Below are 72,089 nucleotides of genomic sequence, written 5' to 3' on the forward strand. Positions count from 1 at the left end.
TGGAGTGCTTGATCCAAGATAGTTTTATGAGATGGTGATAGGCGCAAAAGCTCTAAAATGGATATAAGCGCAGGGGTTTTGTCTAATTGTTCCACAAGATTGTATTGCTTTGGGATGGAGGTGGTGCCTTGTGGAGCTGCCTTTATGGTAACTTTGCCACGACGCGTAACAACATTGCAATTGGAGTTGGGATTTTTGAAGGTTATAGTTGCAACTTGTTCATTGGCATCATACAGGTGATTTACAGTGTAGTTATACGCAGCCTGCGTATAATCAGTGGTATCAGTGCCTCACCGGGAAGTGGAAGGACCCCTTTGATCTTGTGATGGAAGTGGATTCTTGAACATCAGATGATCATTATTGGTCATTTTTGGGTCATGTCCTTCAATTTCAATTTCTCCTCGATCAATAAGATCCTGAATGAGATCTTTCAATCAGTGACAATTACTTGTCTTGTGTCCTCTTCCTTGATGGAACTCACAGTGTTCAGTATCTCTCCACCATGCCGGTTTGACCTAAGGCTCATAGTTTGATAGCTTAGGTAGAGTGATCAAATTTTGAGAAATGAGTTGTCGCAACACTGTTTCAATGGGTTCCCCTAAGGGAGTGTATGTGCATTTTTGTTTTTGTGCACGAGGTCTTGGTTCATCATGAGATGTGATGCGACCTTGATTGGAAGGAACATTTGTGTTATTCTGAGGTGGAGGATTTTGTCCTGTAAATCGAACCACAGGTTGTGCATTTTGGATAGTCCGAGCATCCACAACTCCATCGTTGACGATATTCTTGTTCTTGTTCCAGAAGTTTGGTTTATCGCTATTGAAGCGCGGGCGAGGACCATCTTTTGGTTCATTAAAGATTTTGATGAGTCCTTTCTTGATGAGTGCCCGTTCACACTTCAAACCCTTGGTGATCATATCATTAAAAGAGTCTGTGTCTTTGACATCCAGGTGAAATTCCATTTCTTCGTTTAAGTTGGAAATGAATATTTCCACTAGTTCTCGTTCAGGTAACTGAAGAGAACGTCTGCTAGACATTTGGCGCCATCGTTGCAGGAATACTGAAAATAATTCACCTAGTTTTTGTTTGGTGTTGCATAGATCAGCCATGGTGATGTCGCGTTCAATATTATAAGAGTAATGAGATAGGAACTTCTGGATGAGTTCCTCAAATGTTCTAATGCCACCTGGTAGTCGGGAAAACCATGATGTGGTTGTTCCTCCCAAGCTTTGGGGAAAAAGGCGCATTAGGTATGTGTCTTCGTATGCCACTTCGAGGCAAGCAGAATGAAATTCTCAGACATGATCACAGGGATCTCCCTTTCCTCTATATTTTTCAAATTTGGGTGTTTCGAACACACGTGGAAAGGGTGGCATATAAAGATTCCTATCAAAAGGATAGGGACAGATGTCGTTAAGTGAAAATTGATTGGTCTTAACACCACTATGAAGTTGTTGGGCGAGATTCTCGACTTGTTGCCGCAACATCTCCATTTCATTTGGAGGAGGAGGTGGTGGGTTACTGTAAAACGGAAAATCGCTGTCGAACCCTAGTTGTTCTCCCCTCTTCTGACTCCGAGGAGAGAGAAGGGAGGTTCGCTAGGATTCGATGGGTTTTCACTTAGGGGGAAGACTTTACATTCAAAAGAGGGGTTGAAACTCATAAGATTCAATCCCACACAATGTAAGATTGGATGCTAAATGAATTTTTAGGGTTAGGAAAGCAAGGCTACCCTCTTTTGTAAAGAATGTGCATAGAAGAATTAAGCTAAGCATGCATAGAAAGTGACAAAGATTCGCTTATAAACTGAGTTTAGGTTATAGGATGAAGCTGCGGACCTGGAATTAGCAGTAAAATGTCGATACGGCGCTGTCCTGCAAATTTGAGCAAAAGTTGTCGGGACGATGGCGCCCGGCGCCACGGTCCTCCGAAAAATCCGTCAAATGAAGGGGGATCGGTTCGTCTCTACACAAGGATTCCAGATCTTCAATCTCAGCCGCGTACCTGCAACCTACACACAGAAAAGCGAAGACGATGGGGGGTTAGGGATTAGGGGTTTGCCTTTAGGTCAAACCCCGGTTTTGGAATTAACCAAGAAGTGAGCAAGAGCTGTAAATGTAAATGACTGTAATGTAAACAAGTACTAATACCTTGTTCTAAGGATGTTGGTATCCTTATGTGCGAAGGTTTAGATATTGTATGTTGTAGTATGTAGTATGTTGTATGTAGTATGTAGTAAGTGATCTCCTCTTCAATGGTTGAATCCTTGACTTGAATGCAACACTTAGCCTTGAATGGAGACTTGAAATGATTGATTGCTTGAATGCTTGAGTATAGTTTCCACGCTTTGTACACATATCCTCCTCATCACGCCAAATGAGAGAGAAAAATGTAGTTTATATACTTGTCAATTAGGGCTGATAGACTGATTTTCCCGACCTTAGGCCGACCAGGGAAGTATATTTCCAAATTGCAATCAAAAAGACCCGATATCACTTAGGAGACCGGGCCCAAAATAGGACCCAGGGACCAGGGCGCTGGGCGCCCTGGTCCTGAGGGACCAGGGCGCTGGGCGCCCTGGTCCTGAGGGACCAGGGCGCTGGGCGCTCTGGTCCCACCTCCGGGACAGCGGGGTGCAAGGAGGTTCAGGCCAAGGTGCTTGAAAAATGCAGTTTTTGGTGTCGTGAGCAAGTTTTGGGGTCTCCATTCAGGTTGCGTGTTGCGTCGCCATCGTGAAGACTGAAATGCAGTCGAAATTGCAAGTGTCGCAATTTTAGGATGCTACATTTAGCCCCCACTTTAGCGGGAGTATGTATGCTCATACTTCCGGTAAAGTACAAGGAAACAACATTGAAAAACTTTCACCACGTCAAGGAGGCAAGATACACCAAGCCCCCAGTGGACTAAGGATCTTACGACTTCGATTGACAAACTAAAAGGGAAGATCACGAGGGAGAACCATGACTGTCAGTAGTAAGGTTCCCTCACTATGAGTCATGTAAGAGAAATACCGAAAATTTTCAAGGCAAAGCTAAGTTCTCCAAGAAATTTTCAAGTATCGTGAAGGGATAGTCAGGGTGTATGCCCCCCTACGTTAAAGCAATCGCACGCGCCTCAACGGGGGTGATTGTTTTAACGTAGTGATACACATAAGAAATGAGAAAGGAAAGGAGCACGTTATTGCAAGGATTTAGCCCCCAAGTGTGAGATAAACCCAAGGATAATAGACACAAAACACAAAGCACGAGGTGACTTCGCTTTCCTCGGGGTCAGTATGCTGTATGATAAGTCATTTATATATCATATGTATGTATGCATAATTGTTCTTCATTCCCCAATCAAGGAAGGTCACCTAGAAGAAGGGAACACATGTGTCTTTTGAGTCAACATGAGAGAGACCAAAGAGATCTCAATGCTTTGCATCGTCCTCAAGTAGACAACACTAAGGACGACAAATAGAAGAATGAGAATAATATATAGAAGAAGTAACAAAAGGGAGGGGGAGAGAATCTGCCATGCTAATATAACTAGTCTAGCATGTCATCTACCCCCCGATCTTGCTGATCAATGTTTCGGGAAGGCAGGGAACACGCTAGAGGAGGAACATCCAACACAGCAGATGGAGCTATCACAAGGTCCAAACAAGGGCTATGTTCATGTTCCGAGCCACATTGTTCTTGTCTAGGAGCTAAGATAAGTGCTTTAGAAAATTCATTAGATAAATGGTTATCAACATCAACAAGTTCATATTCACTATCAGAAGCAAGAGGAGTAACATTTTCATCATGAATAACATTTTCATCTATATCATCATCAAGATTTATAAAAATAGGATTTTTAACTCGCACAGGATCAAGACCATCATGCATCTTACGTTTAGGAGATTTAGGCTCAATATCCGGCTGAGGCGAAAATGGAATAATGCTTGTTGAAGGTGTTTTTGGAGATTGTAAATTTTGAGGAGCAGCTGCTTGAGCCCTAAGACGACGTTTTCGTCGGCGTTCGCGTGCAAAACGATTACGTCTAGTCTTAGTAGGAAGTGGAGAAGATTGAGGAGGAGGAATGTTCTCATCCTTAGCACTTGGGTGTTTAGGTTGTGGTCTCTTAGGCTGGATAATAGGAGAAGAAGAAGGTCTCTTTTCTCTATAAAAGGCAGGAGGAGGAACTGCTCCATATAAAGGAGGAATTTTTGGTTTAGGGAGAAGACCAAGTCCATCATGACGAGGAGGTATAGATCTACTCTTAGAAGATTTATCAGGCATAGTCACAGTCACATCCATGGGGACGGGTTGGGAATCTTCTTGAGGAAAGACATTAGTTTTATCTTTCAAAGGAAGAATTTCCTTCTCAACAATGATAGGAATGTCAAGTTTAGGTGTTCTAGGTTCACTTAAAGATAGGATCATATCTGTTTTCCACTTTTGATAAGATTTAAAAAGATGATCACTTCGCGGGGGAAGAGATTGGAATTGTTTAGGCCAAAAGTAATCAATAGGAACACTAGAGGTTCTTTCAGCTGGTTTAAAGAGACTATGATTGACAGTAACAACTTCACCATTATGGGGAAATTTCAAACACTTATGTATAGGAGAAGCAATAGCCTTCATGGAAGATAGCCAAGGATAGCCAAGCTTCACACGAAATTGTTCGGAAGAAGGAATAATAGCAAAGTTCACCTCAAGAGATTTATTATGGACCTCAATAGGCAATGTAATAGAACCAATTGCAGGAGAAGAAAATGCATCAAATAGTTTCACAATCACATCTGTTTTGTCATAGATCACTTGATTCAATTGCAAAGTAAAAAGAAATTCTTCAGTAATAACATTAACCATGCACGAAGGATCAATAAGCACTCCACGGCAAGGTGTATTTTTGACTTTTGCAACTATGTATAAAGGACCATCAGGTGCTCTAATGGTTTCACTGGAATCAAATGTGATGGAAGGTTCTTTAGGGATTTCTTGTTGCTCGACAAAGTTAATCACATTCGGAGTCATAGACACAAGACCATCAGATGAGAAAGAGGAATCATTAGCCTCAATTGCATTAGAGGTATGAGAGGTATGAGAAGGTAATGGATCAATAAAAATCTGAAGATTTTGGTTAGGAGGAGCTACAGATGTGTTGCCTTTATCATTCACTCCAGAAACAGAAATAGTATTATTATCAATCAAATCCTGAATTTTACCCTTTAAAGAAAAACATTTTTCAGTATCATGACCAGGCTGACAATGAAAATGACAAAAAGCTTTATGATCAAAATAAGGTGAAGTAATCTTTGCAGGATCAATTTGTCGTACAGGAGGAAGAGTAAGCACATTTTGTCCCAATAACTTATTCATAATATCATGCAATGATTCATTCAAAGGAGTATACTTTCTTTCTGTCCTGAAAAATTTAGAAATAGGAGGCACACCTGATGCTGCATTCACATTGTTGCTGATGATGTTTTCATTGAATTTGATGGAATCTTTGTTCGGTTTAATCTTCCCAAATGGTTGTTGACTGCTATCACCCTTATCACTCGGAGCCATAGGATGTGATTGTTCCATTTGACTCACAGTCAGTTGATAATTATGAAGAGTGGCACACAACTGTTGGAAAGAAGTAAACTCAGAAAACAGAAGTTTGTCTCGAATATCTTTTTGTAAATTAGAAATAAAGATTCTTTGAATATCATTATCAGGCACTGGAAAAGAAATTTGAGCATACAAATGCTTATATCTACCAGTAAAATCAGTCACTTTTTCTTTAACACCTTATTTACAATGCATTAAATCAATCAAAGTAACTTTAGGACTTATATTGTTTTGAAATTGTTGAATGAAAGCATTTGCAAGTTGTTCGAAAGAAGTAACAGAATAAGGAGGCAACGAGCAATACCATTGTAGGGCTTTGTCTCTTAATGTTCTAGTGAATAGTTTTGCAAGCAACCTTGAGTCATAAGCAAAATCAGTACAAATTGTTTGAAAAGTTTTAACATGTGTTAGAGGATCTCCTTTACCATTATAAAGCTCCAAATGCGGGATTTCAACATGTTTAGGAGGGATAGCTCGAACAATATCAAGACAAAGTGGGCTCGCAACGTCAAATGTGGGCACACTAAACTTAGATTGATTCATAGAGGCAATTTGTTGCTGTAAAGAAGAGACAGTTTGTGCAAGATTGTTAATGGTCGCTTCAGTCGAAGAGTTCATATTAGGTGTGTTAGATTGAGATGGAGGTGTGATGTTATTGAAAGAAGGTAAAGAGTAAGGTGGTGGGACCCTATGATAGTCAACCATAGGGGATGATTGGATAGGAGGAACACTACAAGGAGGAATGGAATGGTTAAATGAATTGCCCCCTTGCGTCATGTTCATTTGTGAATATGTAATAGGAACATTCATTGAAGGAATGTACGAAGAAGTTGGATTGAATGAAGGAAGAGGATTAATTGAAGAAGAGGGAGGATTGCCCCCATGACTAGTGATCACAGGAGGAATGTCTTGTATAGAGGTAGCCATGATGTTTGATGTAAAGGTAGGTATACTAGCAATAGGAGTGGTCAAAGGAATAGAATGATTGACTTGTGTAGGAGGTTGTGTATAACCTAAAGATTCAGCACAACTCTTCATAGGCATCATATTCGAATCCACAATATGTGCGATACCACGTAAAACATCAATTCCATTCTTATCACTTTGAATCATGCGTTTTAGACCCTCAATTAAAGGAAGAGCTTGACTATCGGGATACTCATGAGACATCCATTGGTGAAAATCGTCAAATTGGTTATCCAATTTGGAAAGTTGTTCAATGGAAACTTCATGGGGAGCTTCTTCATCATTGGGAGGATTAGAAGAATTACCCATGTCCTCATTAAAAAGGCTATTCAAATTAGGTTCCATCTCCTCGGTAGTTAAACCTCGGAAAGACTTAATTCTACGGCTTCGTCTAACGGGAATAGTGTAAGTAGGGCTTACTGTTGTAAAACTCATGCACTAGAGAGAGAGAAAAGATTTTGATCTTAGAGGTAGCAATTTTCAGTAAAACCAGCCAATCTTCCAGATTTAAGCTGTTAAATACAATCACAACAGTCTCCCGAAATTTTGGAAAAAATGTCCGGGACCGTGGCGCTCGGAGTGCAACACGGTCCTTGCAACTTTTTTCGAAATTTGCAGGGATGAAAGGTATGATGATTTTAGAGCTAATCTGAAAAAATTGAGGGATTTTACGATCTATAGATAGGCCAAATTAAAGTTGCAATCTCAAAATTGAACCCTATCAAGATTGTCGAAAAATGCAAAATTTGAATTTTTGAAAAAGAGAGGGAAACTGAAATTTTGAATTTTATGATTTTAGAGGGAATGTCAAAAGCAATGCAAATTTTGAAAATTAAAAATTGACTCAATTTCACGCAAAATTCAATTTTGAAAGCGGAAATCAAAGTTGTTGTAATTAAGCACTTAATTTCAAAAGTCATAAATTGCAAGAATTTGAATAAAGCACTGAAATTTCGAATGAATGTAGACACACTTTTCAAATTTATGATAATAAAAACGCAATTTTGACACAAAATTTGAATTTCGACAATTTTTGAATGATTAGGAGCCTTAGACCAAGCAATCGCAAAACCAACTTTGACTGTAATTTTGAAGGTGTTATAATTGATAAAATCAGCCAAAATTCTGGATTTTAGCAGAAAAACACAGTAAGATGTCGCTCCCGAAATTTCGGAAAAAATGTCGGGGACGATGGCGCTCGGAGTGCAACACGGTCCTCGCAACTTTTTTCCAAATTTTCAGGGATGAAGGATAATGTGATTTTATTGCAGAATCCAAAGTTACAGCTGATTTGGAGATGTTTTGATCAGTGAAATTGTCGGACAAAGGTTGAATCAAGAGGGTTTCAAAAATTAGGGTTTTGACTTTTAACCACTTAATTTTCAAAATTAAAGTACAGACATGAATTGTTAATTTGTAATAGAAGGGCAGATCTGAAGCAAGCATTAATAATTAAACATTTCGCAAGTTCAATGTTCAAAAAGAAAATTTAGGGTTTTTATGCAATCACCTCTAAAACTTTGCAAAAGATCAAACATGGAAATGTAATCAACTTTTCAGATCTAAGCATGAAAAATCAGAAAGAATGTTCACATCGGGTTCACCAAAATGTAAAGCGAAAAATCGCTGTCGAACCCTAGTTGTTCTCCCCTCTTCTGACTCCGAGGAGAGAGAAGGGAGGTTCGCTAGGATTCGATGGGTTTTCACTTAGGGGGAAGACTTTACATTCAAAAGAGGGGTTGAAACTCATAAGATTCAATCCCACACAATGTAAGATTGGATGCTAAATGAATTTCAAGAGTTAGGAAAGCAAGGCTACCCTCTTTTGTAAAGAATGTGCATAGAAGAATTAAGCTAAGCATGCATAGAAAGTGACAAAGATTCGCTTATAAACTGAGTTTAGGTTATAAGATGAAGCTGCGGACCTGGAATTAACAGTAAAATGTCGATACGGCGCTGTCCTGCAAATTTGAGCAAAAGTTGTCGGGACGATGGCGCCCGACGCCACGGTCCTCCGAAAAATCCGTCAAATGAAGGGGGATCGGTTCGTCTCTGCACAAGGATTCCAGATCTTCAATCTCAGCCGCGTACCTGCAACCTACACACAGAAAAGCGAACACGATGGGGGGTTAGGGATTAGGGGTTTGCCTTTAGGTCAAACCCCAGTTTTGGAATTAACCAAGAAGTGAGCAAGAGCTGTAAATGTAAATGACTGTAATGTAAACAAGTACTAATACCTTGTTCTAAGGATGTTGGTATCCTTATGTGCGAAGGTTTAGATGTTGTATGTTGTAGTATGTAGTATGTTGTATGTAGCATGTAGTAAGTGATCTCCTCTTCAATGGTTGAATCCTTGACTTGAATGCAACACTTAGCCTTGAATGGAGACTTGAAATGATTGATTGCTTGAATGCTTGAGTATAGTTTCCACGCTTTGTACACATATCCTCCTCATCATGCCAAATGAGAGAGAAAAATGTAGTTTATATACTTGTCAATTAGGGCTGATAGACTGATTTTCCCGACCTTAGGCCGACCAGGGAAGTATATTTCCAAATTGCAATCAAAAAGACCCGATATCACTTAGGAGACCGGGCCCAAAATAGGACCCAGGGACCAGGGCGCTGGGCGCGCTGGTCCCACCTCCGGGACAGCGGGGTGCAAGGAGGTTCAGGCCAAGGTGCTTGAAAAATGCAGTTTTTGGTGTCGTGAGCAAGTTTTGGGGTCTCCATTCAGGTTGCGTGTTGCGTCGCCATCGTGAAGACCGAAATGCAGTCGAAATTGCAAGTGTCACAATTTTAGGACGCTACAGTTACCTTGAGGAATGTTATATCTGATGGGATCTCTATCTCTTTCCTCTTCATGGCGACTTTGTCTGTCCGATGCTTGTCTTAATTGGGCAAGATCAAAGTCAGAGGGGAGTTTTGCTCCTTCTTGAGCGAGTCTTAAGAAGTGAGCATCTGCATTGCTCCTGAGTATTTCATCAAAAAGTTTGTTAAAGAGAGGGTTATGCTGAGCCCTTTCTATTGTTGCAGGAGTGGGAGTACTTGGGTTTTCATCATCTGCATTTTCTCCAAGTGCTTCTTGAAATTCATTGAGATTTTCCTCTTCTTCTTGTTCCCTTTCTATTTCTCGTTGCCTGGACTGTGATCGGGTTTGGGCCATTTTGTTTATAAGCTTTTGTTGAAGTTGTGTGAAAATGCTGATGAGTTTGTTGATGAAATGAAAGATGGATGGTTGGTGTTTTTGTGTTGTATGTGGATCTCTAGCACTTTAAGGTAGATGTAACCGAAATTCCTTCTTTGAATTGCTTGTTTGTTTGAGGAGTTTGGATGTGATAAGGTGTAGAGAAATCTGAGATGTGTTACAGATTTTGACTACCTAGCAATGAGAAGATTCACTCATGAACTAGTTTTAACCTGCGTAGATGTGTCTCTTAGGATGAGCTTATCCTAGATGTAGAAACAATCTAAAAAGTGATGTGATGTGTTTGATTCAAGCAATATCTAAAAAGGAATCTTGGGACAAGAACCTCTTAATGTTTTGAGAGTTTGGGATGGATTGATGATGAAGTGATGATGTATGAGTGAGATGTTGGATGTTTTGTTTTCAACTTTCAATAAAAACTTTGTGTTACAAATGGAACAAACTCTACTTCTTCCCTTTCAGGCGTTGGTGGCACTTCTCGAGCTGTGTTGTAGGTGATACAGATGTTTGGGAAGAAGTTGGGATTAATCTTTCCTCCTTGATTTTTGTGATAACTCAGAGCCCTATATTGCATAAAAGCTCTGCGATTCAATGATTCGAAATCAAATTCGTTTGTTTTTCCTTGAAGGTAGAGACGCATGTGACGCAGAAAAACTCTATGTGAGACAAAGATTTCTCTATTTATATAGAAGAATTTCCTCCTTTTGATCAAAGCCTTTCAGCTCAATGGTCTTCTTTTCAAGTTGATATTCTGATGACGCTTCTTCTTTCGCAAGATGTGAAGAATGGTCATAAAATTTGACTCTTTGTTGTTTGCACTTTGTTTTTGGTATTTTTGTTTGTTTTTGAGAAATGTTGGATGAATACTTTGTTTTTGGGATTGATTTTCTGATTTTTCTTTGACAAGAAAACAAAGCAAGCACACAAACACAAGAATGTTGCCCCCAAAGGCACAAATGAGTATGGGTCTAGATCAACCCAATCCTTGGACTTGTATATGACCCTTCCTTTAGATGTATTTTAAGATGTATTTCCAAAGCCTGAAGTCGGCTCAATTTGCACTAGGTCTGTAAAACGAACACAGTTCAAACACTTTTTATCCCTAAGGTCAAATGGCCAGTTGTGATAAATTTAGCCCACATCTTGATATTTCTTCGACTTTGGTACTACATACCTTATGAATCCCGTCGTGGCAGGTAAGGATGTGATATACTAAGTCTTGCACGAGCATAACAAATAGATGATCCCTATGATGGGGGAGTCACCACTTTTATCAAGCCACAAGTGACTTTTCAAAAAGCTATGTTTCTACTCAAGGAAATATGTATGGTGAGTATCTTGGGAGCAAAACCATCTATGCTCTTGCACTAAATTATATCTCAAATATCCTCAATCAATAGAACGGGTGGGCTACTATTTAAAGGTGTTTAGTCATGTTCGATGTTTTTTGACATAAGTTCATTCTGCAGTAACTCACTTAAGAGCCTTGTAACTGGTGGTGGGGCCCATTTGTCCTTTCGGTCAGTTACACTGTAGGAACAGCTATACCCAAGGCTACAGCTTTCACTCACACCTGATTTCTATAACGGCTCGAAGGATTTACCGCTCAAAGTCGTTCCCAAGAGTGATGTGTCTCTTGACAGACCTCTCTTAAAAAGATAAAATTTTGAGTGTTACTAACACTTTTCTCTTGCACCTAGGACCACAAAAGCCAAGGGAGAGGATAGTGTGTGTTAGAAGTAGGACCACTCGACCAACTCTTTGCACAAGTGTGCCAAGCACGAAAAACACTTGTTCTTTTTAATCTATCATTGCAATGTGATCTAACTATTTGGAGATGTTGCTCCAACAATCATGGTGTTCTTTTTAATTTTCAAAGGCAATTGTTTGAGTAAACTAGAATTTGAAAATCCTGGTCAACTTAATGAAAAACACGTTTGCATGAAGTAAAATTGCTTTAAAAATGAGACAAGTTGATTGTGAATTTTATTTGCACCAAAAATGGAAGTGTGGATTGTGAGTTTTATCTTGATGCAAGAAATAAAATTTGTCTTGTTGATTTTAAGCACCAAAACGAAATTTGTTTCCTAACTTGCAAAAAAAAATAAAGTTGTTTTTGTATAAGTTTGTGGTTCTTTTTACCTTGGAACAATGAAATTCTTTTTAAGAGCCCCAAACAAATGTGTGATTCTTTTTTTAAAAGCCCAAATTTGAAATGTGAAGTTAATTTTAAACCAAAATAAAAAGTGAATTCATTTTTAAAACCAACTTCAAAAACAAGTTAGTAAAAAATATAAATCTACTTTTTAATCTAATTTAAATCTGCACAAAAGAGAAAAATAGTTAGTAAAATCCGCCTATTTGGTGGGCTTCTACAAGCCTAAATTTATTTATTTTTTTTGTTTTTTTTTTTGGTTACAAGGTGATTTGTACAACGTTTTGTTATAATAGCGCTAGTCTGCGTTTGAACAGAGGCACTATTTAACATAAACGCACTAAAAGAAAGGGAAAGATAGAGAAGGGAAAAGCACTGAAACAGGGTGAATAGCGCCAAAATAATGTCAAACGCACCAAAACAGTGTCAAAAACGCAACCTGTGTGACATTTTCAACATTCAAACATGTTATTGGTTAAAAAAAAAAAAATTGATCTTTTTGGTGTTTGGATTCACGTCGGGTTCACCAAATGATGCTCTGCAAAAAGGATTAGAAAATCTGTTTGATGGCAACACACACAAGAGCACAAGAAACAAACATTAGTGTTAGCAACAAAAGATTATCCTAAACAGGCATATCAAGAGAGATATTAAGCATGAAATAGAAAGCATATAAACATAGAATAAAATAGCTAATCAATATGCTCATAGTTGCTCCTCCTTTGTTCCTCTCCTCTCCAAGTCCCAAATGAGTGTAGCTCTCAGCTTTTAGCACTAGCCATGGATGTCATATGGAGATTCAAGATGGTTGAATATGATAAGCAAATACTATACAAGAGTAGATAGTGATGCTATGAAAAAACTCTATGCTAATGCCAGTATAACAACAATACTCTAAAATGCTTCCTCTTTTGCTTGAGGAGAAGGGTTCTATTTATAGAAGAAATGGGGAAATGAAGGGTTAAGATTGAATGGTTTAATCAAGGGCCAAGTTTGAAAGTTGGGGATCCATGTGCACAATTGGCACCAATAAAATAGTGACAAGTGTCAACATAGGATTGGGTTGAGAGAAACGGTTGGAGGCATTAAAGGCCTGAGAAGACCTCATGGTTATCTAGAGGCTAAGGGTCAAGTCCAAATTAAGATTACCCACTGGATTAAGAGTTAATCCAAGGATAAACCTTTGTGCAAATGTTTAAGAGATAATCATGGTCAAAGCATTAATGGCCTGATGAGACCTTTGGGTTGGGTAGAGGTTGAGTCAAAACAAATGTTTTAACCATGTGGGAGGGTTTGAGGTAACCATTAATGGTTATTGGAGACTTTGGGGATTAAGTGGTTGAAGGTTGAAAGCCTTCAATGGTTATCAAAGACTTTGAGCCATTTAGTGGTTGAAGGTTGAAAGCCTTTAATGGTTATCAAAGACTTTGAGGGTTTGAGAAGTGACTTCCCTTTTGCTTAGGAATGTGACAAAGTTTAGAGAAGGGGTTAGGTTATTTAGAAGTGATTAGAAAATTCTAGAAAGGGTTTAGGCATGCAAGTGGATTTTGTAGGAAAATACAAGTGGGAGAAATTTTGGTATTTTCAATTAAAATAAAATCATTTATTTCAATTAAATGGTGTAATTTGCATTTGGATAAATATTCAAATAAATATTAATTTATTTAAATGAGAAAAATGAAGATAAAGCATTAAAATGTTTGAAGACTTTGAGGGAAACCATTAAAGGCTTAAAGGCTTTAAGGAAAACCATTAAAGTCTTAAGAAGACTATAGAAGGAAGCCATCAAGTTTGAAGACTTTAAAGCCATCAAGTTTGAATACTTTAAGGGAAACCATTAAAGGTTTCAAGTGGGTGAAGATAAATAGGATTTTAAATAAATAATTTATTTTAAATAGTTGTGCAACTTGCTTTTGTAGGAAAATACAAGTGGGTGGAGGATAAAGATGATTTAAATAAATTATATATTTAAAATAATTGTGCAACTTGCATTTGTAGGAAAATGCAAGTGGGTAGAGGATAAAGGTGATTTAAATAAATGTTAATTTATTTAAATGTGAGAGGTGGGATTTTGAGGGATTTAAATAAATATTAATTTATTTAAATGTGAGAGAATATTTAATTAAATAAATATGATTTATTTATTTAATTAATGGTCTGGATTTGGTTAAGTGAATTAAATCAAATAAATTGAATAATTTATTTAATTAATAGGAGAAGAGGGTTAAGATGAATTAATTAAATATTAATTTAATTAATTATTAATTGATGGTTAAATAATCAAATAAATACTAAGTATTCATTTAATTAAGTGGACAGATTTATGTGACTACACTAATATTTTTAATATTCTCCTTCAAAAAATGCCCACCAAAAGATATGTGAAGTCCTAATGCCAAAGCTAGTGTAAAAATCAAACTTATTTGGTATGTTGGAAAGATCTTCAAAAGTCGAAACTAGACCCTAAAGAAGTTCTAAAGAGGTTTGAAAATGCAATTTATGAAAAATGTAGAAAATACCAAAGAAAAAAAATTAAATTGATCACTTTCTGTCAACCCATGGGAAATATAGTATGGGTTTTTGTGTCCCTGAATTATATTATCAAAAAAAGGAGCCTTATAAAGATAAAAAAACGCATTCACAAGGATTTCACTGCCCTGTGAACTTGAACTCCATTGTAAATTGACTATTACAATCCACAAGAGAGCTCTAGACAAATATCACATTTTTCCAAATTCAAACATCCAAAATCTACCACTAAATTGGAATCATTCTTTATTCAATCATAAAGCTAAATACCCTTATCCATTACATTTTTTTTTATAGATTAATTACCATTAATTTACTAATACATTAACCAACAAAATTCTTCTATTATTAATCTAAATTAATCTTAAGAAATTTTATTTTTCCCTTTGCAAATAAAAAAGACCTATTAACCTACTTTAAAAAAAACTCAATTTCAATTTATATATTCCTAAAATAGTTACATTCATAAATGATTTCTATTTTAATTTTTTTTTAATAATTTACACTCTACTTATAATCAATGCAAATCATATTACATTATAGCAGCAATTTTTTAAACCAGTGGAGCACTCTGTCTTGATCACCAATCAAAAACATTCAGCCTATTCACAACCGCCAAAAAATAACAGTAATTTTTTAAAAGCCTCCACAACTCTTTGTTGCTCGCCCATCACTACCATTCCCCTCCCTGAATCACATTCAGATCCCTCTAGTGTGTACTCCTCTGTCGTAAGGGAAGGTTGTGTGAAAACACCTAACCATACCCATTTCCCCTCTCCCACGACCATATTAATGCTGGTGTCGAAGTTTTGGGTGTAGAAGCGTAGAAGATTATCTGCGGAAGTGCAATTTATATGAAAACACACCATCGCTGCCGCGTTGGAAGGATGCCTCTGCCCGCATTTTAACCTCAACGAACGTCTTTCATATATACAACCACTACTCTCGTCCACGCATGAATCAACCAAAGTGAGACCAGGAAAGGCAGAAGACTTCATAACTGATTCCACACCACGCTCTGTCCTTCCGCATATTATACTTTCCGATGGCCATTTCTGCAATCACTAGTATAAAATTTACGAACAACCAATACACAATAAGTTAATGACTTCAAAAACTGTTATTAGTATTACCTTTATAGTCTGAAGGCAAAGTTCAATTGCTGAGATGTTGCATTCTGCTGCGAGCTGTAGCGTCTGCAGTCTCTCCATATGCTCAAAATTTATGGCTGGCATGGATGGTTGGTCAGCAGTTTCTATGATTTCAAATTGTACCTTGTCCCCGCAGTTCTGTATACGCAGTGTCTCAAGGTTTACCATGCCTGACAAAGCACTTATGACCACCAGCATTTTACAATTGCTCAACTTCAAGGCCTTTACTGATGTTGGCAACGTTTCGATCTCTACTAACTGCTGGTTATAGAGAAGGTCCAGAGTTTCCAGACGGGGGCAGCATTGTTGAGAGATTGATATCCTCGACACAGGAGTGCAGTATAAATATATCGATTTGAGGTTGCACAATGAAGAAGAACAGGACCCCGACAGAGACTTTATGCTCAGTTCTTCCGACTGACTAAGACTTCTCTCTGGCTCAGGTAAACATCCTAAGTTCTTAGGCAAAGATCCCAACTTCCAACACTCGTCAATTTTAAGATGGGCTAGGGAAGACAAATGACCAATAGATTCAGGTAAAGTTTTTAATTCATAACACTTCTCAATGTAAAGTTGAGTTAAAGTGGACAAATGACCTATAGATTCAGGTAAAGTTTTTAATTGACTAGAAGAAATGGTAAGACTAGTCAAAGAAGACAAATCATCCATAGACTCCGGTAAAGTTTTTAATTGACCACAAGAAATGGTAAGACTAGTCAAAGAAGACAAATCACCCATAGACTCAGGTAAAGTTTTTAATTGACTACAATAGGAAATGGTAAGACTAGTCAAAGAAGACAAATCACCCATAGACTCAGGTAAAGTTTTTAATTGACTAAAATAAGAAATGGTAAGACTAGTCAAAGAAGACAAATCACCCATAGACTCAGGTAAAGTTTTTAAATCACAAGAGAAATCACTTCCTATTTCCAGCACTTCCAATTTGCTCAGTTCGCCAATGTTACTTGGCAATTCCCTTAACCCGGTGCCTTCCGCATACAGATATCTCAACGACAACTGCTTTGTGATATCCCGAGGTAGGTTCTGAACTTTCTTACATGCTGAAAAATTTAGAGTCTCCAACTTTGTCATATTTTCCAAAATGTAATTGTTCTCTGACGTTAAGGTGAGCTCCTCGCAACCACTCAAATCGATATACTGTAGATTTATGAGCTGCTTAAAAGAATCAGGCAACATCCTCAATTTCCTGCAATAGCTCAAATCTAGATGTCGCAGGTTTGTCAAAAGACCAAACTCGCGAGGCAATGATGTTAGCTTCTCAAATCCACTTAGCTGGAGGTGCTCCAACGACTCAAGTAGACAAAACCCTTCTGGAAGACTGTCCACAAGACTATATGTCACTGGTGCGTCCACGGATATCTTTTTCAAATGTTTAAGACATCCTATTGACCCCGGAAATTTGAGGAAACTCTTGGCATATTGAAGATTCAGCTCTCTTAATTCCAAAGGAGGCTGCAGCCACGTTGCATTTCAAATCAGGGCAAACCGTGCAAAAATCATGAAACATATGATTCTTTAAATATTCATAAGGCAAATGAAAATACTTACATCTGTGTCGTTCCACAATTCTTGTAACTGTCCAGCATCTGGAAGCTCTAAAACTCTTAAATTCTTCAGCATTAGCCACGACGGAAGAATTGGCCCCGGTATATTGCTCCATCGCAGCCAGAGGAGGGCTGGAAATAGTGTTGCACATTCTTCTGTAAAATAAGGAGACTTCACAACAAAGATAGAAGGTGTAAGGGCATTAAACTTTGTAGAATAGCCTTTCAGAAGCTCCATACACTCTTCAAAAGGTGTACCATGATGGGGTGAGCACACTTGATAGAAATCATAGGTTGCCGCATTAATCCCCCGAATCAATATAACTCTTTCCTGAATTGGAATATACAAAAGAAAAATCCTTTAAAACAATTAAGATGGCATACCAACGAACGAAAAAGGCTTCCATGCCAAGTATTACAGAGCATATAAAAGAATATATTAAGCTCACCATGGTGGCCTGTTTCTGAATGTCTTTAATTTGCTCCGTTGACCAAATACGGTGGGGTGACCATTCCTTTGCAATTTCTCTTCCAAGATCTCTAAGCTGATCGTGCATTTTGATTTTATTGCACTCGTCCACCTCAACCAAACATTTATTCTCAAGCACTTCCCAACTATGAACTCCACACCATCCCGACCCATCCCACACTTCAATGGCCACGTTTTTTTTTTCACCTAGGAAAAAACAAGCTATGTCTAAAAATATTTCTTTCTCCTCCTTATCCAGTGCATTGAAGCTTATTTTAAGCTTTTCTTTAATGTCATGGGGTAATATTCTTGATATTTTTTTCAATTGAGAATTCCAATACTCCTTAGGCTTTTTATAAAGCAGTCCTCCAAATACTCTAAGAGATAAGGGCAATCCTTTGCAATTATGTACAAATTTCTCAACAAGATCTTCAAATTCAATTGGAGGAGAAGATTGTAGGAAACTGTGCCAACATAAAAGCTCCTTAGCATGTCTAGGATTTAATCCTTTTATTGGGTAAATGGATGAGATTCCCCATGATTTAAGAATGCCCAATTCCCGACTTGTAACAATAATTAAACTACCTTGTCCCAAGCTGTCAATTCCTGGTAATAGAGCATCTAATTGTTCTAAACTATCTACATCATCCAAAATTACAAACACTTGAAGAAATCTCAACTTCATTTTAAGGAATATCTTCCCTTCTTCTACATTACCAAATTCAGGTCTAACACCAATGTCTTGCATAAGTTTCTTTTGTCTTATACACAATTCATTTTTATTTTCTGCATCTCGGACTTCAAAAAGAAAACTGGATTTATCTATTAAGGAACTTTTCCTATTGTATATTTCTCTGGCAAGGGTCGTTTTCCCAGAGTCCCCCATGCCGACAATCCCCACAATTTGTATATTTTGAGAAGAATCAAGTATACTTTCAAAAGCATTTACTGCCTCATCAAGACCCACTGGATATTTGGCTACCTCCATATAAACCTTTGTTTTCATGTGTTTCATCACACAATTCACGACGCTCTTCAACAACTTTCCTTCATCACTACACAACATAAAACCATGAAAGAATTCATTGTCCAAATTAGTTTAGTCAAAATCATTCAAATTAGTTTAGTTAGAAAAAAAAATTGAAACTAATATGAATATAATTTATTTAGTAAATTTTAGATATTAGATTTTATCAATTGTTCAAATATAGGAAGATGGATAGAGGCTTAATAAAGAATTATTTTAGATAGATGACAATAACTTTACGTGTTATAGGAAAATAAAATTGAAAGAGAAAATATAAAGGAATAGTAGTTTGACATAGAGTAAAAGAGTCCTTACAAATCCAAAACCATTTTTAAAAAACACTTCTTTCGAAAGAATAAAAGCCTTTTGTATGTTATTAAATAATTTTTAAACGTTATTACATTATTATATTTTATGGCTGTGACATCTTATGTAGTAAAATTCTTACCTTCATGTATAACATTTATTGATAAGGTTTTATTTGAAGATAAATAAATTTTGAGATATTACTAGAAGGAATGCATATATTTTGACATTCAAAGTTGTTCAATTTTAGGCAACATATATTGTAATTCTGAACATCATTTCGATATATACTATGCATGGCTGGGCACCAAAAATGATGCCTTAATTGTAGTTAACAATAATAAAATTTCAAGGGATCTAGATCATTAAAGTAATTTTATGTCAATTGATCTTTATAGTATACCATATAATTGAAAGGTTGTATATGAATTTTTTATATGTATTTGATGGTTGTGCAATTTGTATACAATGAAATAAGGGTAGATTGTGACACAAGAATAGTCCATATTTCTTTGACAATAATTACGTGTACAAATATGAAATAAAGACACAAATTTAGTAAAATTGACCTTTCATTGGAGACATTTTAATGCTAAAAAATGCTCTATTAAACTATTGAATTCAGTTATTTAGGCTGATTTTAGAATAATTTCCCTTTGTTTTAAACCTTATTCATTTAGATTGTAGGATAATTTGAAATTTACAAAGGATTTCTAATATGCATCTAGTATCATGTCATATAATTATTCAATCATGCACTCCATTACTCTTGTTGACTAGCATGGGTTGCAAGAATATTTGAAAACTTGTTTGATAATAATTAATTATCTTTGATAGTCTATGGGAAAAAAGAATAACTCTAAATTATAATCCTATTAAATGAGGACGTGCCTTCAACTTTGAAGGAAAGCATGTAGAAATAAGACAATAACTAAACAATGAAATTATGTTGGAGATGTAAAGCATTCAAGTTTATTAATCATGATAAATTCCTTAGATGAAATTAGAAATGATTACAAAAGAGATGCAACTCATAATACAAGATATACATGGAAAAATCCTTGTGAAAATTAAATTCCACACCTAAAGAAATCATTTAAAATAGTTACACAAATATAGCTTCTCTCTCGGTATTCCTAAAATAGTGTATCTCACTTGTGGGACATTGAAAATTTATATGATTGTGGAGAAAAAATTAATTGCATAATTACCTTCAAATGAAGGTGTACCATCTTGAACGAATGTTATTCAAATTTTTAACATTTTTTGGGGTCACGGAGAAGGTACCTTCAAAGATCCTTGGATAGACCTCTTCACCTTAGTCATATTTTTCTATTTCAAGCCTTGGCTTGGACCAACAAAGGAAATTAACATGATAAGATAATTTGTTCGATCGTAGCCCTTGGAGTAAACTTTCCAAAATGTAAAATTATAAATATATTTAATTTGATTAATAAAATTCAAAAAAATATTTATGCACTAAGTATTGATGACCTTGTTTCAACAATGAAAAAATATTAATTTGGAAGTATACAAAAAAAGTTATGCATTATGGATGCCTATATCTAAATTATATTATTTTTCACTGAAAAACTAATAAAAGATAAAATATGCATAACAAATTACAAAAACAAGTTAGTGTACTAAATATTGGTGCTACCAATTTACATTTAAGAATTCATAATTTTATCTTTTCTTGTTAGAAAAGATTATGCATTATGGAATAAATGTAATTTTTTTAAAATAATGTTAACTACAAAAAGTAAGTTATTAAAACTTATATTAAAGTTTCACAAATTATTTTTTTATTTATTTTTAAATACATTTATAATCTATGCATGAAATCTCAAAAATCACTAGTTCACATCATCTTCAATTTCTTAATGGTTTAATTGCTATAAATGACAAAGGTGAAATTTTGGTTTAAAATGTTGGTCTCAATGTTCTACTTCGGCAAAAAATAGGCCACACTATTGTGAAATAACCCCTCTAAATTTTTACAACACCTTGTTACTACTTCAACTTGCAAATCAACTTGAGATATGAGATGAAAATAATTATTATCCTCTTGTTTCACCCATCTATCTCTAACCTTTTATTGCCAAAAAATTTCTTCTTTTTTCAAAATGCCTTCTTGCTTAGAAAAGAGTATTTTTTCCCTATCTAAAAGGGCGTCTATTAGATCATATTGCTAAATTAACTAAGCACTTACTTCAATAATTACCACTTACTTATTTGTTCTGTATTTTTAAATTACTAATAATCATCTTTTTTTTTTTTAATAAGTAAATAGCTGCAAAGGGGCAGCACCCTTGTATTAAACAAAAAAGAGAATACAAGGCTTGATTCAATAAGAACGGTAGGGGGAAAGAATTGGGAAGAAAACCCCCTACCTTAGCTCTAGTCCCTAGACAAGAAAGACCAGCCCTGAAGGCTAGATGAGTACAAACATATACCAACCTCTTAAAGATGCAGAGGTTTTAAGACAAAAACAGACAATCTCAAAAAACACAGAGACCGGAGGGCCTAATGACAACCGAAGTCAAAGAGAGTCTTCAGAAGCTTCATCCACAAGTGCATTAGCCGCATCTAGGACAATGGGACATTCAGTGCCACAATTCAAATGAGCTGCCGATTCCACCTTCTCCTTAGGGAGTCGATAGTCATTTGGGAACCACTCTTTGCCCAACCCAAAACCCCAATCATTTCCATCCACCTATTCTCCATTATCCAAAATCCCAAAGTCATCAGTACCCGCTAGATCTTCATCACAGAGAAATTGTGCCCTCCATTCCGACGTGAAACTACTTTGTATGATAGCCGCTTTAAGCAAGAAATCAATGTTCCTGGAGATGACAGGCCAGGTTGCTTGGAGAGACTCAAAATCCAGGGAATTAACAATCCCAAGCTTCTTCACCTCCACTCCGTTGCTTAGTAACATATAGTAATTTTGGGGGAGCGGAATTCTAAGATTGGCATCAATATTGTCCAATACAACATCTATTTCCCCCAACAGGCGATGCTTTAACATCATTTGAGTTAACAGTTTTGCTTTCTGCTTACTAGTCCCCATGTAAATTATCATTGCAAGAAAAGCTGGGATATCGACATTGGCTCTGTACCTGTGGTAAGCCATAAGGAATTCCTTTCCCAGAATCCTCTTAAGGTTGTGGAGAATAAGAGGATGCCAAGAGAAGAGGACCTCTTGCAGACGTTTGTCCATGATTTCGCCCAGGAAAGCCATGTAGCTTCAAGGAGGATTGGGGTCTCCATAGCGAGTCGTCGAGAAAGGAAAGCAATTGTTTGATGGAAAGAAAGGGTATTCCATTGTTAAATAGCAAGGCATCAAACCAAAGAATACGACACCCTGCAAACAATTCACACCCATTAAATACCCACACGCGTGAGCTGCCAGTATCCAAAAAACCATCTGTGCCAAAGCTCCTCAACTTGGTGTCGACCGACTTTAAGCATCAAGTAATCATTAACAAATCTTGTGAGGATCTAGTTGTAACTAGATATTAATAAAGTACACTTATATTTAATTGCCACGAGGCCAAAAACCGACACTAATCAATGATGTCGGCAATGCATCACATCTCGTTGATAAGAAGAAACCTCAACAGGTTAACAGGGTAGACGGTCGTTCTCTCCACCGAAAACCATAACCATAAAGTGGAGAGGGGGTAAAGCGGCTACCGGGGAGCAAAGCACCGATTTGCTCCACAATCGAAAGTTGCGAAAAGAACCGAAGAGCGCGCAACCATCAGTAGACCCAACCGGAGAGCATCCCCCTCAATGGAAAGTGAGGATAGCATGTCAACCAGTGGAACCAATGCCACATCACCAACCAGCGCAACAAAAAATAATCATCAGTGGATATTCAGGTGGGGTCACTAACGGCTATAGCCAATTTAGAAAGTCTATCAGCTTCACCATTACCTTCCCTGTAGATGTGGCTAACCCGAAATTATCAAAGGTAGCTAGCAGCGCCAGGATCGGTTGAAGCCACTGGTTAAGGCGCCAACTAGGGATGTTATTACAGCGGATCGCATTAATAACATTTAATGAGTCTCCCTCCAAATGAATTCTCTGCACCCCTAGCTCCTTCCCTAACTGAAGAACTCTTAAGGCCACTCTGAATTCCACTTCATTATTAGTAGCCACTCCAATATTTTCAGAGATTTCTTTTATACAGAGACCATCAGAGTCCCTCATAATACAACCAATACCATTTTGACTTGGATTTCTTGCAGAAGCACCATCAAAGTTTACCTTGCTCCACCCATCCTCTGGCGCATCTCATTTTGCCCCCACTCTTGGATTGGTCTGATCCATCGGGTTGCCCAGTCCGAAGATTGGTGGGATGAGTAGGTTTGGAAGAACCAGCTTAATATTACAACCCCAGTCAGTGAACAAATTTTTTTTTAATGTTTTGGATTGGGCAGCCTCATTCAGGAGCTTAGTCAGGTGGTTCTCAATTTTCCCACAAAGAGACAATAGGCTCATTTCTTTACCCTGGAAGATTCTGTGGTCCCTTTCTTTCCAAATTTCCCAAATCAGAAGTGATGGGAGGATAAAAAGCAAATCAGCATAAACAATCTTACATGTCGGTTTAGGCCATTACAAAAACCACTTATCTAGCGGAAGGGGCCAAAGATTCTCAGTTTTCCCATGAAATGCCACCAACAGTGACTGGAGAATTTGCAATGGAGAAGAAGATGATCCGCAGTCTCTTCCTCTTCTAGACATAAAGTACATATGTTGGGTCCATTGATACCCATTGAATGGAGTCTTCCTTGAGTTAAGATTTTTCTCTGACAAGCCAACCAGGCAAAGGAGCCCGCTTTGGGAAGGTGTTGATGCCAAAAAAGATTAACAGGCTAGTCTTTTTTATCTATAGCCGCTTCTTTTAGCTTGTAACCAAAACATACTTTGTATTTACAATCGGAGGAGCCGTAACACCTAATAATGTCCTTATCAGGGGAAGGGAAAATAATCCTTTTGTTGAGAATGTTTGTAAACAAGTCCTTCAGAAGCTGATCCAAAGAGTTCCATTTCCATTTAGCAATACCATTTTCTCGGATTGGATAACCATAATCATAGATATTGTGCCCCCAAAGGTGACAGGTTTCTGCCATAATAGGTTGTGGAGAGGGGTTGTGACATAGGGCATCTTCACCAGACCAAGAATCAAACCAAAAGGAGGCATCCCTGCCATTCTTGACATCCCAGGTAACCTGATCGCTTATGATTTCCCTGTTGTCCACAATAAAATTCTAGATAGCCGAGCCTCTGGGAGGATTGTTGATAGTCAGAATCCTTTTAGGCTCTAGGGAGTCCAGATATTTATGTTTTAGGAGCCTTGCCCATTTTTGCTTCCCACTGCTACAAATTTCCCAAACCAGTTTAGCACCCATTGCTAAATTCATAATTGAGATTTGGTGAATGCCAACACCTCTTGCCTTTTTTGGTTGGTAGATCTTTTTCCAAGCTGTCAAAGGAAATTTACCTTTGTCATCTGAACCATTCCAAACGAAATTTCTCATTAGAGAAATCAATTCATCTTCAATTGCCATCGGTGATCTTAGACAAGCCATGGAAAAAACCAGTAGCGCTGAAAGAACTGACTTTATCATAGTGAGCTTCCCAACAGAGGATAACCACTTGCCTTTCCAAGTTGCAAGCTTGGATTTGCACTTATCAATAAGATGCTTCCAGTAATGAGTTCTATTACTACCAATAAAGAGGGGGGTTCCAAGAAACTTCCCTAGGAAGTTTATGACTCTGAGATTAAGAATCCTTGACAATACAGCTTGCAAGTTAAGTGAAGTGTTGACAAAAAACACTTCAAATTTGTGCCAGATGATTTTCTGTCGGGAAGCCATACAGTAATCATCAAGGCATGTTTTAATTGTTCTAGCTTCCCTCCTGCAGGCCAAACCAAACAGAATGGTGTCATCAGCAAACTGAAGATGAGTCATTTTTTCAACCCCTGTTGCCACATTAACTCCAACCCAATGATCATCTTGTTGAAGAGCTCTTATAGATCGACCTAAAACTTCAGCAATTATGATAAATAAAAATGGTGATAATGGATCACCTTGTCTGATTCCTCTTGTCGAAGAGAAGAAACCATGGGATGAGCCATTGACCAGAATAGAGAATTTGGGGGAAGAGAGACAACTCGTGACTCAAGAGAGCCATTCCTTGCAGAAGCCAAATTTATTAAGAACATCAAATAGGAAATCCCTGTCCACCATGTCATAAGCTTTCAGGATGTCCAATTTTAAAAGCATACAAGAGTCCTTGGTCTTCCTGGCTGTGTGAAGCGTTTCATGAGCAACGATAATGCCTTCCACAATGGATCTTCCAGGGGCAAAACCGCTTTGTTCATCTGATATGATGTGTTTAAGGAGGGGCTTCAATCTGTTAGCTATGATCTTTGTTACAACCTTATATACAATGTTGCATAGAGCAATGGGCCTAAAGTCACTCGTCTGTTGTGGATTTTGCTTCTTCGGGATTAGAGTCAAAAAGGTGTGATTGATAGCCCCAACATAGTCATCTTCTTTCTTGATTCTTCTACTGCAAGATGTAGATCTCGAGCAATGATATCCTAGAAATGATGGAAGAAAGCAGTAGGGAAGCCATCCGGGCCAGGAGTCTTATCCGGTTTCAGCTGGAAGGTAGTATTCCTTACTTCATCAATTGAAATAGGAGTACAGAGAAAGCTATATTTTGATTGACAGATATAACGGATGGGATTGAGTTCAGAATTTTGGCTCTTGCTTCATGGTCAATCTGATGGTCACCATTCAACAAAGAGTCAAAGAATCTTACAGCTTCCTGCGCAATGTCCTCATAATTCCTGACAGTGACTCCATCCGGTCTCATAATCTTCGATATTTTGTTTCTATTTCGAATGGCAATGGTCGACCGGTGGAAGAATTTGGTGTTTTATCACCTTCCTTTAGCCATAACTCCCTTATTTTTTACGCCAGTGGATTTCCTCACACCGAAGGATTTCATTTAGCTTAGAATTGAGAGAATTTTCTTTCATAAATAGATCCTCAATCATTCCTGAAGTAATAACAAAGTTGGTTAAGTCTGCCAGTTCAGCCTTAATTCTTAATTTCTCCATATGAATATTCTTGAAATGGCTCTTATTCCATTCTTTGATCTTGACCTTAATATACTTGAGCTTTTTATTGAGAATGAGTAGTCTCAAATGATTCCCAAAAACCGGTTTATTCCACCAAGCATCTATAAGATCATATAATTCAGGCACTTTGAACCACATTTTCTCAAACTGGAACGAGGTACCACCCACCCCCCCTTGACCCAAGGCGACCTCCAAACAGATTGAGTAGTTATCTGATCCGATAAGCGGGAGAATCGACGATTCTAAGGCTATATTTTGCCCTAACCACTCACCAATAACAAGGAACCGGTCAAGTTGTTCAGCAATATTAGTAAAACCTGTAAGGAAGTTAAGTAGCGGAAACAACTTCCTACACTAATCTTGAGAGGAGAGTAATGCAAAAAATTTTCAGATCATTACAACAGTTACAGAAAATAGAAATAGATATAATAGCATTCATACCACAACACAATGATTTACGTGGGGAAAACCCTTTCAGGAGAAAACCCCACCCTCCAAAAGCAGCTCAATATTTTATTCAGCAATCAAAAACAGATTACAAAATACTTGCAGAGCAAGCTCTTCGCAGGAGTAGCACTAAACAGAGATTCAGAGGCAACTCAATAGCCATAAGACTCTTACACACAACCTCTATCTCACACACCTCATAAATAGGAGATACAATACAAGAAACCGTCAAACGGTATTACAAAACCATGGGCTAAAACCACCCAATAAGGTGTAGCCGACCTTATCTCCCTTCTATGACATGTTAAAGCACACATCAACACGTGTCGCTCTCTTTTACAGCTCATTTATGTATCCGATACAAATTATTTTTCCTATTTCAGGAGTACAAACTTCCGGAGGCCATAACTTGAGAACCGGGTGTCCGATTGACGAACCGTTTGAAGCGCCGGAAAGCTCGCGAAGTGCTCTATCACCTCGTAACCCGCTTCGCCGGTTACGGCCACTTTTCAGGGCGTTTCGGAGCCTCTAAAGTCCCCAAAATTAAGTTTAAACATTTTATTGCACCCCTCCAAGACGAAAACTTTAATATCTTCAAAACTAGCTGTGACCTTGCGACGAAACTTTACCGGAATGCTTATCTAGCCAACCAGAAGCTTCAGGGAGAGTTTCGCACCATTTCGTGCTCAAATAAAAACTTACTATAAATAGTAACCTCGCATAAATGCAAGGTTGAGACACCATTTTTCCCAACAAATCTCCCACTTGTCGAACACCTTGCATGAGCGGAAGGGAATGTCAACACATTGAATCAATTGCTAGGGGCCATAAGGCCCATAGACTCTGAACACCATCTGAACTTCTCTGTGCTCACAGCCTTAGTTAAAGCATCTGCAACATTCATCAAAGTGTCCACCTTAACCAGCTTCACCCTACCATCTTCGACCATATCTCTAACAAAATGATACTGAACATCAATATGTTTGGTCCGGACATGAAATGTCGGGTTCTTAGCTAGGCTAATTGCACTCTGACTGTCACAGTAAACTGTCACTGTACCTTGTTTTATTCCAATATCCGAACACAGTCTCTTAAGCCAAATGGCCTCTTTACAAGCATGAGTAGCTGCCATATACTCTGCTTCAGTAGTGGATAAAGCAACCACAACCTGTCGCTTACTCATCCAACTAATTGCACCACCAAACAAAGTAAACACATAAGCACTGGTGGATCTTCTGCTATCAATATCACCTGCCCAATCTGAATCTACATAACCATGGATATCAAGGGAAGTCATGTCTCCAACTGAATTACCATGATAACACAAAAAATACTCTGAAGTACCCTTCAAATATCTGAAGACTCTTTTGACTGCATCCCAATGAACTCTACCAAGATTAGACATATATCTAGAAAGTACTCCCACTGCTTGGGCAATGTCTGGTCTAGTACAGACCATAGCATACATCAAGCTTCCAACCGCACTCTGGTAAGGCACTCTGCTCATGTCTTCCATCTCCAATGGAGATGTAGGACAATCTGAAATAGATAGTTTCATTCCAACTGTAAAAGGAACACTCAATGGTCTACAATTCTGCATGTTGAACCTCTGTAACACTGAATTCACATACTTACTCTGGCCTAGCCATAGCTTTCTGTTCACCCTATCTCTTCTAATTTCCATCCCAAGAATGTGCTTTGCTGCACCAAGATCTTTCATTTCAAATTTAGCAGCGAGCTGAGACTTCAGTTCTGAAATCATACCTTTCCCTTTACCAATGAATAACATATCATCAACATACAATGCAATAAATAAGAAATGATCACCATAAGATTTATAATAAACACAGTGATCTGATTTAGAACGTTCAAATCCCAAACTCAACACATATGTATCAAATTTCTGGTACCACATCCTAGGACTTTGTTTGAGGCCATACAAAGATTTCTTCAATTTACAGACCAAATTTCTTTTGCCTTTCACCACATAGTGCTCTGGCTGTGTCATATAAATATCTTCCTCCAAATCACCATGAAGGAAAGCAGTTTTCACATCCATTTGCTCAACCTCTAAATCATAAGCAGTGGCAATAGAAAGCAAAAATCTAATGGACGTCATTTTTGCAACAGGAGAAAATATCTCACCGTAATCAACACCCTCAACCTGAGAGTAGCCTTTTGCAACCAACCTTGCTTTATACTTCTCAATGCTTCCATCTGAACCAATCTTTTTCTTGAACACCCATTTACAACCAACAGGTTTTCGTCCTTCAGGCAATGGTACAAGATCCCATGTATCATTCTTTTTCAAAGCTGCCATTTCTTCCTCCATAGCAATCTTCCAGGATTCTGCATCATTCATACCTAATGCCTCTTCTACAGATTTCGGTTCATCCACACTAGTATTCAGAGCAAAAATACATCTCCAATCATCAGGTGAATACCTTTTAGGTGGTTGTCTATGTCTTGTAGACCTTCGAACAAGCTGAGTTGGAGGTTCTTCCTCCTCTTCTGAAGATTCAGAGCTAGACGAGCTCTCCTCAAATTCTTGCCTATCTAGGGGTCTCGATTCAACTCTTTCAGGTGTAGAAGGAAGTTGAATCACATCTTCTTTTTTAGTCTGTTATGGCTGCAATGTAACAGAAGGAGACTTAATTTCTCTAAAAATAACACTTCTACTGTGAATTACCTTTTGTGCAACAGGATCCCAAAGCTTGTATCCTTTCACACCATAACTATACCCGATGAAGATACATTTCACAGCCTTGTTCTCCAACTTTGTTCGCTTCTCCTTTGGCACATGTGCATATGCCTCGCAACCAAAAACTCTAAGATGTCTCAATGAAGGCTTGTGACCTGACCATGCTTCCATAGGCGTTTTATCAACAAGAGCTGATGTAGGAGACCTGTTAATCAGGTAGCAAGCAGTGGCAACAGCTTCAGCCCAAAACTTTTGTTCGAGACCAGCACCACTCAACATACTCCTGGCCTTCTCCATCAGTGTCCTGTTCATTCTTTCTGCAACTCCATTCTGCTGTGGAGAATACGGAGTTGTCTTCTGCCTGTTAATTCCACAGTCTTTACAGAATCTATCAAAATCATTAGAGCAAAACTCACCGCCATTATCAGTTCTCAAACATTTTATTTTCTTTCCAGTCTGCAACTCAACCATTGCTTTAAATTCTTTAAAACGACTAAAAACTTCAGATTTACTCTTTAGAAAATAAACCCATGTCCTTCTACTAAAATCATCAATAAATGAAACATAATATGTGGATTTTCCAATCGAAGAGACATCTACTGGACCAAACACATCAGAATGGATAAGATCCAAAACACCACAAGTTTTATGAGAACTCGAGTAAAACTGAACGCGGTTTTGTTTTCCATAAATGCAATGCTCACAGAAATCAAAGTCAAGATTACAATCATTCAAACCGTCAACAAGGTTTTTATTTTTCAAGGTCCTTAGACCCTTTTCTCCAATGTGGCCAAGTCTCTGGTGCCATAACATAGTCTTCTCTGCAGGTAACTTTGCTTCAGACGAAAGAGCACCCTTAGGTACCCAAAAACCATTTCCATCTGCTGAAGGTGAAACCTTCAAATCTTCCAGTGAAGTATCTGCAGATTTACTTTTTACAGAAGTGCTATTACACTCAACAGTGTATGCTTCAAGCTTATACAAAGTGCCAAACCTGACACCTCTAGCAACTACCATAGCACCCTTAATCATCTTACATCCTGCTTCAGAAAAGACTACCTGCACACCCGCATCTATCAGTTTGCTCACAGATAACAGGTTTCGTTTTAATCCAGGGATATGCAGCACACCATTAATCCTTTTTATTCTACCATCAGAAAACCTGATTCTAACTTTACCTCGACCAACAATGTCTAAATGTGAATCATCACCCAAGTACACCTTACCTCCATTAAATCCTTCATATTCAGAAAACCAATCTCTATTGGAAGTCATATGAAAAGATGCACCTGAGTCAATTAGTCAGGCATCATTACCTGCATGAGTCGCCAAAGCCGCAATAAATGCATCGCCATCTTCCTTGTCGGACTCAGAATCAGAATCGAACTTTTTCTTTTTCTTCTTCTTTTCTTCTTTGCAGTCCTTACGGATGTGACCCGGTTTACCACAATTCCAGCAAATGACTTTGGACTTTCCAGGAGATTTCGATCTCCCTTTGGATTTGGACTTGCCGCGCTTCTCATTCTTCTTGCCTTTCTCCTTAGGTCTTCCACGAACAGTTAGGGCTTCCTTTGAACTGATGGATACCTTCCTTCGCATCTCTTCACCGAGTAGGGCACCCACCACGTCCTCAGATTTCAAAACAACAGAAGTACTACCGATAGCCATAACAAGAGAATCCCACGAATCAGGCAAAGAACAAAGCAAGATCTGACATTTCTCCTCCTCATCCATCTTAACACCGACGGATACTAATTGAGCCACAATCATATTGAATGCTTCTAGGTGGTCTGCAATTCGTCCACCCTCTTCCATCTTCAAGGAATACAATTTCTTTCTTAAGAAAATTTGATTTAATAAAGATTTCACTTGATACATCTCACCAAGCTTAGTCCATAGCTTCTTTGCAGAGTTCTCTTCATGGACATTGATTAGAACAGAGTCTGTCAGGCACAGTCTGATTAGACCCTTGGCTTTTCGGTCCATAACATCATACTGAGCTGCCGCAGTAGGATCTGAGGGCCTTTGGACATTCGCATCAACAGCATCCCAAAGATCTCGATCTATTAGCAGATCTTCCATCTTCAGCTTCCACATCTCAAAATTACTTCCATTAAATTTCTCCACCTCTATTCTCCCTGACGAACTCGCCATCTGAATATTCCTACAACAAGATCAAAAAGTGTCTTCTGCACAAGCTCCCACTCAAATCTGGATTAGTTCAAAAAACCCAACTGCCCACAATTGAAACCAAAGGTGATCAGGCTCTGATACCACTTGTAAGGAAGTTAAGTAGCGGAAACAACTTCCTACACTAATCTTGAGAGGAGAGTAATGCAAAAAAATTTCAGATCATTACAACAGTTACAGAAAATAGAAATAGATATAATAGCATTCATACCACAACACAATGATTTACGTGGGGAAAACCCTTTCGGGAGAAAAACCCCACCCTCCAAAAGCAGCTCAATATTTTATTCAGCAATCAAAAACAGATTACAAAATACTTGCAGAGCAAGCTCTTCGCAGGAGTAGCACTAAACAGAGATTCAGAGGCAACTCAATAGCCATAAGACTCTTACACACAACCTCTATCTCACACACCTCATAAATAGGAGATACAATACAAGAAACCGTCAAACGGTATTACAAAACCATGGGCTAAAACCACCCAATAAGGTGTAGCCGACCTTATCTCCCTTCTATGACATGTTAAAGCACACATCAACACGTGTCGCTCCCTTTTACAGCTCATTTATGTATCCGATACAAATTATTTTTCCTATTTCAGGAGTACAAACTTCCAGAGGCCATAACTTGAGAACCGGGTGTCCGATTGACGAACCGTTTGAAGCGCCGGAAAGCTCGCGAAGTGCTCTATCACCTCGTAACCCGCTTCGCCGGTTACGGCCACTTTTCAGGGCGTTTCGGAGCCTCTAAAGTCCCCAAAATTAAGTTTAAACATTTTATTGCACCCCTCCAAGACGAAAACTTTAATATCTTCAAAACTAGCTGTGACCTTGCGACGAAACTTTACCGGAATGCTTATCTAGCCAACCAGAAGCTTCAGGGAGAGTTTCGCACCATTTCGTGCTCAAATAAAAACTTACTATAAATAGTAACCTCGCATAAATGCAAGGTTGAGACACCATTTTTCCCAACAAAACCCACTCTCCAGTTCGTCCGTTTGAAAATTCCATTTTTCGGAACAATGTCTAAAAGGTGATTTTTCTCGACAAAATTCAAAAAGTCCTTCTGGGACGTACCAGTCCTCTGAATACCCCCACTTTTCTCAGTGCCAGAAAGGATCGCATTGAAGTCCCCGACTACCACACAACTACCATCGATAATACTATTTAGTTTGATGGATAAGAGATCCCAGAGAGCCCATTTATCACCAACAGTAGATGGTCCATACACATTGAAAAGATTGAAATTCTCATTCCGTCCAAGAATAGTAACCGAGCAATGTTGCCAATGCTTATCTATCCCAACAAGTGAGATCTTAACATTCATGGGGTTCCAAATGATTCCCAAGCCACCAGAGGCTCCATCCGATTGCCTAAAAATCCCATTCCATTGTTTCCAAACTCTCATTTTAGCATCAATCTCAGCCTTGCTCCATTAAGTTTCCTGTAGTAGCCAAATATCTCCTTTGGTGTCATCAATCTGGCGCTTAATCAAGCGCCATTTCTCAGGGGCATTGATGCCCCTGACATTCCAGGATAGGAGTTTCATTGCTCCTGGGGAAGGGCACTTCCCTTCCCTAAATTAAGTTTGGTTTGACCACTGGCAGCACCAGCCACTGCTAGCATAACTTTTTTGGATTTGCGCCCCCACACACCTTTTGGCTTAAAATTTGGTTTGTCAATAGTTGAATCCGACTTTCCAAACCCTTTTGAAGTACCCTCCAATATAAGATCTGAGTCAGGTTCAAAGTCTTCCTCCCCCTCCGAGGAGGAGGTTTCAATTTCACCATCTTCCAGTTCAATGCCTATCGTGGAGCAGATCTGCCCTCCCATCTCCCCCATAGTGCCAATCTCCATACCCTGAGAGTGAAAATTGTCATCTTCAATTACCAGTTGCTTCCTAGGCACAAAAGGGGAGGGTGGAAGTGAATCCACTAACTTGGATTCAATGTTTGCCTGTAGGGTTTTGGTCTTCTCTAGAAGTGTGAGAAGGTCTTGTTGGCTCACGCTTTGACCAAAGGAAGGAGGAACTATGATCAAAGGGGTTGCCCCTGTTAGTGGAACATTCTCCTTATCAAGAGTATCGTTGCAAAAAGCTTCCCCGGTGTCAAAGGCAATAAGAGGTTCTGGTTGCAGTTTAACCTCAATAGGAGATTGCATACAGGAATAACTTCGTTGTATCGTAACCAAAACATCACAACTAATACCGGTATGATCCAAAGAAAAGCATTTAGGACCAATACGCAGTTGATCTTCTCTATCAATCTTTTGGATCCAGAACTTCCCTGCACCAATAATTCTAACTTCATCGGGGATCTTGGAGATTTGATCTGTGCTAATACAAATTCTGAGGAAGCTTCCCCATAGTTTATCCTCCAAGATGTCATTTGTCGATACAAAGGTGCCAAGGTCTTTGCATATATCCTTAATGACATCAATGTGCCAATAATCCGAGGGGCAATTATACAGTCTTATCCATACCTTGTTGTTCGGCAATACATGCATTCGGGAGTTGAAATTGGGCTGCCAATCAATGATGTGAACTTCAATGCCATCTAAAGATATATGGACCTTTATTTTTAGCTTTCCATTTCTCCTCATTGCTCATAAATTCAATCATATAGAAATCATTCAGGAGAATATTAATGTTAATATCCTTTCCCCAATGCGCTCTACACCAGGATTCAAAGTTGTCCTTAACCCGCTTTCCACCACCCCACTTGATGAAAAGGCAAGACTCAAGCAAATTTGACCTAGCAGAATTAATTGTATTCTCATCCAAAAAGATGGTGGGTCTTGAGGTTTTTCTTACCGGTTTATGAAAATGGGGTCGCTAGGGGAGGGAGGCTACTCTTCGAAAGTCAAGGCGTCTTTCTTGGTTCGACCAAGGGTTCAGATTTTTAGGATGGAAGTTGGATCTCCAAAACCTAGCTTGATCCGCCCTTGAATTATCTTGCCTGAAGCGCCCATTCCGCTTTTGAAAATTACCATGATCAATCGAGGGAGCCAAAAAAGAGTCAGTGTGAGCATCGCCTCTCTCGAGTGTCGCACCAGAAATGCTAGGTTCAGGCAGTGGATACCAGTTTCGAGGGGCCTCGGATGTGGGATGTTTAGCCTTGCGAAACCAGCCTATGTTATTCCAAATGAAACCATTCTCCTTCCACTTATGCGGGTCAATAGGGCACTGGTTACCACTTGAATAAGGGTTTCCATAGTTTAACCGCAGTCTGGAATATCTGTTGCCCTGGAACATATATGCTTTCCCAACATTAACCGGTTTCTGAACAGCATGCAATCTACCTATCTCGATGGGGAAGGCAATGTCCGCTTCATCGCTCCAAGATCCAACTTTCTTGTGACTTCCAAACGCCTCCTTTTAGCTCTTATGTGTAGTCTAATATTCGACCCCTTGCCATACTATGAAATCTATATCTTCCTATTTCCTTTCTACAAATAAAACACTCCTCATGCACTATTAAAGTTTTTATAATTTATTAGAAACTCTTGACATGTATGTTTCGAGCACAAAGTATAATAGGATAAATACACACAAAATTTCTAAGCTACATGTCAGGTTGAAATATATACCAATCATGCTAAGGTAGATTCTCAAGTAGTATCAACTTTTCCCTCTATCTTAGGAATTTTAGTTACATATATACTTCTTTTGAGTTTAGAAACTTCTCGATACTCTATTGTCCAAGACATAACTTTTCTTAAAGTCAAATCTCGTAGAATCAAAAGATATGATTGCAACTCAACAAACTACCACATTAGTAAAGGTGTCAAGAGTACCTATTTCTTATCATAACATGCTCTCTATGATATTAGCATATAAAGTCCTTGTTTAGCATCCAAATAATCCACTTTTGTAACTAGCAATGTATATTATCACTTTTTTTCTATCAAAAGTAATTTCCTTTCATCGTTTAGCTTGCTTTAAAATCTAAATTAGTTGTGGAAAAGAAGATGTAAAAGACAAAATGAAGATTCAAACAACAAACTTAAACTCTAATCTACACTTGATGTACACCTCTAATGAAACAAAGGAATTGAAACAAAAGATGAAAGAAAACATGTATTGTCTCATCCACAACTCTTTGTTGCACACATAAGAATGTCCATTGTTGTGCTCTACTGGACTTGTGCTTCAAAGATTTTAAACCAACAACATGACTTTGCATTTATAGACTTGGGAGAGGGACTATTTATAGATTGTGAGGATGATTGATTAAGGGTTGAGATTGCTCTAAGTGGCACCTTGTGATCAGTGCACTTGAAGAGGGAAAGGATTGAAGATATTTGACTTGGAAACACTATCTTCAAAAGTGATAAAGGATGAAGAATAAAATGGTATCTATTGGAAGTTCAAAAAAAAAATTGAAGATATATTGGAAGTTTAAAAAAAAATAAAAAATTGAAGATATGTGAAGGTGAGGAATTTCTTGGAGAGATGAATGGATACGTGGATTTGATAAGAATATTTTTGGAAATGTGGGATTGATGTGACAAATGCATGCAAGTTTGATCATGGTTTAAGCATGCTTAAGAATGTGCCCCTAGATGTATTGTTGGAAATAAGCCACACTCAAGCCAAAGATGGAGTAGCCACAAAGGGGTGAGTAGCTCAATGGTAGCGCACTCCAGCATGGAAGGTCCAAGGTTCAAGTCCTAGCTAGCCCAAAATCACAACATGGTATTAGAGCTAGGCCAAGTGAGGAGCCCCAAGCATCTACTAAGTGGGTTAAGGTGGGTTGTTGAACATAAGCCACCCAAACCAAAGATGGATTGGCCACAAGGGGGCGAGTAGCTCAATAGTAAAGCACTCCAACAACAAATGGAAGGTGCTAGGTTCAAGTCCTAGCTTGTCCAAAAACTCAACATTTATTAGTTTTAGTCAATTAATTAGTTTTAGTCAATTAATGGCTTGTAGTGGAAATTTGGGGAATTAAATAAATAAGTTTTATTTATTTTATTTTTTAAGGATAGGGATATGAAAGGTGAACTTAATTGAATAAATGTTGATTTATTTATTCAAGGGTGAACTATAGAGGAAAGGGAGACAAGTGATTAAAATTATTTTAAACATGACTTGAATTTATTTAATTAATGCTACGAAGGTAATTGGAAAACTTAATTAAAAGTGTGATTATAAGTGGATGATTTATGTGTCTACAATTTCCTTGTGTGAAGAAAAGATATAAAAAACTTAATTAATACAACTTAAGGTATAGAAGGGAAAAGAATGAACCTCAGAAGAGAAATGCATTTCCTTCTCTTCATGCTTGTTGGTGACTTTACTAATTCCATTTATTTATTTTTTAGTAAAGCGTTAATAATTTTACTATTATTGCATTTATGGAAATGATGTTGTGAGCAAACATCCAAGGTCATGTATAATCCTTCAACAAATCACCTTTTTTAGAATGTGTGTAACTAGGCCTATCCTTAAAGATGTCGGTGCATATTGTACCATAAAGAAATGTAAATCTTGGATATGTATTCTTTACAATAACTTTTTTTCGGTGGATGCAACTAGGTATATCCTTAAAGATGTTTCCTATTACAACATGAAGAGATATATATCTAGGATATGTATTCTCTACACCAACTTCTTAGTTCCCTTATAGGGAGGCTACATATGACCCTAGTTCATTTTCATTTGTTTATATTTGCTGATTGTTTTTTAACAACTATGTTCATATGGTGGGGGAATTTTCGGAAATCCAAATCAAGTTGGCATTAAAAAAAAATTGTATTTTTATATGTTGAATAAATATTGTTAATATATATATATATATATATATATATATATATATATATATATATATAAACATTTGTGTCAAAAATTAATGAAGTTTCAGGTTATAGATGGGAGAAAATATGGCAATATAAAGGGAAAAAATTGTCAATTTAGATGGTATAAAATTACTTCATCAAGAAGTTTAACCCCTAGAAATATTTGAGTCTAATGCAATAAAAGCTATGATATTATATATTATCATGAATTTGTTTAGTGTCATTAATGTATGAATATATTTACAACTAGCAATTGCACCTTGGCGTGCATTGGGTAAGCCAAAGAGGTGTGGAATGTCAATTAAGAAAAAAAAAATGGTCTTTTTTGGATAAATTTGTGTAGTACATGTAGTCAATTGGAAGACTATTTAGCAAATGTTTGTGCAACAAAGGTCTCAATAGCTATCTACACAACTATTGGTTCCAAAAAGTGGAAGTTTCATAGACACCAAGCTGCACCAAGTAGTAGTTTTATCACACATACATAAAATAGTTGGATCCACACTTCTAACACATTTAATTCAAGTTGGTGGATTTAAAGTGAACTTTTGGATTCAAGTGTTCCAACTTCCAAGTGAAAGTGAACAAGAGAAATGTATTTTGATAAACACAATCGAAAAAGAGTTTAAAAAAGAGATTTTTTTAAAAGAATAATTAATACTGAGTTTAACACGACATCAAAATTGAGATAGAGACAGTAGCATGGCAGTAATAAATATATCACGACAAAAATATAATAGAAATAAAATTAACTAGACAATAGTGACAACAATGATGATAGTAATATAGTAATAAATATATTATGATTCAAATTTATATCTAATGATATGAACTTTAAAACATGTGTATAATGATCAACAATTATATAAGTTCATCAAAGTCAAATTCATGAAATAATTTAAAAACAATATTATTTTAGTGTCATGAAGTAATTTTTTTAAACATTGTAAAAAGGTTTCTTATCATTAGTGACATTTAGCCATTCCCATGATTTTTAAGGAATATATCAACAGTCCCAATTTTCCTTGGGGAGAACCAAACATCCTAAAACATTTCTTATTGTAATAGTATGTTTTTAATTTTTATTGAAATTTTGAAGATTTTTTGGAGACACTCAAGGAAATCTCTTGCCATCCCAACGCACTCAAAAATTCATTAGTGACAATGATATGGATCTAAGGGCCAAGGGTGCATCTCCATAACACATAGGTTAAATATGTTGTTAAAGTGTCATTGCATTTTGATTTTCTAGATATTCATATCCAATCTATTTGATTCAAAATTAGTTATCTTGTCTTGTTCTACTCTTCACATATGTGTCTATTGAATGCACTTGAATTTTAATGTCATTATGTAGAATCATGTCACAAGATTTGTGTTCATATTCATGTTCAACAAAAATAGATTCAAATTAAGCTAAACAAAATAAATTTTAAAAAAATTGTAATTAATTTTGGCTAGTATAAATCTAATGGAAATATTTTTAAAATATACATTAAACTTGCATTATTGAAAATATGTAAATAAATAGATTTATAAAATATAAAATAAATAGTGCATACAAAAAATAAAAATTATGAAAAAAAGTGTAATAACATAGGGATTGAAAATAGATTATCAAAAAAGAGAAAATAATGCAAATATAAACATAATCAACATATAATGAGTTAGAGATAGATGGAGAGAGAAAGGAAGAAATATGGAGAAACAAAGATAGAAAGAGACGTGGATATAGAGATCTAGAGAGAGAGATGGATGTATAGATAGAGAGATGGATACATGTCTAGAGATAAAGGTGTAGCGTCCTAAAATTGCGACACTTGCAATTTCGACTGCATTTTGGTCTTCACGATGGCGACGCAACACGCAACCTGAATGGAGACCCCAAAACTTGCTCACGACACCAAAAACTGCATTTTTCAAGCACCATTGGCCTGAACCTCCTTGCACCCCGCTGTCCCGGAGGTGGGACCAGAGCGCCCAGCGCCCTGGTCCTCCAAGACCATGGCGCCCAGCGCCCTGGTCCCTGGGTCCTATTTTGGGCCCGGTTTCCTAAGTGATATCAGGTCTTTTTTATTGCAATTTGGAAATATACTTCCCTGGTCGGCCTAAGGTCGGAAAAATCAGTCTATCAGCCCTAATTGACAAGTATATAAACTACATTTTCCTCTCTCATTTGGATGGATGAAAAGTAGATGAAAAAAAAAGGCAAAAAAGCAAGATTCAAACATTCAAGCATTCAAGCATTCAAGCATTCCTTCTAAGTCTCCATTCAAGGCTAAGTGTTGCATTCAAGACAAGGATTCAACCATTGAAGAGGAGATCACTTACTACATGCTACATACAACATACTACATACTACAACATACAACATCTAAACCTTCGCACATAAGGATACCAACATCCTTAGAACAAGGTATTAGTACTTGTTTACATTACAGTCATTTACATTTACAGCTCTTGCTCATTTCTTGGTTAATTCCAAAACCGGGGTTTGACCTAAAGGCAAACCCCTAATCTCTAACCCCCCAATCGTCTTCGCTTTTCTGTGTGTAGGTTGCAGGTACGCGGCTGAGATTGAAGATCTGGAATCCTTGTGCAGAGACGAACCGATCCCCCTTCGTTTGACGGATTTTTCGGAGGACCGTGGCGCTGGGCGCCATCGTCCCGACAACTTTTGCTCAAATTTGCAGGACAGCGCCGTATCGACATTTTACTGCTAATTCCAGGTCCGCAGCTTCATCCTATAACCTAAACTCAGTTTATAAGCGAATCTTTATGACTTTCTATGCATGCTTAGCTTAATTCTTTTATGCACATTCTTTACAAAAGAGGGTAGCCTTGCTTTCCTAACCCTTGAAATTCATTTAGCATCCAATCTTACATTGTGTAGGATTGAATCTTATGAGTTTCAACCCCTCTTTTGAATGTAAAGTCTTCCCCCTAAGTGAAAACCCATCGAATCCTAGCGAACCTCCCTTCTCTCTCCTCGGAGTCAGAAGAGGGGAGAACAACTAGGGTTCGACCGCGATTTTCCGCTTTACATTTTGGTGAACCTGACGTGAACATCCTTTCTGATTTTTCATGCTTAGATCTGAAAAGTTGATTACATTTCCATGTTTGATCTTTTGCAAAATTTTAGAGGTGATTGCATAAAAACCCTAAATTTTCTTTTTGAACATTGAACTTGCGAAATGTTTAATTGTTAATGCTTGCTTCAGATCTGCTTTTCTATTACAAATTATCAATTCATGTCTGTACTTTAATTTTGAAAATTAAGTGGTTAAAAGTCAAAACCCTAATTTTTGAAACCCTCTTGATTCAACCTTTGTCCGACAATTTCACTGATCAAAACATCGCCAAATCAGCTGTAACTTTGGATTCCGCAATAAAATCACAACATCCTTCATCCCTGAAAATTTGGAAAAAAGTTGCGAGGACCGTGTTGCACTCCAAGCGCCATCGTCCCCGACATTTTTTCCGAAATTTCGAGAGCGACATCTTACTGTGTTTTTCTGCTAAAATCCAGAATTTTGGCTGATTTTATCAATTATAACACCTTCAAAATTACAGTCAAAGTTGGTCTTGCGATTGCTTGGTCTAAGGCTCCTAATCATTCAAAAATTGTCGAAATTAAAATTTTGCGTAAAAATTGCGTTTTTATTATCATAAATCTGAAAAGTGTGTCTACATTCATTCGAAATTTCAGTGTTTTATTCAAATTCTTGCAATTTATGACTTTTGAAATTAAGTGCTTAATTACAACAACTTTGATTTCCGCTTTCAAAATTGAATTTTGCATGAAATTGAGTCAATTTTTAATTTTCAAAATTTGCATTGCTTTTGACATTCCCTCTAAAATCATAAAATTCAAAATTTCAGTTTCCCTCTCTTTTTCAAAATTCAAATTTTGCATTTCTCGACAATCTTGATAGGGTTCAATTTTGAGATTGCAACTTTAATTTGGCCTATCTATAGATCGTAAAATCCCTCAATTTTTTCAGATTAGCTCTAAAATCATCATACCTTTCATCCCTGCAAATTTCGAAAAAAGTTGCAAGGACCGTGTTGCACTTCGAGCGCCACGGTCCCGGCCTTTTTTCCGAAATTTCGGGAGACTGTTGTGATTGTATTTAACAGCTTAAATCTGGAAGATTGGCTGGTTTTACTGAAAATTGCTACCTCTAAGATCAAAATCTTTTCTCTCTCTCTAGTGCATGAGTTTTACAATAGTAAGCCCTACTTACACTATTCCCGTTAGACGAAGCCGTAGAATTAAGTCCTTCCGAGGTTTAACTACCGAGGAGATGAAACCTAATTTGAGTAGCCTTTTTAACGAGGATCTGGGTAATTCCTCTAATCCTCCTAATGATGAAGAAGCTCCCCATGAAGTTTCCGTTGAACAACTTTCCAAATTGGATAACCAATTTGACGATTTTCACCAATGGATGTCTCATGAGTATCCCAATAGTCAAGCTATTCCTTTAATTGAGGGTCTAAAACGCATGCTTCAAAGTGATAAGAATGGAATTGATGTTTTACGTGGTATCGCACATATTGTGGATTCGAATATGATGCCTATGAAGAGTTGTGCTGAATCTTTAGGTTATACACAACCTCCTACACAAGTCAATCATTCTATTCCTTTGACTACTCCTATTGCTAGTATACCTACCTTTACATCAAACATCATGGCTACCTCTATACAAGACATTCCTCCTGTGATCACTAGTCATGGGGGCAATCCTCCCTCTTCTTCAATTAATCCTCTTCTTTCATTCAATCCAACTTCTTCGTACATTCCTTCAATGAATGTTCCTATTACATATTCACAAATGAACATCACGCAAGGGGGCAATTCATTTAACCATTCCATTCCTCCTTGTAGTGTTCCTCCTATCCAATCATCCCCTATGGTTGACTATCATAGGGTCCCACCACCTTACTCTTTACCTTCTTTCAATAACATCACACTTCCATCTCAGTCTAACACACCTAATATGAACTCTTCGACTGAAGCGACCATTAACAATCTTGCACAAACTGTCTCTTCTTTACAGCAACAAATTGCCTCTATGAATCAATTTAAGTTTAGTGTGCCCACATTTGATGTTGCGAGCCCACTTTCTCTTGATATTGTTCGAGCTATCCCTCCTAAACATGTTGAAATTCCGCATTTGGAGCTTTATAATGGTAAAGGAGATCCTCTAACACATGTTAAGACTTTTCAAACAATATGTACCGATTTTGCTTATGACCAAAGGTTGCTTGCAAAACTATTCACTAGAACATTAAGAGACAAAGCCCTACAATGGTATTGCTCGTTGCCTTCTTATTCTATTAATTCTTTCGAACAACTTGCAAATGCTTTCATTCAACAATTTCAAAACAATAAAAGTCCTAAAGTTACTTTGATTGATTTAATGCATTGTAAACAAGGTATTAAAGAAAAAGTGACTGATTTTATTGGTAGATATAAGCATTTGTATGCTCAAATTTCTTTTCCAGTGCCTGATAATGATATTCAAAGAATCTTTATTTCTAATTTACAAAAAGATATTCGAGACAAACTTCTATTTTCTGAGTTTACTTCTTTCCAACAGTTGTGTGCCACTCTTCACAATTATCAACTGACTGTGAGTCAAATGGAACAATCACATCCTATGGCTCCGAGTGATAACGGTGATAGCAGTCAACAACCATTTGGGAAGATTAAACCGAACAAAGATTTCATCAAATTCAATGAACACATCATCAACAACAATGTGAATGCAGCATCAGGTGTGCCTCCTATTTCTAAATTTTTCAGGAAAGAAAGAAAGTATACTCCTTTGAATGAATCATTGCATGATATTATGAATAAGTTATTGGGACAAAATGTGCTTACTCTTCCTCCTGTACGACAAATTGATCCTGCAAAGATTACTTCACCTTATTTTGATCACAAAGCTTTTTGTCATTTTCATCGTCAGCCTGGTCATGATACTGAAAAATGTTTTTCTTTAAAGGGTAAAATTCAGGATTTGATTGATAATAATACTATTTCTGTTTCTGGAGTGAATGATAAAGGCAACACATCTGTAGCTCCTCCTAACCAAAATCTTCAGATTTTCACTGATCCATTGCCTTCTCATACCTCTAATGCAATTGAGGCTAATGATTCCTCTCTTTCATCTGATGGTCTTGCGTCTATGACTCCGAATGTGATTAACTTTGTAGAGCAGCAAGAAATCCCTAAAGAACCTTCCATCACATTTGATTCTAGTGAAACCATTAGAGCACCTGATGGTCCTTTATACATAGTTGCAAAAGTCAAAAATACACCTTGTCGTGGAGTGCTTATTGATCCTTCGTGCATGATTAATGTTATTACTGAAGAATTTCTTTTTACTTTGCAATTGAATCAAGTGATCTATGACAAAACAGATGTGATTGTGAAACTATTTGATGCATTTTCTTCTCCTGCAATTGGTTCTATTACATTGCCTATTGAGGTCCATAATAAATCTCTTGATGTGAACTTTGCTATTATTCCTTCTTCCGAACAATTTCGTGTGAAGCTTGGCTATCCTTGGCTATCTTCCATGAAGGCTATTGCTTCTCCTATACATAAGTGTTTGAAATTTCCCCATAATGGTGAAGTTGTTACTGTCAATCATAGTCTCTTTAAACCAGCTGAAAGAACATCTAGTGTTCCTATTGATTACTTTTGGCCTAAACAATTCCAATCTCTTCCCCCGCGAAGTGATCATCTTTTCAAATCTTATCAAAAGTGGAAAACAGATATGATCCTATCTTTAAGTGAACCTAGGACACCTAAACTTGACATTCCTATCATTCTTGAGAAGGAAATTCTTTCTTTGAAAGATAAAACTAATGTCTTTCCTCAAGAAGATTCCCAACCCGTCCCCATGGATGTGACTATGTCTATGCCTGATAAATCTTCTAAGAGTAGATCTATACCTCCTCGTCATGATGGACTTGGTCTTCTCCATAAACCAAAAATTCCTCCTTTATATGGAGCAGTTCCTCCTCCTGCCTTTTATAGAGAAAAGAGACCTTCTTCTTCTCCTATTATCCAGCCTAAGAGACCACAACCTAAACACCCAAGTGCTAAGGATGAGAACATTCCTCCTCCTCAATCTTCTACACTTCCTACTAAGACTAGACGTAATCGTTCTGCACGCGAACGCCAACGAAAACGTCGTCTTAGGGCTCAAGCAGCCGCTTCTCAAAATTTACAATCTCCAAAAACACCTTCAACAAGCATTATTCCATTTTTGCCTCAGCCGGATATTGAGCCTAAATCTCCTAAACATAAGATGCATGATGGTCTTGATCCTGTGCGAGTTAAAGATCCTATTTTTATAAATCTTGATGATGATATAGATGAAAATGTTATTCATGATAAAAATGTTACTCCTCTTGCTTCTGATAGTGAATATGAACTTGTTGATGTTGATAACCATTTATCTAATGAATTTTCTAAAGCACTTATCCTAGCTCCTAGACAAGAACAACGTGGCTTGGAACATGAACATAGCCCTTGTTTGGACCTTGTGATAGCTCCATCTGCTGTGTTGGATGTTCCTCCTCTAGCGTGTTCCCTGCCTTCTCGAAACATTGATCAGCAAGATCGGGGGGTAGATGACATGCTAGACTAGTTACATTAGCATGGCAGATTCTCTCCCCCTCCCTTTTGTTACTTCTTCTATATGTTATTCTCATTCTTCTATTTTAGTGTTGTCTACTTGAGGACGATGCAAAGCATTGAGATCTCTTTGGTCTCTCTCATGTTGACTCAAACGACACATGTGTTCCCTTCTTCTAGGTGACCTTCCTTGATTGGGGAATGAAGAACAATTATGCATACATACATATGATATATACATGACTTATCATACAGCATACTGACCCCGAGGAAAGCGAAGTCACCTCGTGCTTTGTGTTTTGTGTCTATTATCCTTGGGTTTATCTCACACTTGGGGGCTAAATCCTTGCGATAACGTGCTCCTTTCCTTTCTCATTTCTTATGTGTATCACTACGTTAAAACAATCACCCCCGTTGAGGCGCGTGCGATCGCTTTAACGTAGGGGGGCATACACCCTGACTATCCCTTCACGATACTTGAAAATTTCTTGGAGAACTTAGCTTTGCCTTGAAAATTTTCGGTATTTCTCTTACATGACTCATAGTGAGGGAACCTTACTACTGACAGTCATGGTTCTCCCTCGTGATCTTCCCTTTTACTTTGTCAATCGAAATCGTAAGATCCTTAGTCCACTGGGGGCTTGGTGTATCTTGCCTCCTTGACGTGGTGAAAGTCTTTTAATGTTGTTTCCTTGTACTTTACCGGAAGTATGAGCATACATACTCCCGCTAAAGTGGGGGCTAAATGTAGCGTCCTAAAATTGCGACACTTGCAATTTCGACTGCATTTTGGTCTTCACGATGGCGACGCAACATGCAACCTGAATGGAGACCCCAAAACTTGCTCACGACACCAAAAACTGCATTTTTCAAGCACCATTGGCCTGAACCTCCTTGCACCCCACTGTCCCGGAGGTGGGACCAGAGCGCCCAGCGCCCTGGTCCTCCAGGACCATGGCGCCCAGCGCCCTGGTCCCTGGGTCCTATTTTGGGACCGGTTTCCTAAGTGATATCGGGTCTTTTTTATTGCAATTTGGAAATATACTTCCCTGGTCGGCCTAAGGTCGGGAAAATCAGTCTATCAGCCCTAATTTACAAGTATATAAACTACATTTTCCTCTCTCATTTGGATGGATGAAAAGTAGATGAAAAAAAAAGGCAAAAAAGCAAGATTCAAACATTCAAGCATTCAAGCATTCAAGCATTCCTTCTAAGTCTCCATTCAAGGCTAAGTGTTGCATTCAAGACAAGGATTCAACCATTGAAGAGGAGATCACTTACTACATGCTACATACAACATACTACATACTACAACATACAACATCTAAACCTTCGCACATAAGGATACCAACATCCTTAGAACAAGGTATTAGTACTTGTTTACATTACAGTCATTTACATTTACAGCTCTTGCTCATTTCTTGGTTAATTCCAAAACCGGGGTTTGACCTAAAGGCAAACCCCTAATCCCTAACCCCCCAATCGTCTTCGCTTTTCTGTGTGTAGGTTGCAGGTACGCGGCTGAGATTGAAGATCTGGAATCCTTGTGCAGAGACGAACCGATCCCCCTTCGTTTGACGGATTTTTCGGAGGACCGTGGCGCCGGGTGCCATCGTCCCGACAACTTTTGCTCAAATTTGCAGGACAGCGCCGTATCGACATTTTACTGCTAATTCCAGGTCCGCAGCTTCATCCTATAACCTAAACTCAGTTTATAAGCGAATCTTTATGACTTTCTATGCATGCTTAGCTTAATTCTTCTATGCACATTCTTTACAAAAGAGGGTAGCCTTGCTTTCGTAACCCTTGAAATTCATTTAGCATCCAATCTTACATTGTGTAGGATTGAATCTTATGAGTTTCAACCCCTCTTTTGAATGTAAAGTCTTCCCCCTAAGTGAAAACCCATCGAATCCTAGCGAACCTCCCTTCTCTCTCCTCGGAGTCAGAAGAGGGGAGAACAACTAGGGTTCGACCGCGATTTTCCGCTTTACAAAAGGTAGATAGAGGAAGATAACAATAGAGATGAAGATAGAGTAAGAGACAAAGATAAGACGAAGAAAAATGGATAGAGAGAGGTAGAAGGAGAGGTAAATATAGAGAGATAGGAAGATAGATATAAAGAGATAGAGAGATAAAGATATAAGAAGATATAGAGAGGATATGAGAGAGACAGAGGGACAAACAATTAGAGAGAACTAGAGATAGACAAATAGAGATGGAGAGAGAGCGATATAAATATAGAGAGGGATAGATGCAAGGAGAGAGGAAGAGGGAGAAAAGAGACAATGAAAGAAGTGGAGATGGAGAGAAAAAGATGAAGATTTAGGAAGTGATATGTAGAGATTGGTAGAGAGGGATGTATAGAGATAAAGAGTAAGAGATATAGAGAAAGAGATGGGGAGAATAGGAGAGAGTGGATATAATGAGATATATAGAAAGAGAGGGGAAGTTGGGAAAAAGAGATAGAGAGGATGGGATTGAGAGATAAGGAGGTGATAGAGATAAGTAATAGAGAGAGCTGGAGATTGTATGAAAGATAAAGAGATGAATAAAGAGATGGGTTAGGGAGAAATAGGTAGATGGAGGGAGAGAAATAGAGAGGTAGAGAGAAATAGAGAGATGGAGTGATAGGGAAAAAGGGAGAGATAAGAATGAAAATAGAGATACATAGACAGATAGGTACATTGGGAACAATAGAAGGGGAATAGAGAAATGAATATATTAAATAGAGAGAGAGAGAGAGAGAGAGAGATTAGGAAACATAAAAGGGGAAGAGAAAAAATAAATATATTCATATTAATAAAAAACAAAATTAATTTTAGCAAATATTGAGTTGTTGATACACCCAAAAGAAATGTAATACTTAATAGGAAGTTAAGTGAAGACAAAGGAAATTTTTACAATTTTTGCTAGTAAATCTAGGAAGGGGAATAGAGAAATGAATATATTAAGTAGGGAGAGAAGGAGAGATAAGGACAAAAAGAGTGAGAGATAGAGTGATGGATACATTGGGAAACATAAAAGGGGAAGACGGAAATGAATATATGAATATTAATTAAAAATGAAATCAATATTAACAAATACTGAATAGTTGGAATGCCCAAAACAAATGTAATACTTAATACTTAATAGGGAGTTAAGCGAAAAAGACAAAGGAAATTTTCATGATTTTTTATTGTAAATCAACTATGTAACTTTTTTGAATATCAATATAAGCTTTATAACCTTGAGTTGCTCTTACTTATTTAAAAAAATTGATATTAACAAATAAAAATTATGATTAATTTGAATTTTACTTTAAATAAAATAACATTAATATTTTAATGTTTTAAATAATGTTAATATATAATACTTTTATAATATATCATATAGTATAATTATAATGATTTATAATATTATATCAAAAAGAATAATACCTAATTATAATAATAATTAATAATGAACCCAATTAACTTAAAATAATATATAATATATTATCATATAATTATTATATAAATAATTGAAAAATAACAAATTGATAACATAGATAATATTGATATGTAATATCTATTATAATTTACTAAGAACATTACCCTAATGACTAGTTTTACACATTGCAGTTGTATTTATTAATAAAAAAAACCTTAACGTGGGCAATTGAAATAATATATAATATGATATTATTAAGATTATAATTGATTGAAAAGAGTTCACTTTTGTTAATTAATTGTACCAAATGAAAAGGTTAGTATTTAAGTACAAAAAGACAAATTCAAGAGACTACACAAACTTGCCGTACTTCCAATACTTTATATACCGTATGCAGTGGGCGCATTCAGTAAGGTGGCCTCGTGAAATGATAAATTATTATTTGTATTGTTTAAATGTTATTTTTTATTGTTATGATTTAATGATAATGTTTCAAAATAGAGTGGTATTTATAACCACAAAATATTATTTTTATATTTTTTATTGTTTTTTAACTTTTCATATATATATTTGTATAAAGAAATTTTGCTTAAGGAGGGTGTAGAAATTTAATAATATGCATGTTCACGAATGTAGACTACTAAACAAATAAGTTGAGGGCATTGATATTATGAATTATTGTGATAATAAAATGCAAAAAATAAAAATAAAAATAATGGTACTTAAATTGATAGATTAAGAAGAAATGATTCAAGTGAATTTAAGTAAATTTAAGACTAATATTCACCTTAGAATCACAATATTCATTTTTCAATATACAAAATTGAGTCTACAAATTTTGAATTTTTCTACATAATTTATTTTCTTAAAATAGAGTGAACCATGTAGAAGACCTAAGAAAGGTGTTGTAAACATACAATGAATAGATGATATCACTCGATCTAAAGAAAATATCTTATGTGTTACCAAAGACAAACTCTTGTACTATATCATATCAAAAGGAGTATTTATTTTTTTTAAAAGGAGACTTATCCTGACCAAAGAGGTCACACCCTACATTAATAGGGTCCAAAAATCCATAAAACAAGTATTCCCCGCAGACCCATAATGGATACCATGGACTTTCTGATCTATAAACTTGCCTCCTATCTCACCAAGCTTGTTTCCCTGATCTATAACATTCTAAGAAGAGGAAAAGCCACAAGGGTATCTACAGTTCAGTCATGCAAAAGGGCACTTGCGTCTTCGGTCTCAAAGCAGGTGTGCATCTTCTCATCATTCCTCTATGGTCTCGAGGTTATATTGAACATGACTTAATTTTGTTCCTAGAAGCAGATCTATTTTGAATGAGAGAGCTAAATAGAAATATAAACCCTTTGAGAAATATTTTCATCAGGATTGCCCTCAAACCCCTATAGGGTTTATATCAAGCCATGAATGAATGATTGAATATAGCCCTAGACAATATAAGGTAACTCTCAAAAGAATAGTGGTGAGAGATACAAGAAGCATCGAGAGTAAGGGTTTCCAGATGAAATAAAGACAGTTCAATAGACAGGGTAATGCACTGACGAAGAGGGTATAGCAGCTTTATAGGGCAGCATATAATGAGCTCAAAGGTTCAGCAAACGGCAACGATATGACAGAGACAAAGTCCAGAAAGACAGTCATTCTTTCAAAACAGTGAAATGATAAAGACATGGAGATGGTTGCAGAAGGATAAAGTGACAAATAGTAATAATAGTGTTGTTCATGAAAATAAGAGTCACGGACCTATTATGAGAATAGTCATCATAACCTCCCTCAGAGCAATCATAGTGAACACATACCTAATACAATTTTAAGCCAAGAAGATATGTATGGCAAAATACAGTTTGAAATGGAATATAGCAGTCTATTATGCCAGAGTACAGGGTATGCAAAAATAGCATTAACGCAGTCTTGAAGGCGTGGACATTGAGAAAGGGGACAATATGAATAAGACAAAACACACAGGTTTGAGACAAGGGAAAATCATGAAGATAATAGCCATTCACAGTAAAAGTCCAGTGTTTTGTAACAGTGAGAGAGGGGTTTATGAGAAGTAAACCCTAGTTAGAGGCAATCCTTCAAAGATCCCCAAAAGAATGATAGACCCTATGATAAAGAAAGCACAAAGGGAAATAAGGGTTCTGAAGCCATTGCATACTGATTCTCTTATGCTTGTCAAATTATGATTGACTATGAAATCCGAGTTTGCTTTCACTGGCAATGTCAAAGGGAACTAATTTTGCAGTCCAAGAATAGAATTAAAACAGTGAGAAGACATAAGAGTATGAGGATTCACAAGCCATTCATGAAGCGCAAGGATCCACAAGCAATCTTTTGTATCAGCCAACACAATCTATGCAGTCCCAATGGTGATAAGATCACAGTCACAGGGGTTTTGCATTGTACAAAGTTTTGTCAAATCAAGGAAATCTAAGACAACAATCAGAACATATCGGGTATATGCTAATGTAAATATGAATGTCGATTTGCATAACAAAAATGATTCCATGGTACAATTAGAATAGAGTGAGTACTTCATTATGATATGATATGAGAAGGGGTACTTACTCAGATTTCCCCTTCAGAACTTGGCCATGACGGAGTGAAATGTTGGATAGCGCCTCTTTCCACTCCTCAAGTTTTGTCGTATATCTATTCTTCTTTTCATACTCCGCAAATGCAGCGCCAAATGGTCCTTTCAGGTAGCGGAGATCACTCGGCTCAACATGGTAGAAGACAGGAATGATTGTGCTGCCGGTTTTGAGCATATATGACAGTTCGGCCAAACACCAGGGAGACTCCGCATATCTAGGCGAAAATATGGCAATATGAAGGAGAGAGGTGCGCATGGCCTCTTCTATTTCAGCTGTTATGAAATCGCCCAGTTCAAGCTCTTTTTCATCCAGAAAAACTTTAAGTCCCATGGCATTGAGGGCATCGTAAATAGAAGTGGCCAGCGGGTGCTTGGTGTCAACGCCCCGATGATTAATGAATACTTCGTAGCGGACCTTGTTTGATGCAGATGTAGATGAAGATGCAATTCCCTCAAAAGCATTGCAAAGCTGCTTAGCTGATTCCATTGGAACAAAATGAAACAAGCAAGACTAATGAACACAAGTGGGCTGGGGATTTGATCAGAATGGCATCTGAAGAATAGAGGGGTAGAAATAATAGTGCGTGGAAGACCTATTGAATGGTAAACGTACTATTGGCAGAATACACGGCAAACTTAGGCCTACGGTAGCAATAAAAATGTAGTGGAATCTGCGTGCAGTCAGAGATGTGAGTTGGAGGTGACGTTAGTGGAAAACACCATAGTTCTTTCTGCACGCGGGGTCTCCCCTTCATTTTCCAAAGAGAAAACAAAATTATTGTGGAATCTGCGAGTCTATCTTCCTACCTACCACCTAGTGTAGAAAGCCTTCAGAGATGTGACATTAGTGGAAAACACCAGAATTCTTTCTGGACACGGTATCTCCCCTTCCTTGAATTTTCCAAGAGAAAACATAATTATTGAATCTGCGTGTCTATCTTCCTACGTACCACCTAGTGGAGAAAGTCTTAGAGATGTGACATTAGTGGAAAAAAAAAAGGTATTATCGTGAATTTTTCTAGGTTTAGGTGGGAATTTGTCTCTGTAGTGAAGAAAGTTTTCACAAAGTTTTCACACATGTGAGTTAGAGGTGATATTAGTGATGGAATGAATGAATGCGTTTTAATCATATCTATGAGACTATCAATCTATGGGGATCAAAGAGCACCATTGTTAATAATTTTCAAGTTTTTTTCATTGTCAGTTTTTCTCTTTAGTGGAAAAGAATAAGTAGTAGACATTATCATGAATTTTTTGAGTTGGCTTAAAGCTCACGCTAAGCTTTGACTTGGTGTGTGTTGTTCTATGTGGGTCCACCTCTAACTCGAATTTGTCAGTTCCTTTGTCGGACAGTAAAAACATACCCTAGCTAGTGGCTCGTGTGGGCCCTCCCAACTCCTCATGTTGGCCCCTCATGTTCATCGTTTCCTCGCCATTAGTCCCGCCTAAAGTTGAATTATTTAAAATTGTTTCTCTCGCCCAACCAATCACCATATGCATATTTCCAATCGAGCATTTTTTATATTCTCGCCTGCTCCTAGCCTGTGTGAAATACGAAGCTTTGAAATAGGTATGTACATCCATTGAAGCATGATAGAATAACGCTTATTGTCATATATCGCAATTAGGAATGGTCAGAGATAAACATGTGTGCAAAAATGTGGATTGCAAGATATACATAGAATGCATTCCTTGAAAAGGATTTGCAACCTTTCAACGAAATGTGATTTGCAGGTGTAAAACAAAGTTTGCAACCCCTGCTAGCATTCTCACAGCCTTTCTCTCTCTCGAACAGTAAAAATGTACCCTGGCTAGTGGCTCGTGTGGGCCCTCCCAACTCCTCATGTTGGCCCCTCATGTTCACCGTTTCCTCGCCATTAGTCCCGCCTAAAGTTGAATTATTTAAAATTGTTTCTCTCACCCAGCCAATCACCATATGCATATTTCCAATCAAGCATTTTTCATATTCTCGCCTACTCCTAGCCTGTGCGAAATACAAAGCTTTAAAATAGGTATGGACATCCATCAAAGCATTATGGAATAACGCTTATTGTCATATATCGCAGTTAGGAATGGTCTAATAAACATGTATGCAAAAATGTGGATTGCAAGATATACACAAAATGCATTCCTTGAAAAGGATTTACAAACTTTCAACGAAATGCGATTTGCAAGTGTAAAACAAAGTCTATAACCCCTGCTAGCATTCTCATAGCCTTCGTGAAAATGGGAGCTTTGGAACAGTGTATGGACATTCATCAATGACAGAGGAATTTCGTATATGTTGCATTCATCAATGACAAAGGAATTTTGTAGATGTTGCAGATGCAACTGCCTTACTAGACATGTATTCAAAATGTGTAAGCTTAGACAAGGCACATGAACTTATTGACAAAACGCCTCCAAGAAATTTGTTCCCATGGAACAAACTGAATGTAGGATATGCAAAATGTGGTCTCATAGATGAGGCAACTAAACTGTTTGACAGAATGCCTCAAAGAGCACAGTTTTTATGATGGAGCACTTTGATTGCAAGATTTTAACAAAATGGATTTATTGAAAAGGCTTTAGAACCTTATCCTTCCTAGGTTTCAAACACTTTGGATGACCATGGTTGGACATGGGATATATAAATGGTAAATCGTTTGTCATTGCATTTTCTTAGACCAGCATGTACTTGTCACAGTTTCCATACAATATATGATAGCTAGGGACGATCTGTTCCTATGGATTTAACTTGGGTTTGGAATGAATTTCGTGTGAGTGTCTTCATGTCGTGACTGAATTTTTGTGGTTTTTAAGAGCTCTTTTTTAGGAATGATAAATTTATTTTTGGTAGATTTAATCATAAATAAATTATTTTTATTCTTCATATTTGACACTACATCACGTTATTGTTTTATATTTTTTTTATCATTTATATGATAAAAAATTAAGTTATAAAATGTGGGCTAAAAACTCACCATATTCACAATTAAAACTTGAATATACGTACACTATTCACACTATACAAATTGGCACTGAGGTTTTTGTATAATAATTTTGCACTATTTATTAGGAAATTATGCTTTAAAATCAAATGCAAGTTCAAATTTGATCAAGTAGAACATAGAGTTTGATCAACTCTGACACAAATCGTTCTTAAAGTCTTATGAAAATAAAATTTATTGAATAGAGTTTCGAATTGTAATAAATTTTTCAAGGAAAATAAAACACAACATATTATCATCTCATGTGCAAAATATTATCATCTCAATCACAACATGCAATTGAATTCACTCCTTAAGAATTAAGTTCAACGTTTAGATTCAGTTATTGATGTCTTTGCACTACTTCATAATTTTGTTCCTATAATAGTTGTTTTTGTCTCAATAAATTGATTTAAACACACTTCTCTTCACAATCTTATTCTTACTTTAGTTCAATCTTCTTTTGATATTCATATTCAATATGTTATCATCGCATTCACATGTTTTCTCATTTGTTCTTTGAGTTCTTCAACTACCATTTTGTTTACTTTAATAGGTCTCTTTGTATCATTATCATTATGATATTCATTTGTTCCTCTTTTTATATGTTCCTCACTTGTTCTCATTGTCATCTTCAATAAATTGTTTAACATATTAAATTTTTATATTCTCTTCATTATTCTTTGTTTTCAAATTTTGATATTAATAAATCAAATAAATTAATTTAAGATATTATTTTTTTAAAAAATTAGAACCAAAATACAATGAAAAGAAAATTTTGATACAACATAAATGCCCAAGATTCCTTAGTATAAATGGAAAAGATTTTTTTATGAAAATATATACATGAAGGAATAATATAAATGAATGTATGTTCTTTATTATTTTTAATTATGTTAGCTATGATGCATATAAAAAAAATCGTCAACTATAAAGAGTTTTTGTAAGCATGTTCTTACCATTATAATCCACCCCTTATTTCCATTGTAGATAGGTTACACATCTTAACATGATTATACATATTTTTAATTGTTGTTATATCATCGTGAAATTTTCATCTCAAATTTTTCAAATTTCTTGCCTCTTAAGTATTTCAAGTGATAATATTCACTTCATTGAGTCCCTAATGTTATAATCAAGGCATAATTGATTCAAGTTTCAAAGAGAGTCTATATGTCTTCGAATATATTGAATTCCATCCAATAAAACAAAGTTACTAACTAAAAAAGTGAATATCCTCCTTTAGTTCAAGCTCTTGGGTTTTCTCAACACTTGACATGAAGTAATTTAATTTTTAAGCTTGAAAGACTAGTTTGAACATAGCTTTCAGGTTTTGGGATTCTAATGAACATTGGCTTGAAGATGGTGAAAAAAGGTATCAAACTCTAAAACCTTAAAATATTACCAATTACACACTATGCGAAAAATGTTGTTAAGCTCTTAATCCCAGCATGGGGTTCACAATGGAGTGCATTTAGTTCACATTGGTTGAAAAATGTTGTCTAAATTGGTGAAAAGTTCTCCATTTCACATTACAAGAATGAAAAAATTTAATCTCATTGAATGATTCCTTGCAAACTTGAGCCCTCCAAATCACGTGATGCCATTATCATTTTTTTGTAAATATTTATTAATCTACCAATCAAGATATAGGAACTTGTAATTTTTTTCTTGGATTTTGATTTTCAATAATGCTTTGATCTCTTTACAAATCATTCTCCTAGAAATTTTTTGTCTTCGTATTGATGCTTTTGAGGTATTTTATATTTAAAAGCCCAAGTCCAAGTATTACTTCATGTTGAGATATCTTCACTCTTTCTAGGTTTCATCATATATTTTCCATTTTGATTACACTTTGGGTCTTTATGTTCCATTAAAGTTGTGTCAAAATCATTCACAAATTTTTTTGGTTGGCATCCTTCTAAGTCAAATTTTGTTCTTTGCAAATTGAAAGTCCCATACATTCTTATTTGTGTATGTTCTTGTCAAGTTTTCCCTACTTCCTTGCACATCCCATTCAAATTTGTTGGTATTTTTTGTTTAGGTAAACAATTGTTTTGAAAGGGCCTAGACCCCTTACAAGAGGAAATATTTAGCATTGAGAACATCAATGCAAAAAAAGACATCTTAGGAACAATAAGGAGACTTCAAAAGACAATACATTATAAAGTTAGGGTAGTTTAGAAAATTGTTCCAACAATTTTTGTTTAACCATATTATAAGGGTCTTTCTTTACAAAACTTCTCTTCTTGAAAGAATGCAAATAAACATAAGAAAATAGATAGAATCGTCTTCCAACCCTAGGGTTATAAAAGAGGAATCCAACATCATACTTTCTACAAAAATAATTCATTTTTTTGTCTTCCTTTTGCACCTCCTCGGAGAATTTAACAAACTCCTCAATAATAGTAGGACTATGATCCTTTTACTCAACACAAAATGGTGTTTCTTATTTTAGAATATTATAGAAGTGTTTCCCACTTTATAATAACAATGAAAAATAAGAGGAGAGTCTATGAATTCAACATGTACCCAAACACCATATTTGAAATATAAGGTAATATTAGTATAGAGCACCTTTTTATTTTCTACACACATAAAATCTAGCAAACAAGAAGCATTTTTTGAATTCAGTGATTATATTAGTAGCACATTTTTGCCCAAAAAGTGAACTGACAATAAGCATAAAAATTTATTCCATAACTCCGAACTTAGTCTTGACAATGTAACCCAAATAGGAAACTTGAAGCATATATCATTTAGTGAATAACAACCTAAATACATATTTTTAAGACAAAGGCCCTTCTTTCCTAAAAAATAAGGGTTTTCTAGAAGAATTCTTGAGTAACCTTCAAGATTGGAAAATGAAAAGAAAAAATTCTTGATCAAATAATGAAGCCACACCAATCATAGCAAGGGTTTTTACAAAATAAAAAATTGCAAAACAAAGGAGTTTTTACCTCATCCCAATTGTCACCAAAAACAAATCTATCAAGATCACCATCATTTCCAAGATCATCTTCATCGAAGTCACCTTCACTTTCATTCACCTCTCCTAATGTTTTAAAAAAAATTGTTACTTAAACCAATTTCATCTTTACTTGTGCCCTTTCAATTTTTTATATTTCTCGTGCCCATCAACACCACACATGTAAATTAATTTCTAAAACTTAAAACTTCAATTTTTTCCTTTTGCTGGACTTTCTATTTTTTCATGACAAAAATACCATCAAAATTGTCAATCTCTAGTGCTTTGTATATCCATACAAATTTGTTCACATGTGGCGAATTTCTATGTTGTTATTTATCTATAAACTAATAATATTTTACTTTCATTCACTTTTCATAGTGTCTTCTTTTGAAAATGCAGTCATAGTTGTATGTAGTTTGTAGTTTGTAAAATGATGGAGTTGCTAGCTCACACTATGTGGATGTTCATGTGAAGTGCATTTATTTAGGAACTCAAAGGTTGGGGATTGGTCCCAATTTGCTAAAAGGAAGTATATATGATGAGATTATTATATTATAACAAATTTATTTTTAGCTAAGGGTAGATTTATTTAATGTTAAATTATAAGGTATGCAATTTGTGACATTACATCATGTAATATCTTAATTGTAGGTCTTGTCTAAATTAGTTTTCTCTATGGTGAAACAAATGTTTAACAAGTTCATTAAGATAGACTTGCCTCAATTATGTTTCTAACACATTGCATTATTTGTCATGAAATAGTGTTGAAAAATCATTTAATAACTCTTATATGATATACTCATTCATTAAAAATGCTCCCTTTTTTGGCCAATCAATCAATAATCTAAGCTTTGTGTTAAGATGTTATACCCACATGGATTAGTTGATCTCTCATGATGCATTGGTGGTTTCAAATCCATCAATGTCATTTGAGTAACAATGTTTCCTTTAATCATCTTCATCGTTGGAATCATATGAATAAATATTATTTTGCATCAAAATTAAAGTCCATATAGACAAAGTTTCATTGATTGATTGAGATGTTAGGAGTAAATAGGTGAATCTTTTTGTGGAGGAAAATAAATTATTCTTCCTAAAAGAAGAGTTGTAGTTCCTACTAAAGAATAGGTTCCATTAGATTTGGTAACTACTTCTGTCTTTATTGATGAGGAGGAACCTTTATTAAAAAAAAAAAAAATTCAAGAAGGAAAACCTTATATTCTTACTTTCTCAAGAAAATTTGAAGGCATTAAATAATATGTCCCCTTCTCCCCTCCTGACTCGCTTATGAGATAAAGCATAGTTCAATAGAAAGTTACATTCAAGAGGTTCCTCTTTCTAAGATCCCATTCCTTACCCACCTCATTAAAATAGTCCTCATCTTGAAGAGAGTCCTATTTTCTCCTTTCAAATCTCCATCTTTTAAAGTACACTTGCCCATGAAAACATTTCTCCATGTCTACTCTACAAAAATCAAATTTATCTTCTCCTAGGAAAGAAATCATCTCAAAAGAAAGAACAAAAGACTCAAGTGGAAGGTCCCATACAAACAAATATTGATTCCTCAACTACTCATGTCTAGTTGGAAGAAATATCAAGAGAAAAATAGTCATTAAACCTTTGGTTGTTGAGTTCAATGGCAACGTTCTTTACTACCCCAATGCAACAATGTAAGAAAGTTGATACTGTTTCCATTATCATGAATCCTATTCACAAGGTACAAGGTGGATGGAAAAGACACCCCTAACACTTAAAAAGATAAAATAGATGTGAAAATGTAATGATTAGTCATCCATTATTTAGTTGAGAAACAATAAAGAAAATTTGAGTAAACTACAATGTCCACCATTCCGTGAAGAATAAGGATGTGTAATATTTGATAGACCTAGTACAATCTTCTAATATTTCATATCTTCACATATTATAATGTTTAGTAAAGAAATACCAAAAGTAGATGAGATTGGGTGTCCAACCAAGGGCATCAAAGGTTGGATAGGGAATTTCCTTGCTTGAGATTCAAAATTAATTGATGAAACTATTTTGTTGCATTACAAAATCTATGATGATTTCAATCACAACAAAGAGTTAAAAGAAAAGGAGGATTTGGGTTTGTTGACATCAGAATTTCACTTACCATTAATTAGAGAAAGATTGTAACTTTAAAATCATGATAGCATAAAATATTCTTGATAATTCAAAATGTAGACTGTTTATTGAGTGGATGGATGCATTTAAATTGGAAAATTGAGTTAATCAAGACTAAAGAGCAATTCATCATTATAAACAAACATACTCTCGCAAGCATTGAAGAGGCTATTGAGAAAATATCATTGATTTACTTTCAAGCTCCTAACATTGATATTCGAAGGCATATAGACTCTCTCTTAAACTTGAAAAAAATTATGACTTGATTATAACATTGGAGACTCAAGAAAGTGAATGTGATTGTTTGACATACTTAAGAGGTAATAAATTTGAAAAAATTGAGATGAAAATTTCATGATGATATAATAACAATTATAAATATGTATAATTATATTAAAAAATGTAACCTATCTGCAAAGGAAACAAGGGGTGGATTGTAATGGTAAGAACATGTGGACAAACACTCTTTATAGTTAACTAAACTCCCTTCATTATCATGGATTGTGAAAATCTAATAGAATTGACTCTTTATTTGCTTTATTACAACTTTGTAGATATGGCTTGATTAATATCAAAATTCGAAAACAAATTTCTTGGAGGCATTTTGTCAATCAGTTCATGTGCCTGGTCCATGCTTACACATTTTGAATACATGTCTATTAAGGCAGTTGCAGTTGCAACATCTATAAAATTCCCGTGTCATTGATGGATGTCCATACCCTATTCCAAAGCTCCCACTTTCACATAGGTTGTGAGAATGCTAGCAGGGGTTGTAGACTCTGTTTTACACCTGCAAATCGCATTTGGTTGGAAGCTTGTAATTCCTTTTCAAAAAATGCATTGTGTATATCCAGCAATCCACAGTTTTTCATACATGTTTATCAGAGCATTTCTAATTGCTATATATGACAATAAGCATTTTTCCATCATGCTTCGATGGATGTCCATACATGTTTCAAAGATTGGATTTAGCACAGGCTAGGAGTAGGTGAGAATATGAGATATGCACGATTGGAGATATGCATATGGAGATTGGTTGGGCGAGAGAAACAATTTTAAATAATTCAACTTCAGGCGGGACTAATGGAAGATGGGAGTAACGAAGAGGAAATAGTGAACATGAGGGGCCAACATGAGGAGTTGGGAGGGCCCACACAAGCCACCAACCAGGGTAGATTTCTACTCTCTAACAAAGGAACTGACAAACACAAGTTAGAGGCGAACCTATGTAGAACAACACACATTAAGTCAAAGCTTAGTGTGTTGTTTAAGGTTGGCTGAATTCTTTTAGTGTCATTACTGTATAAATATATTTGCAATAATCAAAAGTTTTATAATTTAATATTTTATTTATATTATAAAGTGGTAAATAATTATTTGTATTGGTTAAATTTTATTTTTTATTGTTATGATTTAATGACAATGTTTAAAAATAGAAATGTATTTATAATCTTAAAATGTGATTATGAGTATTGATTAGTACAATTCAATTTTATTTTTATTTTTTATTGTTTATTAACTTTTCATATATATATTTGTATAGAGAAAATTTTCTTTTGGTTATGGATGGTCTAGACTAATTTAATAATATGCGTGTTCACAAACACGGATTTATCTAGACTACTAAACAAATAAGTTGAGGGTATTGATTATGAAGTATTGTGATAATGAAGTGCAAAAAATAAAGTGTTATCTCGATATACGAAGAAGAAATGATCTAAGTGAATGTTATGAAATTTGAAGTGTCATGGGATCTATAATAGAGAATTTATGACTAATATTCACCTTGGGATCGCACTATTTATTTTTCAATATGCAAAGTTGAGTCTACAATTTTGAGTTTTTCTAAATAATTTATTTTCTAAAAATAGAGCAAACCATGTAAAAGACCTAAGAAAGGTATTTTAAACATGCAAAGAATAGATGTTATCACTAGATCTAAAGAGTATATCTTATGTGTTAGCAAAGACAAACTCTTGTACTATATCATATCAAAAAGGGTATTTATATTTTTAAAAAAGGAGGCTTATCCTAACCAAAGAGATCACACCCTGCATTAATGGGGTCCAAAAACCCATAAAGCAAGTATTCCCCTCGAGCCCAAAATGGATACCATAGACTCCCTAATCTATAAACTTGTCTCCTATCTCACCAAGCTCCTTTCTTCCCTTGTAGGACAATCTAATTATTGTCACAAGGGATTGCGCCTAATGCCAAACTTATGAGAGTTTAGCAATCATGTGCAACATGGGACTGCTTTCAAGTTGTGGGTATCCTATGGTGAAAGTAGACCTCCAAATAAAGGGTTGGTTCCCTCTAGATATCACCTAAACTAATTGCATTGTCTAGAAAGGGGTAAAAAATATGCATATGAAATGAAAACTACAACTACTCGAGGTGATGTACCAGGATGCTTGGAATGATTACAACGGAACCAATTCAAGACTATCTTGTTCACAATCTATTCAAACTTAAAGGACCACAAACATTTCATATGCAGGCTACCTATCTCAGATTTGCATAGATGATGAAATTCATACAATAACAAAGCCTAAAACAAGATTTTGCACAACATATAACCTATTCAACTTTAAGAAACTTGCTTGAAACATAGTAAATATGCATAGAAATTAAGGGATTCATGCTAAACCACAATGAATTTCATGATTACATACAATACTATGAAATTCATACAAGAGAACATAAAGGAATGTCAACAACTTTTATTAATCTTGACGAATATGATTACAAAGAATGGAAACAACTCTGAAAATCTTTACAAAATGCCTCCATAGGTATTTTGCACTTGATTACATTTAAGAAAATGCTCAGAGAAGGACCCTTTTGAAGCTGAGAAATGGGGTATATGAAGTAAAATCAAAATTTCTTCCCCACTTCCTTGTTGATCTGGATGTTAACTAATGAATGCATGTTGATGTGTCTCTGAGAACTACTCTTGAATTATTGATTTAGCTCAAAGAAAGTGGATGAGGCCCTTGGGATCGTACATGAGAGAAAATCTCATGAAAAGAGGGTCAAAACTGAGAGAAACAAGTTGTTTTTGGCTTCAAAACTCATCTTTACTAATGTATAATTCATTTAGGCCTCCAAATCAAGTGCAAACTACTCGTCAGGCCTTAAAATCCTCCCAAAAATGTGGATTTTATTCATGGATGACACCCTCTCACTAGAAACTTGCTTGAAAACAGGATTATAGCTGAAAAATTAGTTACTCACGCTCTCAAAATTGCCCTTAACTCATATATTTTCCATGTGGGCTTTCTAACATTGCTTCAAACTTTTAAAAACTTACTCCTTGGCCTAAAATGAAGCATGAGTAAGACCCCACCTTTCTAGGCTTTAAAATTGATCTTTGGACTAGGAGATACATTATGACTACCTTATACTTAGGTAAAATGCTACCATTGTTATTCTATGTATGGATAATGTTATTTTTGTACTTATTGATCTCAATGCATCCTAACATTGTTTTTATAATAGTTCACTATGTAATGCCCTTTTCTTATCATCTTCATCACATGAATTTGAGGATCTTATCACTATTTATCAGCAAATCTAACTTCTTTGTATCCTTTTTCAATGTTGCATCGTTGTCTTTTTACCAATGAATTTTGCATTGCTTTTGACTGTACTTTACATTGTCTCGTGACTATGAACTCTTTGCATCAACCTATGGGCTACTTTGACATGATCGTTGTGACTTAGTTTTTGGATTCCAAGGTCTCTTGTGCCTTTGTTTAATATGTTTTTCAGACCTAGGACTATCTTTGATTTGATGCATTGATGATCTTCTTTTGTGGGGACCATAACTTTTTCATTGCTGCTCTAACCTTTTATATAGATGCCCCTTAGGAATCTTGCTCATTGTTCTTACATTAATGTCTTTTTATGATGCTCCCTAGAGTGCTCATGCTAATCCATTTCATGTCTTTGAGTCTTTCCTCTGTGACTATTATGCCTTTAATGGACTAATATGAACTTTGTGAATATGGTCTTCATTGAGACACTTCACAAACCCTATCATGGCTTAAATGACAATAAATATTTTGTCTAAGGTTTGTTGTCACTATTTTTATAATTCTGTGCTTGATTAAATGACTACCCATACACTATAATCTTTACAATCTCCGTAGTGTCCTTGTATTATCTCTACAAGATCCTTTGTCTTTGATTTGATTTGATGTATTTATAACTACTTTGTCTTGAAATGGTCTTCAAATATGTCCTTATGTTGTAGTTGCTTCTCAATCCTTGATATGGAGAAAGGCCTTTTCTAGTCTTTTGCTTCCATTGTCTCTGCTTTGAATTACTTGGGTCCTGTTATGATCACTGCCACCATGTTCTCTTACAATTCACAGGCTACCAAAAGACTATATAGCCTATATTGTATTTACATTATCATATGCCCAATATGCTCTAATTGTTCTTAGATTTCCCCGATTTGACAAAACTTTGTACAATGTAAAACCCTTATGATTGTGATCTTATCACTATTAGGACTGCATAGATTGTGTTGGCTAATAAAAAATATTACTTGAGGGTCCTTGTGCTTCATAAATGTCTCGTAGATCCTCATACTCTATGTCTTCTCACTGTTTTAATTCTATTCTTGGACTACAAAAATAGTTCCCTTTTACATTGCCAGTGAAAGAAAACTCAAATTTCAAAGTCAATCCTAATTTGATAGCCATAAGAGAATCAATATGTTGTGGCTTTAGAACCCTTATTTCTCTGTGTGCTTTCTTTATCATAGGGTCTATCATTCTTTTGGGATCTTTGAATGATTGCCTCTAACTAGGATTTATTTCTCAAAAACCACTCTCTCATTGTTACAAAACACTGGACTTTTACTATGAATGGCTATTAGCTTCATGATTTTCCCTTTTCTCAAACCCATGTGTGCTTTGTCTTATTAATGTTGTCCCCTTTCTCAATGTCCACTCCTTCAAGACTGCATTAATGTTCTTTTTGCACACCCTATAGTTTGGCATAATGGATTGCTATAGTCCATTTCAAACTATATTTTGTCATACATATCTTCTTGGCTTTAAATTGTATCAGGTATGTATTCACTAGGACTGCTCTGAGGGAGGTTGTGATGGCCATTCTCATAATATGTTTGTGACTCTTATTTGCATGAACAACACTTATTATTATTTGTCACTTTATCCTTATGCAACCATCTCCATGTCTTTATCATTTCACTATATTGAAAGAACGAATGTCTTTCAGGACTTTGCCTCGGTCATATCATTTTTTTTTGTTAAATCTTTGAGCTCATTGTGTAATGTCCTATAGAGATGTTATACCCTCTTTGTCAATGCATTGTCCTCTCTATTGAGCTGTCATTTTTCTTTATTTCATCTTGAAACCCTTACCCTTGATGATCCTTGTTCTCTCACCACTATTCTTGTGAGAGTTGCCTTATATTGTCTAGGGCTATATTCAATCATTCATTCATGGCTTGATATAAACACTATAGGGGTTTGAGGACAATCTTGATGAAAATATTTCTCATATGCTATTCAAAATCTCAAAGGTTTTATGTTTTTATTTATCTCATTCATTCAAAATAGATATGCTTCTAGGAACAAAATAAAGTAAACTCATGTTCAACATAACCTCAAGACCATAGAGGAATGATGAGAAGATGCACACCTTCTTTGAGACTGAATATGCAAGTGCCCTTTTGCATGATTGAATTGTAGATACCCTCGTGGTTTTTCCTCCTCTTAGAATGTTATATATTTTTGACTTCCAGTCATTAACCTATATATGGGGTCTGCTTGTGTCATTTTAAAATTTCAAATGGGTTTTCATGTTGCAATGCATTGTAATATTTTTTTTTAAAGAAAGCATTTAGTTAAAAAAGATCCATGTAATTTTGAGCAAATGAAGTTCGTCTTTAATAGCAAATTTTAGAGGGAAACCTTTGTTGGGGTACTTTTTTGAAAATTTTCCTGCCATAAGGTTTAGCAATTATCTTCTATGATTTAAAGGTTTTAGTCTAAAACCCTAAACCCTAAGGCTTAACCATGTTGCGTTCTCTTTTTGTTCTATTTTAACAGTGGCCTTTGGCAATCCATTCCCTATCATTTAAGTTATCTTTTAAGCCCTTTATGTCATCTCGATGACTGGCGCCTTAGCGTTAGTCATCCAGTTCACCTTTTACTATGGGCTCCATATTTACCGTGTACCTTTGCCAAGATCAATGGTGGAATGCAGATGTGTAACGTGTCAAAATTATTGTTCTACATCGACTTTATAATGGGTTGAATCCATCGAGTCTGATTATGCCTTTGTTCCAGATGAGAAACCCTATGACAAGAAACCTTTGCATTATTAGCCTCTTTGTATTATCGAGCTATCACGCTCAATTGAAAGATCTGAAGTCGTTTTGTTCCTAATATCTTGTTCCAACCCATGCCTGATCTCCGAGAGTGGTCACAGGTTATCTTTATGTCACATTCGATCAATGTGGACCTCGCCAAGCATCTCATGTCTTATGTCATGTGATCGCATCCAACTGAAAAATTTGAACTCATTTTGCTCTCAATTTTGACTTCTGGTAGATCTCCAATCTCCAATAGTCGAACCACTTTGTCTGAGTGTCTATAGATTTCCAAGTGGAAGATGCTCAATAGCGTAGAGCCTCACTCAAATAAGTCACCTCCCGTGTGGGCCCAATGCAAACATAATGCGACCACTTCCCATCCGATCAACAACTAGGGTGATCGCGTGATTGCACGCTTGATCAAAGATACACCCAAAGGCTAACTCTGAGTCACTATGGATGTGGTATGTAGGACCCACGAAGGCTGATGAAAAATGTATGAACCAATGAAACTATGGATGCATGGAGGGCTAAGCCATGTAATGAGGGTGTTTGGTGTAACATCTAATTTCGATAAGATGAAACAAAGAGAATGTCGAAAGCTTTAACTCTTGTCGATAGAATTGTTATCAACGAGACTCTTGGATGGTCGTGGCGACAACATGATTTTCGATGTGACATTCAATTTTGATAAGATGATTCTAAGTGGATTTCAAAGACCTTTCTCTTGTCGATAAACCACAATATGAAGTGTTGACCATGGTTGACCCGCATCGACATGTTGTATTGAAGACCAGTGGTTGGTCCATGTGGAAGCTTGCATGGCACATAAGCCCCAATATTGAAATAAGAAATGCAAACGACTATCTCCTAGCATCCAACATGATCTTTGATACACATAGGAAACACTTGCAGGATAAGATGGAACGAGGGGATGATGTTATTCCCTAACATCTGTAGGCCATGAAGAAGCACAAGCAATGACTCACAGGTTTGAATAGGGTTTCCAAATGTACAAGGAAATTGAATTTAGGGCATAGAAGATGAAAAAGAGACAAATAGAGTTGTTACAAACATAAAAAGGAAAATCATATCCTTCTGTTGAAATCAACAAGGTAATAAAGTGATGAAATCAATAGAGATAAGATATTTTGTAGATAAGATCAAACAAAAGAAAAGGGACAACTATCAATTACAGAAGAAAGGATGCTTTGTTTATCATATTATCAGATAGTTGAAGGAGCCAAGTGTCAACAAAGAACAAAATGTAGGGTTTCTTCTAAATAAAATAGAGTTGTTACAAACATAAAAAGCAAAATCATATCCCTCTGTTGAAATCAGCAAGGTAATAAAGTGATGAAATCAATAGAGATAAGATATTTTGTAGATAAGATCAAACAAAAGAAAAGGGACAACTATCAATTACAGAAGAAAGGATGCTTTGTTTATCATATTATCAGATAGTTGAAGGAGCCAAGTGTCAACAAAGAACAAAATTTAGGGTTTCTTCTATATCTACTTTTTCCTTTCATTTTGAGGGTCTGGTCGGTTCTATCCTGTTCTGTTCTGAATTTTTGAATGAAAGTCATTCACATTTTGAAAAAGAGTCATTTGTAGATTTAGTTTTTGGTTTTGATTTGCATTAAGGATATCAAACCATTATAAATGAGTTTTCTAAAGTAATATCTCTATATTCAAGTTGCTCATAATGAAGAACTGTTGTGTAAATTTCTTGTAGTTGTGTCCATGAGTTCTTTATGACTTTCTTTTAGGCAGGATGATCAAGGATGCTTTTGTCTATCATTTCAGGAATGCATGATTCACTCATTTATTTCATTTAAGGAATGAATTAAAAATATTTTAAGTGGAGAATGGGAAATGCATGAATGCTTATGGATTTCAAAGTAGAGCTATAGGAATGATAGTTATGGGTATGTCTTTGCAAGGTATTGACATAAGTATGCCCCTTGAATATGGATTTATGGTATTATGAGCGAATCTTTACATGAGTTTTTATATACTCTGCTACCCAAAACAAGCATCGATCTAAGAAATTGTTTGTTCCGATCCATTCAAATAGTGAATCACAACAAAATCAACTGATCAAGTTTTACTTTCAATTTTTTTTTAGTGTTTTATTAGTTTACTATCTTCATGTTCTTTTATCTAAGAAGTGAGACAATCAAGAATCTTGCCATTTTAAGTGAATTTTACACCTTGATTACATACTAAAATAACATATCTTCCTGTTGTTGATTGAAAGATATATCAATTGTTAATGTCATAAGGGAATACCCCCCTAGGTTTGGCAGGACCTGAAGTGCAGGGGAGATAAGTGTTTACACTCTCCCATTTGGGAATTATACTAGGCAAAAGACAGTGCAAAGAATGCATATTTTGTATTGTAATAATGGTTCATCTAATGTTTATCCCAATGAACAAGGCATTGATCATGATATTGTGTTGCCAATTGAGACAAAGAGGAAAGTCTATTAAACAATACAACCATCATGTTTTATTAAGTTTTTCATTTTCAAGTACATAGGATAATCCAATTCTCATTGTGATCAAAATTACATAAGAATGAAGGCCATATCCTGTGACATTTAAAGATCATTAACTCACATAGTAGTCTGAGATCATATTTGTTGTAGCAATTACATAAACCTAAAGGAATCAATAATACTACCATGAGGGATACCCATCTTGGTTCTACAGAACCTAAAGTGTAGAGAGTGTGATTAGTTCCTTATTCCTAGTCATCACTCTATCAATTGGTCCACTAATCCAAGGCCTTGAAGATTGAGATTGGCCTCTCATAGAGGAATTTCAGAGTAATCAGTTGGAGACACCAACGAAATGGCGACTCTGTTGGGGAACAAATCCATGAAAGTTATTTCAGGTTACCCATGAGTCTCTGGTTAGAAAAAATTTCAGCTTGGATGAAGTTTTGTAGCAACATACATGAAAGAGATTCAAGTGACTCTGTTGTTGAAGAGAAGACCTAGAATGATAAGATGTTTTGAATAGCTCCCTGTTGTTCAAAGAATGTTCCTTTGCAAGGAGGTGGTGACTATGTCCTAAAATGAACTTGATAAAAGTTGCAAATGAGCTTCTAGATGTTGAAGAAGTTCCAAGACTGAAAACATTGTTTTGTAACATCTCAAGACCCAAGAAATGATGGAAGCACTATGTCGTAAAGTTGTTGTAGATCAAAGAAGATTTATGTCCCAATTATCTTGAGTTGTCAATGGTGATTTTCATCATTATTTGGTTCGCACAAAGTTTGAAGACTCTGCTGGAAGAACTCAGAGAGTTTTATATGCATCTCAGAAGAAATTTCCCCATTCAAAGTTGCATCAATTGGAGATGAAAAGGATATACAGTTTTCTTCTTGCTCCTACTATGTTGAAAGTGATTGTTGTTATACTTAAAAAGTTTGTCCAATATTCTAAGATTTGTTGGTTATGGATGGTTGTCATGGGTTTATTTATCCCATGGTTCCTTCATTTGTTTATAATTCGAATCCTGGGTATTGTCATACTAGCATATATCCTAGCAATTCTTCATTGGGTTATATTTATAGTTCTGCACCCTTTGTAAATTCAGATATGCAAATTTCTATGCACAACCATGATAGAGTGGTCATAATAGAAGCCTCAACCCAAATCAATAAAAGGATTGAGGAGTTGGATAGGTCTCGAGTGTTTGGAATCACAAGTGTCATGACTCTAGGTGTGTGTGCACATGTGTCTCACCGAGGTTTTTCCCATCCTAGGTTATCCTCGTATATATTGGTGTTATGTGATGTGCCTTTGTGTGGTTGCATTGTGTTGTCTTGTTTTATCTTACCGGTAGGATAGATTGGTATTATGATTTATAACTAGTAAGCACTCTTAGTATTAAGAGGTTAAGAAATTGGAAATCGTTGATTCACCCCCCCCCTCTCTCAGTGGTACATTGTGTTCAACACTTCGGTGATCAAAAGGGTGAAACTCAGACCGAGGAGCATCCAAAAGACTAAGGCAATGAAACACTTGATGCTGAGATCAATACAAATCCTTGGGTGGTAGATAATACTGTTGAAGTTTGCAAGATTCAAAAGGATGATACTGCACCAAGTGGCAACACTGGTGCAAATGATAAAGGGAATGATGCTGAGGTGAAGGAGCCTGAGTAGTTAAAGGTGTGAGATACAGAGGCAGCTAAAGGAAAGGGAGTTGTTGATCTGACAATTGACACTCCTCCAGTCACAAGGACCCTGTCCTAGATTTCTATCAATCTTGATGGTCCTCTAGATCTTGGATAAATGTCTCTTGTTGAAAAATTGATGCTTGTAGCAACAGTACAGGCTTAGGCCAGTCAGGATTTGGTCAAATCAAAATCCGAAGACAAAAAGCTTATTTTGATGTCTATTGATGTATTGTAGAAAGTGGTACCAGGTTTGCAGCTAGATCCCAGTTCTAGCCCCTTCGATAAATTATTACAATTGATTAACAATGTAAATACCAATTTTGATTCTTTGGAGAAGTCTACCACTAAGTGAGTATTAGACAGATATAAAGAGGTTCGTATGCAAACATTCTAGAAAATGATAGAAGATGACAAAGTAAGGTTAAATAAAGGCATGCAGACTATTTTAAAGGCATTGACAAAAGGTGGTAAAATATATAAGTCTTGTCTTATTTTGCCAAAATTCACAGTAGATATAGACAAACAAATAAATATTTGTCAGGGTAAACTAGTTGGTATTTCATAGTCTTTTGATCCTAATGTAGCTCTGACTAGCAGTGTAGAAGGGCAGGTATGGCTCTAAACGATCAAATCTCGAGGCTAAATGCAGATAAGTATAGAATTTTGAGGAGAGTTAGTGAACTTCAAAATTTGATTGCCCCCCGGTTGGACACCATATTGAACAATAAGGTTGACTATATGAAGGCTATGGGACAACCTGTTCCATTTGAACTGAAGGATGTGGAGATTCATGCATATGTTTTCAATGCATTTGTTATAGTTTTGAATAACTTGAAGAGTGGGTGGGACACTCACCTAGGATTTTTGAAGAACATTTTTGTTGATATCTTCAAGTATTTGTAAAATCTTCGGTAGATATCCCTATATATAAGTTTTTTGACAACACCCCATCTTTAGCATTGTTGTCAAAGGTGGAGAGTAAAGGTGAAAAATGTACATTAGAAGAGTGCAATGTATATTGCATGTTACAGGTTTCAAAATTCTTTGTCTAATGGGGAGCCTTAGCTATTTTGATCCAGTGTACAAGTTGGTTTCAACACTTAGTCATTTTTCACGAGTGTTGTCATCAATGCCAAATGGGGAGATTGTTGGCAATTGACACTCATTCGGTGGATATCGATGCTTGATTAATGGTTTAGGGTTGTCATTGATGGAAAATATTCTTGAGATTCGTATCCGGTAATCACAGATCTTGATATTCGGAAGTGGATGTCAACCAGTTAGCCAATAATTTAGGTTGAGTAGAACAGTTTTGGTCTGGAAGCCTTCCGATGATTGTGGTGTTATGAATCATGCATGGGATGATTGGGCCAACATAGATACATCATTTTATCATCGATTTGGTAATCGACATTTTTTTTTTGTGATCCGATCAATCCGACTTATGATTACATGTTACATCATCAGGCTGACTTGATAAATGATAATTTTGTGATTGCGGATATATAAGACTGGTGCACAAGATCTTTTTGGTGTGTGGTATGATTGATATGCGAGTGAGTGGTGATCAAGAATCCTTTATAGCCCAGTTGCGCATTCTTGATCCGATAGCTAACTGAGACAGAGAATAGGGCAAAACAACAAAGGTGATACAGTCAGTGATTTGGCATTGAATTGGAACTCATTCAGGCATTGTTAGATGCTATTTTAGAGTTCTTTCACTGTATTTCATCATTATAATTGATTAGTAAGGTAGTGAGCCTTCTGGGGTTGTAGCCCTTATTGTAATTGAGCAGTGAGCTCTAGGCAGTGTGCCTAAATGCTTATGCATTCCCCCTTGTGTAATATTATTTTGCTACTAGCCATAGTGGAATAATATTGTGGGTTCAAATCCCACCGTGGTTTTTCCCATTTGGATTTCCATGTAAATATCTTGGTGTTATGATTTTGTGGTTGGTTGTTTTGAGTTTCTGCATTTCAGTTTCATGTTTATGCTTTTGGTGGTTTAAAGTTAACTTAAAAAATCTGATAACCGAGAACACTGATTCACCCCCCCCAGTGTTCCTTGATTCCAACAGGAAGTGTTATAATTTAGACTTGCTAAATTGGAAATAGTGTCAAAATTTTGCGCGTGTCATTAAGCGCTATTAATGATTGAGAATCATTTAAGAGAATCCCATTGGATTAAGACATAGTAATTACTAAAACATTGGTTATAGGAACCTATGTGTATGCATCCTTTGAGAAACCTTGTAAGGAGAACTGTGTGACTTCAATCTTATTTGAAAGCAAGTACATAGGTAGTCATTTGGCAAAGGGTGCACTTGTACCTCAAGTTTGTAAGGGATGGGTTAAATATTTCTCTTGGTCAATGTGTGTCTAGAAGGGTATACAATACTTAGCTATTATCATTCACCATCCATCTCAGAATCGCTGTTGGGTTGAGTCAATTGCTACTTATTATGCCAATAAGCCTTGGGTTGGATATGACCCAAGTGTGAACTTGTAGGAT

At 36.3% G+C, this 72,089-nt stretch overlaps 2 protein-coding genes across 3 annotated transcripts; both read right to left on the reverse strand.

Moving 5' to 3' along the window:
* Positions 1 to 14,950: 14,950 nt before the first annotated feature.
* Positions 14,951 to 51,674, reverse strand: LOC131855920 (disease resistance protein RPV1-like). Of its 2 annotated transcripts, none has more exons than XM_059209662.1 (5): positions 50,919 to 51,674; positions 17,605 to 18,679; positions 17,160 to 17,486; positions 15,573 to 17,063; positions 14,951 to 15,494 (listed from the first exon to the last, which is right to left on the reverse strand). In XM_059209662.1, exons 1-5 carry the CDS (start codon positions 51,428 to 51,430, stop codon positions 15,042 to 15,044), a joined length of 3,858 nt encoding a protein of 1,285 aa, XP_059065645.1. In that variant the 5' UTR covers positions 51,431 to 51,674; the 3' UTR covers positions 14,951 to 15,041. The 2 variants fall into 2 exon arrangements, with proteins under 2 accessions (XP_059065645.1, XP_059065646.1); XM_059209663.1 differs by having other exon boundaries at positions 17,605 to 18,671; positions 50,919 to 51,043.
* Positions 18,688 to 36,311, reverse strand: LOC131857327 (uncharacterized). The gene is made up of 2 exons (XM_059209664.1): positions 32,438 to 36,311; positions 18,688 to 26,439 (listed from the first exon to the last, which is right to left on the reverse strand). The coding sequence occupies exon 1, from the start codon at positions 34,058 to 34,060 to the stop codon at positions 33,005 to 33,007; it is 1,056 nt and encodes a 351-aa protein (XP_059065647.1). The 5' UTR covers positions 34,061 to 36,311; the 3' UTR covers positions 18,688 to 26,439; positions 32,438 to 33,004.
* Positions 51,675 to 72,089: the final 20,415 nt, after the last annotated feature.

Source organism: Cryptomeria japonica, chromosome 8 (assembly GCF_030272615.1).
Source record: "Cryptomeria japonica chromosome 8, Sugi_1.0, whole genome shotgun sequence".
NCBI classification, from domain to species: domain Eukaryota; kingdom Viridiplantae; phylum Streptophyta; class Pinopsida; order Cupressales; family Cupressaceae; genus Cryptomeria; species Cryptomeria japonica.

Bases quoted from the DNA above. Each gene is read 5' to 3' on its own strand.
- LOC131855920 (XM_059209662.1), bottom strand. From the start codon at position 51,430: ATGGAATCAGCTAAGCAGCTTTGCAATGCTTTTGAGGGAATTGCATCT. The intron at 18,680-50,918 runs GTAAGTACCCCT...TATGTTGTGTAG, and splicing joins GTTCTGAAGGGGAAATCTGA to TGATGAAGGAAAGTTGTTGA. The intron at 17,487-17,604 runs GTGAGCTTAATA...ATTCCAATTCAG, and splicing joins TTCAGAAACAGGCCACCATG to GAAAGAGTTATATTGATTCG.
- LOC131857327 (XM_059209664.1), bottom strand. From the start codon at position 34,060: ATGAGGAGAAATGGAAAGCTAAAAATAAAGGTCCATATATCTTTAGAT.